Source organism: Arvicanthis niloticus, chromosome 8, assembly GCF_011762505.2.
Source record: "Arvicanthis niloticus isolate mArvNil1 chromosome 8, mArvNil1.pat.X, whole genome shotgun sequence".
NCBI lineage: Eukaryota > Metazoa > Chordata > Mammalia > Rodentia > Muridae > Arvicanthis > Arvicanthis niloticus.
The window spans coordinates 54,923,865-54,995,953 of record NC_047665.1 but is presented as its reverse complement, the minus strand read 5'-3'; the positions used below and the strand labels follow the sequence as shown (position 1 = coordinate 54,995,953).

The following is a 72,089-nucleotide window of genomic DNA, read 5'->3' as shown; positions in this document are numbered from 1 at the left end:
CACCTTAAACTGAAGGAATGGGCAAAGGTATTCTAAGAAAATGAGAAACAGAAACAGTAAGGTATCACCATTCTGACATCTGACAAGAGTCTAGGAATCCATCATCCATTAAATGAGCAATAAGTAAAGAAAACCTTAAACACACACACACACACACACACACACACGCACACGCGCGCGCACACACACACACACACACACACACTCCTAAAAGCTATTAATAGAAAATGGCTTTGTTTATCATTTGTTACCACACAAATGAACCTGGGAAAATTATAGCACTAGAACTTTAAAACTTTTATGCAGCAAAAGATACAATCAAGAGAATAATTGACAAATCATAGGACAGAACTTTTCTAAGAGGTGTGTTTAGAAATGTGGCTTTTCTTTGCTTGCTACATAATTTCCTGTTTTACTACATTCTGTTTTGTCAGCCACAACATGATCTCAGCATACTAAAGGAGGAAGAGCCAGGAAACAAGAAGAAGATTTAGATTTTAAGTGGGCAAAACATGGAACTCACTCGGTTTTTGCTTCTTGTTATAGATATTTCTGAAAGAGTTAAAGTGATATTATACAGGTTTATAGCCTATTTGAAGCTAGTGAAAAAAATAAGTTTCTGCCACCCACTCCTCTCTTCACTAGAATATTCATATTTCTCAAAGCATTCAAAATAGTTGAAGATTCTTAACTCCTCTTCAAGAACATAAACCTCTGTGAATCTACATGCACATACTTAAACATAATGAAGCAAACACAGAAAAGAAAATCTACTCGTCACATAATATCAAAACACTTAATGCACAGAATAAAGAAAGAATATTAAAAGTAGTAAGGGGAAATCCTAAGGAACATATAAAGGTAGACCTATCAGAATTACACCAGACTTCTTAACAGACACCCCCAAATTTAGAGGAGCCTGGACAGCGGTCATGCAGACCCTCTATAGAACCCAAAATGCCATCCCAGGCTACTATACCCTGCAAAACTCTCAATCATCATAGATGAAAAACCCAAAATAGAGCACTGAGCGTATCTTGGGTGGCAGCTCTGCCCCCAACATCCAAGAACCCAGAGGAAGCAGGGATCCCAGGCGCTCTAACTTGGACAGTGTCTTAGAAACTAGTTCTCAGATCTGAGGCCTGGATCAGACCTCTGCCAGGTCTGCTGTTGTGTGGACCCCGGATTCCACCTGAGACATACTGGAAGGTCCACTCAATCCAGAGCCACAGAGAAACAAATGAACTCAGAGCTTCAGACAACATATCCTGAGATATTCTAGAGGAGACACTGCACCCAGAACAGCAGACACCTAGCTGGACTACTACCTTGGAGGCACCATATCCTGAGGCATCCTAGAGGTACCACTGTAATCAGTGCAGCTGGAAAAGATCACAGAGACATCTGGACTCCTAGGAGATCAGACACAAGCTAGATAACTAGAAAGACAGGCTTCAGTCAGAGACAGCAAGTACAGGCAGCACTAGAGTTAACCAGATGGCAAAAGGCAAGAGCAAGAACATAAGCAACAGAAACCAAAGTTGCATGGCATCATCAGAACCTAGCTCCCTCATCAGAGCAAGCCCTGAACACCCCATCACACCAGAAAAGCAGGAATCAGAATTAAAATCACTTCTCATGATGATGATAGAGGGCTTTAAGAAAGACATAAATAACACTCTCAAAGAACTTAAGGAGAGCACTGGTAGACAGAAACCCTTAAAGAGGAAACACAAAAATCCCTTAAGGAATTGCAAGAAAATGCAACCAAACAGGAAAAGGAATTAAACAGAACCATGCAGGATCTAAAAATGGAAGTAGAAACAATAAAGAAATCACAAAGGGACAATACCATGGAGATAGAAAACCTAAAAAAAAAGATCAGGAGTCATAGACACAAGTATCACCAACAGAATACAAGAGATGGAAGAGAGAATCTCATGTGCAGAAGATACCATGGAAAACATTGACACAACTGTCAAAGAAAATGCAAAATACAAAAAGCTACTAACCCAAAATATACAAAAAATCCAAGACACAATGAGAAGGCCAAACCTAAGGATAATAGGTATAGATGAGGGGGAAGACTCCCAACTAAAAGGACCAGTAAATATCCTCAACAAAATTATAGAGGAAAACTTCCCCAACCTAAAGAAAGAAATGTCCATAAATATACAAGAAGCTTACAGAACTCCCAATAGTTTAGACCAGAAAAGAAATACTTCCCGCCATATAATAGTCAAAACATCAAATGTACAAAACAAAGAAAAAATACTAAAAGCAGTAAGGGAAAAAGGCAAAGTAACATATAAAGGCAGACCTATAAGAATTACACCAGACTTCTCACCAGAGACCATAAAAGCCAGAAGATCCTGGACTGATGTCATACAGACCCTAAGAGAACACAAATGCCAGCCCAGACTACTATACCCAGCAAAACTCTCAATCATTATTGATGGAGAAACCAAAATATTCCATGACAAATCCAAATTTACACAGTATCTCAACACAAATCCAGCACTTCAATGAATAATCGGTGGAAAACTCCAACACAAGGAGGGGAACTACAACCTAGAAAAAGCAAGAAAGTAATCTCCAAAACCCCCAAAAGAAGATAGTTACACAAACATATCTCCACGGATGTTAGCCCAAAAACTTGGATTAGCGAAGACTCAACCCACAGACCACATGAAGCTCATGAAGAAGGAAGACCAAGAGGGGATGCCTCAGTTCTACTTAGAACGAGAAACAAAAATGCCCCATGGAGCAAATAGGGAAACAAAACATGGAACAGAAACTGAAGGAGGAGCCATCAGGAGACCATTCCACCTGGGTATTCACCCCATGTACAGCCACCTAATCTAAACACTGTTGTAGATGGCTGGAAGTGCATAATGTGAGGAACATGATATAGCTGTCTCCTTAGAGGTCAGCCAAAGACTAACACACTCAGAGGACAATGTTCACAATTAACCACTAATATGATCAGGGGTTTCCCAATGGAGAACTTAGTGAGAGGACTGAAGGAGCAGAAAGGGTTATTGACCCCAGGTGGAAAGCAGCAATACCAAACAACCAGAGCCCACCAGGGTCTAAACCACCAGCCTGGGAACACATAGGGAGGGACCTAAGACTCAGAGGTATATGTAGGGGAGGATGGCCTTGTCGGACATAGGTGGGAGAGGAGTTTCTTGGTCCCATAAAAAAAAAATGAATAAAAAATGAATGAATGAACACACAGTGGGGGGGGGATGTGAGGGCGGGGAGGGGATAGTGAGGGGGGGTAGGTGTGGTCACTGCCTCATAGAAGCATGAGGGAGGGGGATGAGATAGGTTTCTGGATGGTGGGAGGAAGTAGGCTAAGGGGATAAAATCTGAAACGTAAATACTACAATCAATTTTAACAAGCAGAGGAAAAAAAAAGTCTTCAGAACCAACATCTTTAAAAAAAAATGTCAGCCCCCTGGGGGTGGGAAATTTTTTTTTTCTTGATACTAAAACTTGTTCTGAGAATTGTATATTGCAGAATACACAGCCTTGGTGTATCTACTCATCAAGCATACTGAGCAGACCTGCCCAAACCTCTGATGTCCTGGAATTCCATCTGGATTCAGTGAAGACACAGCATCAGAGGCTTATCAACTTACTCTTCCCCCCCACCCCTCTTCTAAAATCTCAACGCCCTTAATCAGCTTGAAGAAGTTAAAGAAGAGTCAGCACCCCTATTCCCTGAGCTTGGGGACTAATGTGGTTAATAATGGTCTGTCTTTCTAGGGACAAGTAGTGGTTTTGTTGGAACAGGGGGGATTAGCTAGGACTTATTGCATAGCCATAACCTATTGGTAGAAATCTGTATAATTATTATCAAGATGAAGTTATAATTTCTTAAATGGTACAAAATTTACTTGGATCTCAAATTTAAGGTTTTCATTGGTACGAGCCTCTTATTAATATAAAAATGAGATGAATATTGATAAGCTCATGGGCATTGTGCCTGTATAAAACATTTAGGAATACAATGCCTAGACCCAGCCCCTTTTTTTAACTTTTTTAACTGATTTGGGACGGTTAACCTATGAGTTAAGGGACTATAGCAAATTCATATTTTTGAGTTTATTGTTAGGGTGTTTTCCATATTTTATTTAGAAATAGCTTAGAGGAGTGAACAGACAACAGTACAGGTTACCTTACATGGATAGTTGGTTTTCAAAACATCAGAAGTCCATAGAACTGACGCTACAAATATTTATATATTAATGTTCATATTGATTAGAGACCTGTCTGCTCCTGACAGCTTCCTGTCGTGGATTCTAAGAAGAAATTGAGCATCCTTGGAGTTACTCCAGTTGTGTGGTAACAGCCACTAGGCAAGAATTGCCTCTCTCCATCTACAGACAAATTACTGTCCAGAAAAGGACACACATGCAGAATAGTCGACTGATTATATCTGCCTAGACAGAGTAATCAGTCCTTAATAATCCTGCATCACCAAGGTCTGTCAGATGATTCTGGGCCAGAAGGCTGAAGATTTGATGCTCCAACGTTCGGTAGTATAGGGGCTTTTCAGGTGTTCAGAGGTCTCTATAAATTGGCTAAGTTTTAGAAGCTATGCTTTGTGCTTCCCACAATTATAGTTAACTCAGTCATTCTGGATTTCTGACGGGGTTGAAAACTTATAGCTATTTACCGTAAGAGAAAAGATTTGAGTGGATGGTCGTCAGCTGACATTCATCCTAAGCCAGGTTCAGAACTAAATGTTTTAGTTAGGATAGATGACAGAGGTTCTGGTTAGTCAACAAAAGGATGGAAGGGGTATTAGGACTATCTTGTACCTCACTGGTACAAATTGGCATAATTATGCTCTAATTGTATTTTGAGAGAAAAGTTTCATTTTCACAGGAAGGGTGATGTGTAGGAGGAGCTAAGGTAGGAGGAGTACTGAGAGGAAGAAAAGGAGTAAGAAGAGGAGAAGAAGAAGGGGAGGAGAAGCTAGGTGATGAAAGAGAGAATGAGGGGGGAGACAGGGAGGCAGATATTCATGTATCTCCACCAGTCAAAGATAGTTGTTATAGCTAGGTTGGTCAGTGGGTTACACCTCTGATTGAACAATTCCAAACTTATAAAGCTTATGATTAACATTATTTAAAAAAATGTATAAATGCAAAAAGGAAAAGGGGGCATGGGATAGGGGTTTTCTAAGGGTGGGGGGAAATGGGGAAAGGGGATGGCATCTGAAGTGTAAATAAAATATCTAATTAAAAAATTAAAAAAAACCCAAAATATTCTAGAACAAATCCAAATATAAACAATATCTGTCTGCCAATCCTGCCTTACAGAGGATTCTAGAAGGAAAATTCTAACACAAGGAGGGTACTTGCACTAAATAAAAAACAAGAAATTAATCATTTCACAACAAAACCAAAAGGAGAGAACCACATACACATAATGCCACCTATGACAACAAACATAACAAGAACCAACAATCATCTGTCTTTAATACCTCTCAATATCAACATACTCAACTTCCCAATAAAAAGACAGAACATAACAGACTAGATACATAAGCAGGACCCAGCATTTTGCCACTCATAAGAAACACACTTCAATAACAAAGACACAGACAGACAGACTACTTCAGAGTGAAAGGATGGAACAAATTGTTCCAAGTAAATGGTCCCAAGAAATGAGCAGGAGTTGCCATTCTAATATTCAATAAAATAGACTTTCAACTGAAAGTTATCTACGAGGTGGGGAAGGACATTTCATGTTTATCAAAGGAAAAATCCACCAAGAGAAAGTCTCAATTCTGAACATCTATGCCCCAAATGAAAGGACACCCACATTTATAAAAGAAGCTTTACTAAAGCTCAAAGCACATATTGAGCCCCACAGAATAATAGTGAGAGACTTTAACACCCCAATAAACAGGTTATTGAAACAGAAATTAAACAGAGACACAAGGAAACTAATAGAAGTTATGAACATATATACATACATATTTGTATTGACTATAAAATTGGTCACAAAATAAGCTTCAAAATTGACTATAAAATTGGTCACAAAATAAGCTTCAACAGATATAAGAAGATTGAAATAACCCCATGCATTTTATCAGACTACCACAGACTAGTCTAGACTTCAATAACAACAAAAATAACAGAAACCCCACATAACCATGGTACTGAACAACTCTTTATTCACTGATAACTTGGTCAGGGAAGAAATAAAGAAATTAAAGACTTCCTGGAATTCAGTGAGAATGATGGCACCATATACTCAAACTTATGGACACAATGAAAGAAGAACTGTGCTAAGAGAAAAATTCACAGCACTAAGTGCCCTCCTAAGAAATTGGAGAGATCCTACACTAAGAATTTAACAGCACAGCTGGAAACCCTAGAACAAAATGAAGCAAACACACCCAAGGGGATTAAATGGCAGGAAATAGTCAAATTTAGGGCCTAAATCAACCAAACAGAAACAAAGAGAACAATACAAAGAGCCAACAAAACTGAAAGCTGGTTCTTTGAGAAAATCAACAAGATAGATAAACTTCTAGCCAAATTAGCTAAAAAGTACAGACGTAGTATCTAAATTAATAAAATCAGAATAAAAAAGGAGATGTAACAAAAGAAACTGAGGAAATTAAAAAAAAAATCATCAGATCATACTGCAAAAGTCCATACTCAACAAAACTGGAAAATCTAAATGAAGTGGGTGATTTTCTGGACAGATACCACTTACCAAAGTTAAATCAAGAGCAGGTAAATTGTCCTGTCTCATATCCCCTAAGGAAATAGAAAAAATCATTAAAAACCTTTCAACCCCAAAAAGCCCAGGGCCAGATGGCTTCAGTTAGTAGTCTACCAGACCTCAAAGAAGAGCTAATATTAATACTCTTCAAATAATTTCATAAAATAAAAACAGAAGGAACACTACCCAATTCATTCTATGAAGCCACAATTACTCTGATACCTAAACCACACAAAGAAAGAGAAGTTCCAACCAATTTCACTGATGAATGTCAATACAAAAATACTTAATAAAATTCTAGCAAACTGGATTCAAGAACACATCAAAACCATCATTCACCATAATCAAGTAGGCTTCATCCCAGTTCAAGTTTGGTTCAATATACAAAAATCTACCAACATAATTCATTATATAAACAAATTCAAAAGAAAATAAGTCATATCATCACCTCATTAGATGCTGAAAAAGCTTTGACAAAATACAGTACCCTTTCAAGTTAAAAGCATTGGAGAGATCAGGAATTCAGGTCCATACCTAAATGTAATAAAAGCATCATACACCAAACCAACAGCCAATATCACATTAAATTGAGAGATATTTGAAACAATTCTACTAAAATCAGGGAGAAGACAATGCTGCTCACTCTCTTCATATTTAGTCAATATAGTACACGAGGTTCTAGCTAGAGCAACAAGACAACAAAAAGAGATCAAGGGGATACAAATTGGAGAGAGAGAGAGAGAGAGAGAGAGAGAGAGAGAGAGAGAGAGAACGTAACACTACTTGCAGATGATATGGTAGTATTCATAAACAACCCCAAAAACTCTACCAAAGAACTTCTACAGCTGATAAACAACTTCAGCAACATGATTGGATATAAAATTAACTCAAACTAACCAGTAGCCTTCCTTTATACAAATGATAAACAGGCTGAGAAAGAAAATAGGGAAACACCTTTTACAACAGTCACAAATAATATTAAATATCTTCATGTAACTCTAACCAAAGAATTGAAAGGTGTATATAACAAGAACTTTACGTCTCTCAAGGAAGAAATCAAAGACCTCAGAAAATAAAGAAATATGCCATGCTCATAGATTGGTAGAATTAACATAGTAAAAATGAACATCCTACCAAAAGTAAGTTACAGACTCAATGCAATCCCCATCAAAATTCCAACACAATTCTTTACACATGTGGAAAGAGCAATTCTTAATTTCATATGGAGAAACAAATGTTCTTGGATATCAAAACAATTTTTAATCATAAAAGAAATTTAGGAGGAAGCAACGTTTCTGACCTCAAGCTGTACTACAGAGCAATACTGATTAAAAACTGCATGGTATTGGTACAGAGACAGACAGGTTAATCAGTGTAATAGGACAGAAAACCCAGGAACAAACACACACATTATGGACAGTTGATCTTTGAAAAAGAAGCCAAAATATTTCAGCAACCTGGTTATTTTTTTTTGTAAACCATAACATCCTTTTATTCATTACTGAATTGTTAGAGACTGAGATGGCTGTGTGTTGTCACTTTTGTCACTCTGCTTAGCTGTCATGTTCACAGGGAACACCTGTTGGTGTTGAGGATGGGGTGCAGCTATAACAGGAGAAGGAGATCATGAGATGGACGGTCTATGGGATCAGATAGCACAGAGTAGCTGACAGGCCACCTGATCTTCTGGAAGGTGTAGCTGTGGTTGAGCCTGGGAGGTCCACATGAACTGGTAGGTGTAACACAGTGATGAGTGTTGGGTGGGGTTAGGAAGGAATCATCTGTAGGATCCATAGGAGATGTAGATAGGGGAAAGGTGTTCTGTTCCAGTGCTAGAGACAAGCCTGAGGAATTGGGATTACTTGGGGAACAAAGTATCTAACAACCATTTATAACTCCAGTTCGAAGGGATTTTACATCCAAAGTGTTCTCTGGAACTGGCACACATCACACACACACACACACACACACACACACACACACACACACACACACATAGAGCCTTTTATTGTCCTGTTATTTTAGATTTGAAACAGTCTTAGCATTCTACATTATTATTTAACTTTTTTTATTGATTCCCTATGAACTTCATATTATGCACCCTGATCCAACTCATGCCCCCATCCCTTAATACCTGCCCCTGTGTCCTTGCAACCTTCTCACTGAAGTTAAAATATGTGTTTCTTGATGCCATTTCTGTGTCATTTGTGGGACTGGTTGTGTATGGTGTGGTTCTTGGACTTGGCCATGTCTGCACAGTAACCCACAGCTCCTGCAGTGCCTGGGACCAGAAGAGAAAAAAGCATATTCATCCATTTTTAACTTAGAGTTTATATAGAGAGTTGATGTCTTCCTAATTTTTATGTGTTCAAATACAACTCGTTTAAGTTCTCTCTCATTTTAAAAGTTTATTTTCTAGAAGACACCTTTATCTGAAGCCCTTCCACTTTAAAATATGTTAGCAAATGTTAGCAGTGAGTCTTCTGTCTTGTAGACAGAGAGCCAGTCCCCAAACTTATCCTAATAGACATTCTTTGTTTCTAGTTAGATATTTATGGTCAAAATGTTTTATGTACATTCATAACCAGCAAATAAGTGAATAGGGCCCAACATTATTTTCTACAAGTATATTAGAGATGAATCCAAGTATAACTGTTGGAAGAGAAATGTCTACCATGTGAGAACTTTCTCATTCTTCATGGCATGGACAGTTTTCTCATAAGTAGGATTGAAAACTTCACATTGTGAATCAAAACTTTGGCCTTCACAGAAGCAAATCAAGGATTATTGCTCACATGTAGTGAAAGTTAGCACAAGTCATCCTGTTCATGACATGTTAAAATATGCCTCACAGTAACAATGTTTATAATATCTGGCATAAATAATTTTTCTGCTAAAGAAACAACCAAAAGGAAACCAAACCAAAACTGTTGATGAATTACTTGACTTGAGATTTTAGTATTTTACTTTGCTCTGTGTTATTGGCAACCACATTACTGTTATGTTTTATAGAGTCTCTTTGGTCACATATCATCAGAGTTATAAATATCTCTTGATTATGTTTAGGCATTTCTCGGGATTTGAGAGACTTTTTGCTATTTCTTCACAGAATATATTTTCTATGACCACAGCTTGTTATTTGTATTCCTCAGATATAGTGATAGACTAGACTTATGACCATGATTCATATTTGTGTGTGTATGTGTGAGAGATAGAGACAGAGACAGAGACAGAGATAGAAAGAGGCATGCTTATAGAAGCAAGATGTGAAAGTGTTAGTCATTCTTTGAGCTCTATCTACCTTTCTTGATCATCTCTCATTGGCCTAACTGGCCAACTGGCTCCACGTGTCCTCTCTCTGCCTCTAGAGTACTGATATTACCTGTGGGTACCCACATCTGACAGTTTTTTTTGGGGGGGGGGAGAAACAGTCATTACTCACAACAGAATAGCACTGTGCTTAAGTGCCTTAACTCTGAGGTGAAGAATGCCAATGAAGATATACAAACATATGTCTTCTTGTTATTCAGTAAGGAGCCACAGACACATGCCTCACTGTGGCCAGATCACTTGCACAGCAAACAAAGGCTATACTGTGATCTGGAAGTTTTCCTCTGAACTCCAGTTTTTCTCACTCTTCCCAAAGCCTTTCCATGTTAGCCTGCAAAAGTTGCACTATTAGGCAAATACTCGAAACATCTGCATTTAAAAAATAATGTTCATGCCACAAACTATAGGATTCCATTCCATCAATAGACTTGTTCCGTTTGCTCATTAAGAAAGTCTAGGGTAGAATCTGAATCCTTAAGGTTCTAGTTACTCTAATTACTTAAGATTCATAATTCCTTAACCAAAAAGGGTTGGGATCAGCTGGGAGTTACCAAGCAGTGTAAGTGGAAAAGCCAGACCCTGCGGGAGCTTCACCTCAGATCCTCACTGTAGTTCTCTTCTTTCTTATCCTGGCAGCACACACAGGAGAGAAGTGTGACTGTGAATGAGACATGACGCATGCTTCCACGGAACAGAGATTGCTGCTGAAGGTCTGTCCCGCCTGGACAGATCCACTCTGGTTTCTACTATTTGTTTTTTTTACTCACTGGAGTGCTTCATGTTCACCACATTGTAATTGGCAGCACAGAACCATGTGGAGTTTGTGGCTTTTGGTAATGACATTTAAGATTGGCTTCTCTAGGAGATATGGACTATCCACATCAACTTCCACAGTAAACCATAGTCTACCTGTCTATCTATCTATCTATCTATCTATCTATCTATCTATCTATCTATCTATCTATCTCTATCCATCTGTCCAAAGACAGTCAAAAGTTATATTATGATACCATTCAATGGATTTTCACGTATGTGGCAAGTGGGATAACTTAAATTTCCATCAGCAAGGAAAGGTCTAAATGATATGTGACATACATGTAAATGAATGCAACATTACTAAGCAGTCAGCAGAATGCACTGCAGGCTCCTTTAGCCACATTAATGGATCTCACAGTTATGCTGAACAACAGAAGCTCGGCACAGATGAAATATAACTGATACTGTTTTATATTTATTTTTAAAATACGATTATTTTCTTATTTTCATTAGTATAATTATTTGCCTTACACCCTGATTGCAACCCATTCACTTTTCCTCCCAGTCCCTCCTCATAGAACCCCTCCTCATATCCTTCCTCCCTTTTTTCCCTGAGAAAGAGGAGACCCCCCCCCTTGGCTATCAACCCACTTGTCACATAAAGTCACTGCAAGAGTAAACATATCCTCTCCCAATGAAACCAGACAAGGAAGCCCCATTAGGGGAATGGGATCCAAAGGCAGGCAACAGAGTTAGGGTTAGCCTCATTCCAGTTGTGGAGAACCCACATGAAGACCAAGCTGCACATATGTTACATATGTACAGGGGTCTAGGTTCAGGTCAGGGTCATTCTTTGGTTGGTGGTTCAGTCTCTGGGAGCCCACAAAGGTTTAGGTTAGTTGATTCTGTTGATCTTCTTGTAGAGTCCTGATTTTCTCTAAGTCCCTTAATCTTTTCCCCAAGTCTTCCACAGGACAATCTGAGCTCCAAGCTGGTTGGAGTCTCTCAGAAGACACTTATACTAGGCTTCCGTCTGCAAGCATAACAGAGTACCATGAATAGTGTCAGGGATTGGTTCTTGCCCAATTGAGTCTCAAGCTGGGCCTGTTTCAGCTTGGCTCTTCCTCAGTCTCTGCTCAGTCTCTGTGTCCACACTTCCTGTAGGAAGGACAAATTGTGGGTTGAAGGTTTTGTGGGTGGCCTGCTATGATATTATGTGCAAAGGCATTTTGCCTGCCTGTATCTGTCAACCACATGCATGTAGTGCTCATAGAGGCCAGAAGAAGGCATCAGGTTCCTGTATAACAGAACTTTGACCCACCAAGAAGTTTCTGGAAACAAAGCTTGGTCCACTGGAAAAGAAGATGATGCTCTTAAGAGCCAAGCAATCTCTTCTGTCCTTTTATATACTTCCTAGTAAACACCTTCTTCAGACTCCAAATTGGTAGACACTAATTCTAGAATATTGGAACGCATACAGAAAAGTTATTAATCACAGTAACTGTTTCTTTGAAAAGAATGAAGTTTTACAAATTTCAGCCTGATTTGTATGTAATGCACATGATATGGCCACATGACGATAAAAAATATCAAGTGTTGTAGTCTCCTATGTTCTGCTTTACTGGAAATCCATATATTCTAGGTTTAAGTGAATAAAAATATCTATCTCATCAATACTTTAAGTTTATTCTCTCATTCTAAATCTCATAGTAATTTGATTATTTTTAATTTGGTTCTTTTATGAATGTTGAATGAGGACATAAACTATAAAATATTGATCTGCATTTGAACATCTTATTTATAGTTATTTAAAATCAGAAACTGGAGAAATGGCCCAGTGGTTAAGAGTGGTTGATATGAAGTCATGGGATCAGGGTTTGTATCCCAGTACTAACATAAAGAACTATGTCTGACATGAATGCTGATTATTACATCCCCAAGTGATTGGACACATTTTTGGGTACAACCAGCATATATACACAAATATTTAACATTTGAAGCAAATATTTTAAACCAACCTAAGAAATGAATGCATTAGTAATGTTTAAGTCATATTGCATGTTGCAGGAAAAAAAAATCCAGTAGCTGCCAATTATTTATCAACCACTAAGCACTATTCTGTGCTGTCCCCTTTACTGTGTATTTCAGGATTACACTTCAGTCAATTACAATAAAAAAAATTCAGGGAAAAAATTGCAGGGAGAAATTTCAAAAAGTTTAAACTTTTCAAATTGTTGATCTTTTTGAGAAGACTAAATTCAGTTCGTGAGTTATTTTTTTAGTAAATAATTTATTCACTTTACATCTTGATTGCTGACTCTGCCCCTGGTCCACCCTACTCCACCCCCATTCCTTTCCCCTCCCCTTCTCTTCTGAGAAGGTGGAGGTATCCTGGATATCCCCTGACCCTGGCACATCAAGTTTCTGCAAGGCTAGGTGCATCCTTTCCTACTGAGGTGAAACAAGGTAACCCAGTTAGGGGAACAGATTCCACACAAAGGCAACAGCTTTAGGGATAGCCCTGCTCCAGTTATTGGGGGCCCCACAAAAAGACTGAGCTGAAGATCTACTACATATGTGGGGGGGGGGGGAGGTGGCAAGGTCTAACCATAGTATGTTCTTTGGTTGGTAGTTCAGTCTCTGAGAGCCCCCAAGGGTCCAGGTTAGTTGGCTGTGTTGGTCTTAATATAGGATCTCTATCCTCTTCAGAATGCTCAATCCTCCCCCAACCGCAACCCAAACAAGAGTCTCGAAGCTCCATCCAAAGTTTGGCTGTGGGTCTCTGCTTCTTTTTTACTCAGATGCTAGGTTAAGCCTCTCAGAGGTCAGTTATGCTAGCTTCCTGGCTTCAAGCACAACAGAGTATCATTAATAGTGTCAGGAATTGGTGCTTGCCCATGTGATAGGTCTCAAGTTGCACTGGGTATTCCTTGGCCATTCCCTCAGTCTCTGTTCCATCTTTGTCCCTGCATTTCTTGCAGATGGGACAAATTTTGGGTTGAAATATTGTGAGTGGTTTGTGTCCCTATCACTTTAAGACCTCAATTGTGGCTTCATTGTTCTTTATGTTGTATGGTGTGTGGTACATCATTATTTTTAGTGATGCTTAGTGATGCATGATCAAGTAGAAGCTTCATAATGGCCAAATGAAAATGAATGTCTTCAGTATTATAATTATTCCCACAATCTCTTCTCTAATAATATATAATATATGAGATAAAGAGGAGAAAAAACCAGAAAAAACACATACTTTATCATTATATAGTACTTTATTTGAAGTTCACCCTTCATAGGAAAATGAGTGGTTTCTCTTCTTATATGTGGAATACTGCTTTAAATTTCTGACTCCTTTGTTCTGTTGGTTGTTCATTAGACAGAAAATAGTAGTATTTAAACAGTAGGCATACAACAGTATTGTGAACCCTTAGTTAGACAGCAGAACTGATTAATCATTAGCTGGGCAGTAAAGACGGTTAAACATTAGCCAGTGAGTATGCATGGCTAACTTCCAGAAAGGGAGTGTCCCTTGTTAACCATTAGACAGGAAGTTGATATATGATGTTTACCCACTTCCCCTTCATGGCAACAGAAGACTCAGGACGTGCTTAGCCAGGGCAGTGAGAGACAATGAGCCCCAAACAGCATTGTGTCAAACTAAATGATGGCCACTTCATTCCTGCCCTGGGCTTTGGCACCTATAAACCCAATGAGGTAAGAATACAGGATTCTTGTTCCATCCATTTGCCTAAGAATTTCATGAAGTTATTGTTTTTAATAGCTGAATAGTATTCCATTGTATAAATGTACCACATTTTCTGTATTTATTTGTCTGTTAAAGGACATCTGGGTTCTTTCCAGCTTCCAGGACAGGGAAACAGGAGTGGGTGAGGGGTGGGGGTGGAGGGAACACCCTCATAGAAGCAGGGTGGGGGAATGGGATAGGCAATTTTGGGGGAGGAGAACTAGAAAAGGGGATAACATTTGAAATGTAAATAAAGAGAATATCTAACAAAAATTGAAAAAAAAAAAAAAACAGGATTCTTAGTATCTCTAGGCTAGAGCTAATCCATGTACAAGAGAGCAGATAGTTAGGTCTGCCCTGCATTGGGGTCTGATTGTATGTCCCCTGCTTGTTGATTATTCTTGTTAAGTAGACATTGCAGCTGCAATTGATGGCTGTGGGTATGAGATTGAGCTTCAGATAGAGTGCATCAGGATTCAGGCAGAAGAGCTGGGTCTCTATTCATGCTTGCTTTTTTATGGGGAAAGATTCCTGCTCCTGGTGAATCAGGAGGGAGGCAGGCTTAGTGGGGAACAAAGGGAAAGCCAAACTCTAAAGATATTTTCTCTGGTGGTGAATGTTAATGCAGCATACAGACATAGCATACAGCTATGGGGTAAGTGCCTCAGTGGCACTGGGACATTTTTTTTACTGTTCCCATTTGGGGCCTGTCAGCTGGTCTTAGGATGACTTTGAAAGACAAAGTTCTTTCTAGTATAGTAAACTCCCCTCTAGGCTCACTTTGAGCTGGCTCTCAGAACATGCATCTCTAAATACCTCCTTTGGTTCCTTCCCTAGGTTCCCAAGAGTAAGTCACTGGAGGCTGCATGCCTAGCCCTAGATGCTGGATACCACCATATTGATACTGCTTATGCATACCACATAGAGGAGGAGATAGGACAGGCCATTCAAAGCAAGATTAAAGCTGGGGTTGTAAAGAGAGAAGACCTGTTCATCACTACAAAGGTATAGTACACAAGTATGCAAACTGTTGAAATCTAGTAAGGCAGCAGAAATGATATTACTGCATCAGATGTTGGTTACAGATGTCAGTTTCATAAATGGGTAAAGGAAAGTAAAGGCAAAATTAACTCTACATGAAAATAATTTAGTTATTGGACAATATTTTATTACTATGTATTTTATTTCTTGAGTAATTTTTCATTGTTTATTAAATGAGTGCTAAAACTCTAAAACTATCAACTCTAAAACTATAGCTGAGTTCTCATTGTTAAGTAAGAGTAAAATAAACACTGAGTTTAAAGGAATGCTTATAAACTTTCCTTCAAGTACAAAAAATATTTCATTATTAGGACAAATGACTATGCATATTGGGGTGATCTATTAATCTAGCACAACTTCCATTTTTCAACATCTGTAGCTTTGGTGCACTTGCTTTCGACCAGAGCTGGTCAAGCCTGCTTTGGAAAAATCACTGAAAAACCTTCAACTGGATTATGTTGATCTTTACATTATGCATTTCCCAGTGCCATTTAAGGTACGTGATTTGTATTGTCAAATGTACATATCTTTGCGTAGGGGTATAGATATCATTTTTATGGTAGGTTGAGATAAATTTCTATTATAGTTTTATACAAAGTTAATTTATATGTTACTAAACTTCTCAGTAGGTTCCATAAAGAATATATTGGATTATGAAATGAGGTGTCCAAGTAATGTCCAGAATCACAGATTAGAAGTAACTTCCAGGAAAACTTGTATTTACACATTTTTTACATTGCATTACTAGATGTTTGTTTAGATCTTGTTCCTGTTTTCACTCTTGGTGACAAAACTGGCCTCAAGACAGTTTCTATTTCAAGGTTATAACTTCTCAGCACCTTTTCTTACTAAAATCAATCTTCTGTACAGTCCTGACTAGCCTCACAGGCCTGTCTCTGTGCACACATGTATTCATGTTCACTACTTATCCTGAGTCAGGTGTGATATAAATTCTTGTTGTAGGTCAAAGCTATGCAACAAAAGGGTTTCCCAATGAACATGAATGAAGCATTTTTGTTTGTAAAAGAAAGAGTAGACAAAATAATACAATCCAACTAGGAAGTCTGATTTAGTAGTTCAGAAATATTATTTGGGTGTAGACATTATAAACACACACACACACACACACACACACACACACACACACACACACCAATTAACATCAATTAAAGAAAGAGAGGCCATAAGTTTGAGAAACATGCCTGGAAAGGACTGGAGGGAGGAAGGGGAAGAAGAGAAATGATTTAACTCTATTATAATTTTAAAATTAAAATTATTATAAGAAAGAAAATATTTAATTATTTATACAATTAATTCAAGTAAATGCAATAAACTAGGCTCCAAAAGATAATGTAATTCTACATGCATATCAGTTTTAAAACAGAGTATACAAAATGATGTTTCACTTACTTATGGCTGCTTACTGTCTTATTTCCAAGATGTTCTTTTAAACATTTTAAAAAACATATTTTTGTTTATTGTGAGTGGGCATTTTTCTTGTGTGTATGTCAGTTTGCTATATGCATGCCTGGTGCATGTGAAAGCCAGAAGAGGGCATTGGGTCCCATGGGACTGGAATGACATATAGTTGTTACCAACTATGTAGGTTCTGGAAATTGAGCCCAGGTCCTCTGAAACAGCATTCAGTGCTTAATACTGAACTTCCTCTCCAGCTCCTCCAAGATGGTCTTAAACACATTACTATAGACGAGATGTATGTCTTGTGAGATTCCTTTGAAGTTGCTTCTCTTCCAGCCAGGGGATAATGATTTTCCAGTAGATGAGCAAGGGAAATCTCTATTGGACACTGTGGATTTCTGTGACACATGGGAGGTGAGTACTTTTCAAAACAACAGTAAAGCAAGCAGAGGGAGAGAGAATCAGCTCATTTTCCCTTGGGTGTAAAAACTCATTTTACTCATAGATATTTGCTCCAGTGGACGGGATGAATGCATCACTAAAATGTAAGGGGGTGAAATGAAGGGCTCAGGACAGGAGGCATATGGATATTTTGCCAACTTATGTAGTAATATCCTTGAATTTCTAGTGATGTTACAGAAGTTTCTCTTTGGCTGACATCTGCTTTATTATCATCCTTATCTTGATGTTTTGGATTTAAATCCAGTGATCACCTGGGCAATAAACCTCTCACACTTTTAGTGCCTGTGCTCAACTTAGGGTCTTGTACACACTGGCAAGTATTCTACCACTGAACAATATGTCTAGCTCTGGACAATTTTTCCTGTAACTGGTCCAAATTATGTTTATATCCCCTTCTCATCATCAGATGTTGGAGAAGTGCAAGGATGCAGGATTGGTGAAGTCCACTGGGGTGTCCAACTTTAACCACAGGCAGCTGGAACGACTCCTCAACAAGCCAGGACTGAAGTACAAACCTGTCTGCAACCAGGTGAGAATCTGCATCCTGCTTGATCTCTCAGGCTTTTCCTCACTTCTGTTCTACTGATGCCTGTTTAGTTGCCCTCTGTCTAAGTGATTTTCATCTTATGGAAAAAAGATTCTAAGAGCAGCATCATTATTTCAAAAAACCCTGGGGAATTGTAAATTTAACCTTGGACTCTTAGAGTATTGGTGAGAATGGAGACATGCTATGATGCTCAACTGAGAAACATTGTGGAGAATTAGAGTTGGTCCATCAGGCAGATGTGAGGGCAAGGGAAAGTGAACTTCTCCCTGAAATAAGAAGAATGAGTAGACATGGTATAGTTTATTGGAAAAATGGGTGAAGACAAAAATTAGTCAGTGGCCAGGATTTGCATAAAGTTTATGCTTCTCACCATCTTATTATGGTCCATCCTCAGTATTCCTTTAAGCTTAGCTGCTGGCATCTTTACCCAGTGATTCCTCTCTCTAGCTGTCTTTTAACTATATCTTTTGACACAGAAATTTGCCCAGTAAAATGTTATCAGAAGAATGCTTCCACATTAGTTATTTTGTCCTTCAAGAAAAATTTACAACAGATTGATCTTTTAAATTCATGTGGGAAATTACATATATTTTTTCTATTTTATTGACCTTATGTATTTCTATTCATCATAATATGAGCATTTGATAAAATCTGATATCTTTCTATCATATTTTATCATAGGTTGAATGTCATCTTTATTTGAACCAGAGTAAGCTACTGGATTACTGCAAATCAAAAGACATTGTTCTCGTTGCTTATGGTGCTCTGGGAACCCAACGATATAAAGAATGGTAATAAAATATAAAAAGTAAACCTAAAGGAAGACTGTCAATTAGCACCCCAACACTCAGTTTTCAGGGATAGGAGGATCTTCCTTTAGAAGAACTGGTGAAACCATATCTTAGTGTCTTTTCCTGTTGCTCTGATGAAATACTGTGACAAAAGCTTAAGGGAGAAAGGGCTTATTACGATTCACAATTCAAGGGCACAGACTATAAAAGGAGGAAGTCGGGTGTCAGGAGCTTGAAGTAGGTGATCCCTTCTCTTTATAATCAAGATACAGAGAATGATGGACACTAAGACTCAGATCACTTTCTTGCTTTATATAGCCAGGATTCCCTGATCAGACAAATGTACCCAGCCAAAATTAAAATGGGTCTTCCCACATCAATTTTCATAATAAGATAATCTTCCACAGGCATCTGATAGACTCATCTTACAAGTTATTCTAGATTTTGTTCAGTTAAGAATTATCTATATCCATCACACCCAGTCTGGAATGGGCCATCCAATGTGTTTTGAAGTTGTGTAATATAACCAAAAGCTTGGCCTTATGAGCTCATTTACACTTTCCTTCTAGGGTGGACCAGAACTCCCCAGTTCTCTTGAAGGATCCAGTTCTTGGTGATGTGGGCAAAAGGAACAATCGAAGCCCTGCCCTGATTGCACTTTGGTACCTTGTTCAGCGTGGGGTCGTGCCCCTGGCCCAGAGTTTCAAAGAGAATGAGATGAGAGAGAATTTGCAGGTGATGAGCTCTGGCCCTTGGGGTTCTTAAATAGTATCCATATCCTTGCTTCCTTCAAATCTATCAGAATATGTTCAAGATCATGCTAATATTCCTAGAATTTCCTAGGCATGTAAGTTTTCAAATGCATTGAGAAATATGTTGTTTATGACATAAACCCATCATGACTTGACAGGTTTAGTGTTGGAAACAATGTAGAATTTGGTATGCATTTTCAGCCAAGTACTGTGTAATCCTTTCCCATGGACTTCCTTATTTTCTGAAATGAAGCATCTAGACTCAGTAATTTTGATTCTAGAAATTTCTTTTGTTTTTTATTGGATGTTTTATTTTTTTACATTTCAGATGTTATCCCCTTTCCCCATTTCCACCCAACCCAGAAACCCTCTATCCCATCCCCCCTCCTCCTGCTTCTATGAGGATGTGCTTCCACTCACCCACCTACTCCCACCTCCCTGCCATTGAATTCCCCCACACTGGGGCATCTACCTTTCATGTGACCAAGGACCTCCTCTCCCACCTATGACCGACAAGGCCACCCTCCCCTACATATACAGATGGATTCATGGGTTCCTCCCTATGTGCTCCCAGGTTTAGTCCCTGGGAGCTCTGGTTGGTTGATATTGTTGCTCTCCTCATGGGGTCACAAACCCTTTCAGCTCTTTCAGTCTTCTCTCTAACTCCTCCATTGGGAACCCCATGATCAGTTCAATGGTTAGCTGTAAGAATCCCACCTCTGTATATTTCAGGCTCTGGCAGAGCCTCTAAGAAGAAAGCTCTATCAGGCTCCTATCAGTCAGCATGCACTTTCTGGCATCCACAACAGTGTCTGCCTTTGGTGACTGCACATGGGATGAATATCCAGGTGGGGCAGTCTCCGGACGCCTCCTTCTTCAGTCTCTGCTCCACACTTTGTCTCCATATTTGCTCCCATTTGTATTTTGTTACTTTTTCTAAGAAGGACCAAAGTACCCACACTTAGTCTTCCTTCTTCATGAGCTTCATCTGGTCTTCATGTGTTGTATCTTGGGTATTGTGAGCTTTTGGGCTAACATCCACTTATCAGTAAGTGCATATCATGTGTGTTATTTTGTGAATGGGTTACTTCACTCAGGATGATATTTCCTAGATCCATCCATTTACCAAGGAATTTCATGAATTTATTGTTTTTGATAGCCGAGTAATACTCCATTGTGTAACTATACCAAATTTTCTATATCCATTTGTCTGTTGAAGGACATCTGGGTTCTTTCCAGCTTTTGGCTATTATAAATAAGGCTGCTATGAACATAGCAGAGCATGTGTCCTCGTTATATGTTGGAACATCTTTTGGGTATGTGACCAGGAATGGTATAGCTAGGTCTTCAGGTAATACTATGTCCAGTTTTCTGAGGAACTGCCAGACTGATTTCCAGAGTGGTTGTATCAGCTTGCAATCCCACCAACAATGGGGGAGTGTTCCTCTTTCTCCACATCCTCGCCAGCATCTACTATCATCTGAGTTTTTGATCTTAGCCATTCTGACTAGTATGAGGTGGATTCTCAGGGTTGTTTTGATTTGCCTTTCCCTGTTGACTAAGGATTTTGAATATTTCTTTAGGTGTTTCTTGGCCATTCAAGTTTCCTCAGTTGAGAATTCTTTATTTAGCTCTGTATCCCATTTTTAATAGAATTATTTGATTGTCTGGAGTCTAATTTCTTGAGTTCTTTGTATACATTGGTATTAGTCCTCTATCATATGTAGGATTGGTAAAGATATTTTCCCAATCTATTGGTTGCTGTTTTGTCCTATTGACAGTTTCCTTTGCTTTATAGAAGATTTGCAATTTTATGAGGTCCCATTTGTCAATTCTTAATCTTAGAGCATAAGCCAAGCATAAACAGTTATTCTGTTCAGGAACTATTCTCCTGTGCCCACGGGTTTGAGGCTCTTTCCCACTTTCTCTTCTATTAGTTTCAGTGTATCTGGATTTATATGAAGGTCCTTTATCCACTCAGGCTTGAGTTTTGTACAAGGAGATGAGAATGGATCCATTCGCATTCTTCTACATGCTGACCTCCATTTGAACCAGCACCATTTGTTGAAAATGCTGTCTTTTTTTCTCACTGGATGGTTTTAGCTCCTTTGTCAAAGATCAAGTGACCATAGGTGTGTGGGTTCATTTCTGGGTCTTCAATTCTATTCCATTGATCTTCCTGCCTGTCTCTGTACCAATACCACATGATTTTTAATCACTATTGGCCTGTAATACAGCTTGAGGTCAGGGATAGTAATTTCCCAGAAGTTCCTATATTGTTTAGTTAATAATAATTGTTTAATTAATAGTTTTCGTTATCCTGGATTTTTTGTTATTACAAATGAATTTGCAAATTGCTCTTTCTTACTCTATGAAGAATTGATTTGGAATTTTGATGGGGATTGCATTGCATCTGTAGATTGCTTTTGGCAAGATGGCCATTTTTACTATATCAATCTTGCCAATTCATGAGCATTGGAGATATTTTTGTTTTCTGTAACCCTTTTCAATTTCTTTTTTCAGAGACTTGAAATTCTTGTCATACAGATCTTTCACTTGCTTGGTTAGATTCACACCAAGGTATTTTATATTATTTGTGACTATTGTGAAGGGTGTCATTTTCCTAATTTCTTTCTCAGCCTATTTATCCTTTGAGTAGAGGAAGACTACTGATTTGTTTGAATTAATTTTATATCCAGCCACTCTGCTGAAGTTGTTTATCAGGTTTAGGAGTTCTCTGGTGGAAATTTTGGGATCACTTAAGTATACTATTATATCATCTGCAAATAGTGAAATTTTGACTTCTTCCTTTCCTATTTGTATTCCTTTAACTTTTTTTTTTGTTGTCTATTTGCTCTGGCTAGGATTTTGAGTACTATATTGAATAGGTAGAGTGAGAGTGGGCAGCCTTGTTTAGCCCCTGATTTTAGTGGGATTGCTTCAAATTTCTCTCCATTTAGTTTGATGTTGGCTACTGGCTTGCTGTATATTGCTCTTACTATGTTTAGGTATGGGCTTTGAGATCCTGATCTTTCCAGGACTTTTACCATGAAGGGATTTTGAATTTTGTCAAATGCTTTCTCAGCATCTAGTGAGATGATCACATGTTTTTTTTTTCTTTGAGTTTGTTTATATAGTGGATTACATTGATGGACTTCCTTATATTGAACCATCCCTGTATTTCTGGGATTAAAGCCTACTTGATCATGATGGATGATTTTCTTGATGTGTTCTTAGATTCAGATTGTAAGAATTTTATTTAGTAATTTTGCATTGATATTCATAAGGAGATTGGTTTGAAGTTCTCTTTCTTTGTTGTGCCTTTGTGTGGTTTAAGTATGAATGCAATTGTAGCTTCATAGGACAAATTTGGTAGTGTTCCTCCTGTTTCTATTCTGTGGAATAGTTTGAAGAGAATTGGTACTAGGTCTTCCTTGAAGGTCTGATAGAATTTTGCACTAAATCTGGTCCTGGGCTTTTTTGGTTGGGAGACTTTTTTTTTCTTTTTTGGGGGAGGGGGAGACTTTTTAATGACTGCGACTATTTCTGTAATGGTTATAGGACTGTTTATCTGCTTCTGATTTAACTTTGGTACCTGGTATCTAGAAAATTGTCCATTTCATCCATATTTTCCAGTTGTGTTGAGTATAGGCTTTTGTAGTAGAATCTGATGATTTTTTTAAAAATTTCCTCAGTTTCTGTTGTTATGTATCTCTTTCAGTTCTGAATTTATTAATTTGGATACTGTCTCTTTGCTCTCTGGTTAGTCTGGCTAAGGGTTTATCTATGTTGTTCATTTTCTCAAAGAACCAACTTCTGTTTTTGTTGATACTTTGTATAGTTCTTTTTGTTTTTACTTTGTTGGTTTCAGCCCTGAATTTGATTATTTCCTGCTGTCTACTTCTCTTGGGTGTATTGCTTCTTTTTGTTCTAGAGCTTTCAGGTGTGCTTTTAAGCTGCTAGTGTATGCTCTCTCCAGGTTTTTTTTTTTTTTTTTTTTTTTTTTTTTTTTTTTTTTTTGTAGGCACTTAGAGCTATGAGTTTTCCTCTTAGCACTGCTTTCATTGAGTTCCATAAGTTTTGGTATGATGAGCCTACACTTACATTAAATTCTAAAAAGTCTTTAATTTCTTTCTGTATATCTTCCTTGACCAAGTTGTCATTGAGTAGAGTGTTGTTCAGTTTCCATGTGTATTTGGGCTTTCCATTGTTTTTGTTATAATTGAAGACCAGCCTTCTGTGGTGATCAGTCTGTGTGTGATCAGATAGGAAGCAAGAAATTATTTTATTTTATTTGTATCTTTTGAGGCCTGTTTTGTGCCTAGTTTTATGGTCTATTTTGGACGAGGTACCATGAGGTTTTGAGAAAAAGGTATATTCTTTTGTTTTAGGATGAAATGTTCTATAGATATCTGTTAAATCTGGTTGTTTTATAACTTCTGATAGTTTCATTGTGTCTCTGTTCAATATCTGTTTCCATGATCTGTCCATTTCTGAGAGTGGAGTGTTGAAGACCACCACTATTATTGTGTAAGGTGCAATGTGTGCTTTGAGCTTTAGTAAAGTTTCTTTTATGAATGTGGGTGCCCTTGCATTTGGAGCATAGATATTCAGAATTGAGAGTTCATCTTGGTAGGTCTTTTATTGGATGAGTATGAATTTTCCTTCCTTATCTTTTTTATACCTTTTGGTTGAAAGTCAATTTTATTTGATATTATAATTGCTACTCCAGCTTGTTTCTTGAAACCATTTGCTTGGAAAATTGTTTTTCAGCCTTTTACTCTAGGTAGTACTTTACTTTTACTCTAGGTACTCTAGGTGTCTTTGTCACCTGTATGCAACAAAATGTTGGGTCCTGTTTACATATCCAGTCTGTTAGTTGATGTATTTTTATTGGGGAATTGAATCTACTGATGTTAAGAGATATTAAGGAAAAGTGATTGTTCCTTCCTGTTACTTTTGTTATTAGAGGTGGAATTATGTTTGTGTGTCTATTGTCTTTTGGGTTCATTGAAAGAAGATTACTTTCTTGCTTTTTCTAGGTGGTAGTTTCCCTCCTTATGTTGAAGTTTTCCATTTTTTTTGTAGGAGCTGGATTTGTGGGAAGATATTGTGTAAATTTGGTTTTGTCATCGAATATCTTGGTTTCTCCATCTATAGTCATTGAGAGTTTTGTTGGGTATAGTATTCTGGGCTGGCATTTGTGTTCTCTTAGCATCTGTATGATATCAGTCCAGGATCTTCTTGCTTTTATATAGTCTCTGGTGGGAAATCTGGTGTAATTCTTATAGGTCTGCCTTTATATGTTACTTGACATTTTTCCCTTACTGCTTTTAATAGTCTTTCTTTGTATTGTGTATTTGACGTTTTGATTATTATGTGACAGGAGGAATTTCTTTTCTGGTTTAGTCTATTTGGAGTTCTGTAGGCTTCTTGTATATTCATGGGTATCTCTTTCTCTAGGTTAGGGAAGTTTTCTCCTATACTTTTGTTGAAGATATTTACTGGCGCTTTAAATTGAGAATCTTCACCCTCATCTATACTATTATTCTTGGGTTTGTTCTTCTCATTGTGTCCTGGATTTCCTGTATATTTTGAGTTAGGAGACTTTTGTATTTTCATTTTCTTTGACAGTTGTGTCAATGTTTTTTATGGTATCTTCTGAACATGAGATTCTCTCTTTTATCTCTTGTATTCTGTTGGTGATGCTTGCATCTATGACTCCTGATCTCTTTCTTAGTTTTTCTATCTCCAGAATAGTCTCAATTTGTGTTGAGACCCGTGCTGGAGCCTCACTTTGGGCACCAAAATGTTGAGGACTACTCTGCCCCATATTGGGGGTTAAAATGTCCTGGACTACTCTGCTGCTCTGGTCCACGGGTCAGAGTCTAGCAAGAGAGAGAGTTGGGGGAAGAAGGGGAAGAGACACAAAGAATAGAGACAAGCCAGAGGGTCTATAGTCAAGTCTCGTTTACTGTTTCCCATTCACTATATTGACACACCTCCTATTGACACTATTACAAGGAAATCCTGGGTATTTATAAGCACAAGCAGGAGAACACAGGTGAAGACATTTTACCACATACACCATGCAGCTGGGGGACACTAAACAGCTAAACAAGCTATGTGGGATAAACAAGATGTTTGTCAGCGTGTGCTTCAGCTGTTGTAGGCTGTTGAAAAACAAGTCTCTATCAGGGTATATGGTTTGAGTTGGCTGCTAAGTCGATAGCTGCTTTCTAGCTGCTTTCTGCTAAAAGTTGGCTCCCAACAAATTTGTGTTTTATTTATTGCTTCTACTTCCATTTTTATGTCCTGGATGGTTTTGTTCAATTCCTTCACCTGTTTGGTTGTGTTTTCTTATACTCTTTTAAGAGGTTTCTGTGTTTTCTCTTTAAAGGCTTCTATCTGTTTACCTGTGTTCTCCTATATTTCTTTAAGGGAGTTATTTATATCCTTCTTAAAGTCCTCTATCATTATCATGAGAAGTGATTTTAAATCAGAATCTTGCTTTTCTGGTGTCATGGGGTATCCAGGACTTACTGTGGGGGGATAATTGGGGTTCTGATGATGCCAGGTAACCTTGGTTCCTCTTGCCTATGTTCTTATGCTTGCCTTTTGCCTACTGGTCATCTCTAGTGTTATCTGCACTCACTGTCTTTGGCTTCAGCCCGTCTCTCCTGTTATCTTGCTTGTGTCAGAACTCTGAGGAGTTTGGCTTTCTCTGTGATCTTGAGATCTTGGGTGAAAGAGCTCTTGGGACTCAGACTTTCTCTGAAATCCTGAATTTTTATGATTCTGAGTGTGTTAGAGCTCCTGGGAGCCTAGCTTCCTCTGGGTGTTGTGGGATTGGGTGTAAGCTATGATCCTGTGTGCTTTAGAGCTCCTGGGAGTCTACCTTCCTCAACTCTTCTCAGTGCAGTGGATCCTCTGCTGCTCTGAGTATAGTGATTCCTCTAGGATGGGTCAGGATTTGATGTCTTAATGGGAGCTTACCATCTAGGAGTCTTCTCTAGCAAAAAGGACCAAGCAAGGGGCTGAAGGGTAGTGGTATTTGATAGGGCAAGGTTTTGGTGGGTGATGGGTCCTGTGTGCTCCAGGCTCCCAGCTGTAGCTCTGTGGCAAAGGGTTGTGGGGGAGGTTTATTACCTGTTGCTCTGAGTACTGTGGTTTCTCTAGGATGGGTTAGGATATGGTGTCTTCACAGGAGCAGACCAGCTAGGAATCTGCCCCAGCAAAAAGGACCAAGTGAGGGTATTCTAGAAATTTCTATGGTTTTACTATTTTTTTATGTACTCAAATATTCTAATACTCATACAGATTCATATATACATTTATCCATCCATCCATCCATACACACACGTCTACATACATACACACACATGCATATATACCAGTCAATTGTATGTTCCTGTCATATTCATTTTACCTTGGTTAATTTTTTTAAATGTCAAGTAAGTATATTTTATTATACTATAACATATTTGAAGTTACTATAGAAACTAATTTTAAGTTGAAATTTAATATATAAAACTTTTATTTACCTTAGTGTTTGTTGATACTAAAAACTTGTCTTAGCCTGAACTTAGCCTGAACTTAGTGAAAATTATCTGTCTACACTGAGTCCCTTCACATATCTTTGAGGAACTAATGTACATATTCTCACGATGATGAGACCTCTCAAGCTCAGACGACTGACTGAGCTTTTCCTCAATTCCATATGCATTTCATACAGCTGACAAGTTTCCCAGGTTTTATTCCTGGACTTAACTCTAAAGCAAGACAATGAGAAGCCTTTTATGACAAACAACAGAGTTGATTCCCTCATTGGGTCTGTAAAGTTAAAATGTCCAGTGCAAGTTACACAGCAACTAAGATTCAAGGGGTAGAAAATAGAAACCACACCAACAGTGCTCAGACCAAGAACTGTGGATTATAATCAGTCTGCTGCATTTACATAGTCTCAATAATATTTATTATGTAATTCAGAAGTGTTTGCTGAATTATCTTCTTCCAATTTTTCTTGTTTTCATTCCTTTTTCATTATTTTCTGAACCAAGGGGACTTACTAGAGTCTTCATACTTTTACTATGTGATTGAGGTCACATCCTTTTGCTTGTTAGACAAGAGTCTACTTCCCTATCTTACCAAGGGTTTGTGTTATTTCCCCCTAAATTGTTCCCTAGAATGCAGTTGTTATGGGTTGTGAAATATAAATCCAAATATGAATCTAATTTTTAAATAACGAATTCAGAGTAATCACACTTGAGTTCTTTCCCTGTTCAATTAATTTATTTTCTCTCACCCAGCACCCAGATTGTACTTTGTATTAGATTTATCAGTTGTTAACCGTTGACAGATTTTCTTGTCTCAATCTTCATCTTTCTCTGTCTCCATATTTTTAAAGCACCTAACAATGTGTATGTTTTAAGATATGAGCATATATTGAAAATCATTTTACAGTTAAATCATCTCAATTTTAAATAAGAACATCTTTTAAAGCCAACTCTTTTATTCTACATGAGTTTGGTTAGGTCTTAACTTGCAGAACATTGAAAAAGCATTTACATTTTAATTATATATTGATGGATTATAGAAATCTAAATCTCCATACAAGACAATGATTTGTATGAGGTATTTCAAAAATTTTCTCTAGATTTCTTGGAAACTACAGACCATAGTCTTTTTATGATATCATCTTTTCTTTTCTCCCAAGACACTCTTGAGATTACCTCTTGTCTGTGGTGTTCTGCAATTTTAATATACCTCTAAAGCAATTTCTTTCATTTTTACTTGTTATTGTTTAACCACGAATGTTTTGATAAACAATGTTCATCATTTTTAGGAACATACTAATTACATTGCCTTTGATACACAATATGTGTGTCATTCAAATGCTAAGCCCTTTGTACTTTTCTGATAGGTTTTTGAATTTCAGTTGTCCCCTGAGGACATGAAAATACTAGATGGCCTGAATAAAAACTTTCGATACCTTCCAGTGACATCGTAAGTAATCCTGAGGAAGACCTCACCTTAATGTGTTTCAATTCAAGTAGTTTCTTCCCTCTTCCATTTGTACTGGTTCAGAAACTAAATGCCTATTTGTCTGCTGAAAGTTTCCCATGGAGATAGTTAATATAATATTTATTTCCAAATTTTTGAAATATGGACACAACAGCACAAAAGACAGAGAAAGTTTTGAAAGTCATATTTGAAAATAAGAAGAGAACCTTCCAGAAACAGTTTAAGAGCTTTAATAGCCATGCAAAGATCTTAATTTCCCTTCATAGTCTTATAGTTACAAGATTTGAAACTGGACATAGATTTGTTGTAGAATATTTGATCATGCTGTGAACCCCAAGACTGTGTTGTTTATTAGGAAACACCTATCTTTAATTCAAGAGATTTCTGCTTATTGTAAACAAGATTAAATAAAGTCAACCATAGATCAAGAAATAGAGGAAGCAACCAGTTGATAGAAAGTCAGTCTGAGAGTCCAGGGTTCAGTCCCCACATTAGGTACCAAATATTGTTTTGTTTTTAACAATATCTCAAACATTGAACTTTACCAATGAAGACTTGGGAGCCAGATGTTGGACTGAAAGCCTGCTAGCTCAGAGAGGCAGAGCAAGCATCCAGCTGACCTTCCTCCTAAGCTGATGTCTTAAAAGGAATCTTTCCTTGATGCTATCTCAAAAAAAAAAAAAAAATCTCTCAAACTGAATATCCTTTCCTTCCACTTCCTCTGCATCTCTCTATCTGTCTTCCTGGTTTCTTCTTATTTTCAATGTGTTTTTTTCTATGTTTACTTCCTGTCAGCTAGTTGCTTGCTCAGCCTCCTTACCTATGGTTGACTTTATTTAATCCTGCTTTCAATAAGCAGAAAGCTCTTGGATTAATGGAGTGCTAGAGCTGAGCCACATCTAACTAGAAACAGGGCTTTCCAGCAAGCAACTAAATCTTGAGGTTCACAGAGTAATCAAGTATCCTGCAATATAGATTATGAATGATGACAAAGAATGTACATATGCACATGTGTGTGCATATGGGCATATCTATCTCTATCACCTATCATGATCTAGCACTGTTTATCTATTATCTATCATCTGTCTGTCTGTCTATCTATCTATCAATCATCTATCTATCTATCTATTGATCAATCTTCTACCTATTTTCTGCTTGTGAAAATTTTTATTCTCAGTAGAAATAAATATGACAATGTTTGAAAGGACTAGAAGATCTACAATATAAAATTGGTGTATGTGTATATTATCATTACATTTTTGTTACTGTAGAGCAGAATAAAAACACAAGAATTGATGTAACTCAGTGATTGAATCACTGTTATAAATATTAAATATTTATTCCCAAATTTTAACAATTAATAATTTTTATCACTGCTTATTTTGGATTGTTATTCATACATAGATGTTTACAAATGTTGTTATTTTCTTGGACATGGAAGCCCTTTTTTTGTACTGACATTCTTTTTCTAACTCAATTTAATACATCATCATTGTAGATGATGGAAGTGAGTGAATAATTAATGGATTAATAAGAGGTAAACAGAAATGAAAGGGGTAGGCATCAGTGTGCATGGTAAGATGTTTTTGTGTTGAACTAAAGATGACATAATGCTTTTCTCCTTTTATTGGAGACTAAAGTTGGAAAGTGGTTTTGGCATTTCTTTCTTTGATTGATGCATGAAGGAAGCTAAGGGAGATGAATATGAACACTGGTCTTTGTGTTTTCTGTTCTAGGTGAAGGGACATTATTTTAAAAAATTATAAATGATATTTTAAAAACATTTCTTACAACACTTTGTAAATCACTAGAAATATCTCATTCTGCAACTAATCGGAATGAAACAACTAGCTTTCACCTTGATGGTGGCTGTCTAGATGTTACAGTTTTATATTCCAGGTACAGACCATACAGCTCATGTTTGCTCTCGTTTCCTGTTTAGCCTGGCTGACCACCCAGAATATCCATTTTCGGAGGAATATTAACATGGGGACCTAATCATGACTTCTGCCTGAAGTCCCTGTGTGTGGGTAGGGACTGGTGATGTGACCTAGATGCTGTTGGATGGACTCGTTGTTTCTGATCAATCTGGGTTGCTTAACAACTCACATTCAGCTGAAGCTTTAGTTAATGATCTCAAAGATGAGGAATATAATTTTGATGATGCTTTGAAATAAATATAAAATTTTCTCTTCAAAGAATATTCCTTTGGTTTTTTTTTGTTTTGCTTTTATTGTGTTTCTTGGATCATTATAACACAAAAGTAGCTTTGTTGGTAGTCGTAGGTGGTTTTATAAACATTTCAGGATTGGAGTAAGTAGTGTTTTCAGTTCGGGTAATGGCTGAGAGTCGGCCATTTATGAGTCAGCGGTCTTCAATGATTCAATAAGAACATACTGCACATTGTCCAGGAGTCTCAGTCTGAAAGGCTAGGCACATGTGACAAGATTAACCAACAGTGTAAGGACTCTCTCTAGCTGCTTAGCAGTCTTGGAACTGAAGAGTGAGGCATTCCTGAGGTAGGTTAGGCTAAAGAAGGGACATGAAAACCAGCTTAGTAGGATCATTAAAAGTCAGGATGGGGGACATCAGGAGGAAAGAGTTGATTATAGCTCTACCAAGGGATGATGTCAAGGTTGGGTATATATATATATATATATATATATATATATATATATATATATATGAATGAACTTTTAGGTATATAATATAGCGATGATTTTTTTTTTTATCTCTTAAAACTGAACTAGCCGGGCGGTGGTGGTGCACGCCTTTAATCCCAGCACTTGGGAGGCAGAGGCAGGTGGATTTCTGAGTTCGAGGCCAGCCTGGTCTACAGAGTGAGTTCCAGGTCAGCCAAGGCTATACAGAGAAACCCTGTCTTGAAAAACAAAACAAACAAACAAACAAAAAAACCTGAACTAATAGGACAGTAATTTATTGCTGTGTACATGGTGAAATTGTTCTTAATGAAGAACATTATTGTATACAGACACATCATTGTATACAGACACAGTTTTAGGGACAGAAGACCTAGGAGTTTATCATATAAGATTATGATAATTTTTATAATTTATACGAACTCTTTATATAATAGGGAGCTTTACTTATGGAATAACAGTTTTCCTGTGGTGATCGCAATTAATTTTTTTTTTAAAACATTGCTTTCAAATTCTCACCGTATCCCCAAGCTTCTCAGAGAGAGAGAGAGAGAGAGAGAGAGAGAGAGAGAGAGAGAGAGAGAGAGAGGTATTGATTTTATCAGTGTAGATTGTGGGCAGAATGTAGCAAATCTGAAGGTGCTGTACATGGAGAGGAAAATGTTCCATCTCTTTTCTTAGGTCCAGGACAGTCAAACAGAGACACTGATATGTAGTACAATGTAGGGTTAGCAGGGCTCGGGCTGCTCAGGGAGACAGGAAGAGGGAAGTTTTGACTGCTCATACCCTACACTGGTGAGGAGGGTGTTTGGCTGTAGGGAAGCTGCCTGACACAGCTCCTGGAGTGAGGAAGTGCACCCCAGGTTCTGAGGTTCAGCAGAAGGACAGGCGGAGCTGGCTTAGTGGTGGTCCCTAGGCCTGTGGGGAGGCCAGGACTGTCCTGGGACTGTCCTGTTCTCAGGCTCTTGGGCACTCAGGCAGCCTGGAGCGTGGAAGAGCTGAGAACTGGGCGGAGGGGGAGACAGAGGGGAAGCTCTGGCTGGTCCTGCAGGGATGAGAGTCCTTGGCTTCCTCAGCCAGGGGCTGGCTTGGCTTGGTGGTTGTGGCTGGAAGTGCAGAGAAGCCTGGTACAGGAGATTAGGCTGGCTCTTTAGGTGATTCCTTCTCCATTGCTCCCCACAGCATATCCCAATGAAAAGAGGTAATCAGTGGTTTTAAGACATTTATTGTCATGGTGGAAAGTGGATGAGTAAAACCATACTCCACTTCTCAAGGCAGGCCTGAGGTTAAATACTTTTTGCAGGGAGAAGTGTCTGCGAAGGAAAGCTTAATTGGCTAAGCCCTTTAGGCCTTTAGGTACCTCATTAAAATGGTGATCTCTTCTGAGGCTACGTGACCACAGGTCACATCCTGTGCCTGCAGATAGGTTTGGAGCTTTGCCCTTACCATGACTGATGGCCACAAATCTATGGAAGGCTGCAACTTTGTGTCGGGAGCCTAGTGTCTAGGAACCAGGCAAAATGCCTGTCGTCTCTTCAGGGTCACCATGGCTTCTAACCTTAGCTCAACCAGGAACCAGGCTGCCTTTCATGGCCCTACAGTATAATGTCTAAGCAGATGAACAGGGTACCAGGATTAAAAAAGAAAATATACAGATCTCCATACATATGGACAAAGGTGGAAATATTCTGGAGTTCAAGCAAAGGGACCTCAATAGTTACACAATCCACATTTGCCTTTCCGAAAGCAGATTGGAGGAGTGTAATAATGATCAAGGAAGTAACAGAAGAGTGTTTGTGAGTAAACACAGTTAACATAGAGTTAAGAATGTCATTTTCTGCTTGGGAAATTCCATTCATTCCCATAATTAAAGCCACAGCTTTTTAAGTTTTAAAACAATTTGAGAGGCCACCTGTAGGTGCAGGCCAGCAGAAGACATCCAGAGGTCCATTCACTTGTCTCTATGATGAGCAAGTATGTGGGAGAGAGATGAGAGAGAAGTGGAGTGTTTTGTGCGATATGAAGAGAGGCACAACTGGAGACATGAGAGTAGTGAGACACCGCCTTATGTGAATAGCCTGCTCTGCCACCTGAGACTATGGTGATTTCCAGGCCCATGCTGGAAGGCCTTATGTGGGTCCCTGGCCTACAGCAGCAGGGTCTGTGTGGGAGAGCTGACCCTAGTGGTAGGGGCACTAGAGAGCTGGCAGGCTGACCAACTCAGCTACTGTCCAGTCCTAGATCTTTAAGTTGACCTAGGGCTTTAAGTTGATCCACCTCAACATCTACAATGTCTATGAGCTGCTGGAGCTTGTGAATGGTCCAGGTCTTTGGGACCAAAACTGCAGGATCTTCATGACTTGGTGCAACAGGAAGATAACAAAGATGAGTCTTGGTGAGGATCCATTATTGATGGTATAGAAAAAACCAGAGGCCTTGGACCAGAGCAATGACATATTGTAGTGAACATTTGCAAGAAAAGCTGGTTGGGCAAAAGTGTATGCTGTGTGACTAAGCATCCATGGTGAGAGTTTTTTTTTCCATTTAATTTTTTTCTTTTTTCTTTTTATTTTTTTATAGTGGGGGATGTTACAAGACCAGAGAGCAGATACAGAACAACTGGAAGATGAGTGGGATTAAGGTACATGTTTGAAATTCACAAAGAATCAATAAAACTTATATTAAAATTATTTCATTCACTTTTAAAGATTTTAATATAATTAGTATAAACACCTTTCCTTCCCCCAAGCCCTCCCACATACCACATATGCCTCTGTCCCGGCTCTCGTTCAAATTCATGGTCTTTTAAAATTGCTGTTATATACTTATATTCATATATACAGATATATTTCTAAATAGATAAATACCCTTTCCTGAGTCTATACAATGTTACTTGTATACACATTTTTGGTTATGCTTGATATAGCATAACCAGTAAGTATACTCTTCCCTGGCAAAGACCCCTGCTCTCAGCCTTTCCTAGTTGTTTGTAAAGAAAACACTCTTAGAATTGAAACTGATAAAATGCTCTTGTAATGACTGGGATAGCAAATAGGACATAACACAACCATGTACATTCTGAACCTTCAGAAATAGTGACTTCAGAAATCAAACCTTTAAGTCTTTTTGATTTTATCAAACATATCATATAGCCATGTGACAGACTGGATGGTAACATGTTCCCTGCTCTTTGAAAGAAATTCATTAAAAGACTTTTTCATGTATTTAAACATTCTTTATTGATGTGAAATTTATATTCTTTCCCTTATGATTATTTCATATTTTGACAGCAGCACTTTAAATCATAGAGCATACAAATGTGCTAAAAATTTCAACCATGCAATGCTTCCCAATTCTTCTATAAATTATTCTGAGAGAGTCTACACATTAAATTAGATAGTCTTCTGTGATTTGACTATACTGATAGATTCTGATCATTGTGTAACAGGTGAAAGTCATAACAGGTGCTATGGTTTGGTTTCTACCTTGGCAAGAAGTTTACAACAGTGGTTAATCATTCTACATCTAATCATGACGCTAGTGCTCTTTTTACTGCAATGTTCTCACTACACTCTCATGACTAAGCACAATTACAAAGCAAAAATGTACTTGCCAAGTAAGGGAAGTTGAAAAGCTTATTTTTCTTGTCAATTTTCAACTTAGGTTCTTGAGAGTCAAAAATTCAGAAATAATCATCATTTTTAAAATACCCCGTCTGTGTGTATTACTGTGACCATATAGTGTAAGACATCTGACTGTTTCAATGCATGTCTGGTTAGGAAGAGGCTTTGTGGGCTGAGGAGGTGGCTCTGTGGATAAAACACTTTGTTGACTTACTTTTAAATTATTTTATTGGGTTCTTATACCTCTACTTCCCTTCCAATGTTTACCCCAATCCCTTCCAATCTCTCAGCACTAGGTGATAAGATAAACAAGGTTAGAAAGGTAAAGGGATGTAGACCTCTATAGGCTACTTTCTGCTGATTAGTGACTTCAAGTTTCTTGGGTCTAGTCCAATACTTGTTCACCAGGATATCTCCAAGTTCTTCTTGTCAAACTGCAAAAACTGTAAACAGGAGCAGTTGGGGAGCAGCAGAGATGGCTGCTGTTGCTGCTGCTGCTGCTGCTGCTGCTGCTGCTGCTGCTCCTCCTCCTCTGCCTCCCTCCTCCTCCTCCACCTCCTCCTCCTCCTCCTCCTCCACCTACTCCTCCTCCACTTCCTCTTCTTCTTCTTCTTCTTCTTCTTCTTCTTCTTCTTCTCCTTCTCCTTCTCCTTCTCCTTCTCCTTCTCCTTCCTTCTCCTTCTCCTTCTCCTTCTCCTTCTCCTTCTCCTTCTCCTTCTCCTTCTCCTCCTTCTCCTTCTTCTCCTCCCTCTCCTTCTCCCTCTCCCTGTCCCTCTCCCTGTCCCTCTCCCTGTCACTCTCCCTGTTCCTCTCCCTCTTCTCCTCTTCCTTGTACTCTTCCTTCTCCTCTTCCTCCTCCTCTTCCCCTTCATTCTTCTTCCTCTCCTTCTCCCCCTTCTTCTTTTCCTTCTTCTTAGCACTGCTTTACCCTCTCTGGACTCTGGCATTTACTTCTCAAGAGTCCCCAGAATTGAACTATCTGAGATTGGCAAAAATTATGCGTCTCCTAGGACACAAGACAATCATGGTTAGAACCTCTGGACAAACTGAAGAAGCCCCACATCCCACACCTGGAATTAAAACCAGAAACATACTCACACAACATAGCTGCATTTTTAAAGAAACCAAAATTCTCACAACAGTGCTTGATGTGTACGTATAAGGATCTGGCTTCAGATCCCTAGAATCCATGTAAAAAGCCTGTGTGTTACTGTGTGTCTATAATCCCAGTCTCTCTAGAGTAGGGTAGGAGACATGATGGGAGAATCCCTGGATGCTTGTGGATAAGCTAGTCTGGCATGCTCGGCAGTTTGAAACAAGGCGGCAGTTAAGGAACAAGGACTGGCTCCTGCGGTTGTCCTGTGATCTCTGTGCTGAGGCATGTGTATACCCGCACTCACACATGTTCATGCACATATCATGTACACTCAACATCCACACAGAAAGATAAAACAAAGGATTCATGGTGACCCCACACACAAAAACAACCAAAGTAGGAGGTAAATGCATCCTAGTCTCACAAATGTTAACTTATTATTTAATAAATATATTGCCTAATTTACTATGATTGAAAGATTCTAAAAAATTTATAAAGTATGTTTCTTTATCATGATATAGTAATGTATTTAGGAATCCTAATTCATATAAAGAAAGTAAATTGGTTTGAGCTCTCTGGTACATGTAGACTACTGTTTTAAGTTCAGCTCCTCTCATGATGTTGCTTGAAAATGGAACAAGTTTAGATGTAATAATTTCTGTTACTCTTGTGTTTCACAAAGAAAAAAAAGCAGTATCTGTTCAGCCAGAAGTGTGACAGGAAATGAATTTCACATATCAGTTTGTGGAAATTCATGAGGAACCAGTAGTGGTGGTGTTGTCGCAGGATCAATGGAAAATAGATGTAGACTGGGTGAAGACCCAATCAGTTTGCCCAGTAACTTGATTTTGCTTCTCAGTTTCTTCAGGTTAGGACCATGTAAAAACAGAAGACAACATGGATAGAGTTTGCTTCTGTTGGTTATTCTGGGAACTCTATTCCCCTATTATTGTTGATTGTTCAGCTTGGTACAAAAATGAAAATCGCCTGTCTAGAGAACTGGCTGTTGGCTTCCTGGATTCAATACTGATTGCAATGTGACAAGGGTGGATACCATATTCACATGGATTCAGGAAATATTTCTTCCTTCTAGGAAGGCAAGATCCAGAAAAATAAATGTGCTAAATGCTAATGAAGATAAGATACATAAAATATATGATGAATCGTCCTGCAGGTTTGTGAAGTAGCTTCAGAATCTTGCAGTAGATGCTGGACCTGGGCTATAGAGAACCACATGCATCACTCTCTGTTGGGTTTCAAGTGGTAAAAAGGTTTCACTCTGAGATGAAGTGACCAAAGTGAAGGGTTTACTAGATTGAGAAGAAGTTTATTCAGGTTTTGTCCCCAGAACAATCAGTTGTGTGATAGGGTGATGGAGTCAGTTTCTAGCTACTGAGGATGAGGTTGATTTCTAACATGGTCTTCAGTGTCTGAGCCAAACTTTCCACTTGAATTTTCCAGTTGCTGACACGTGGTTTGCCTCTTCTTTGTGATTAGCTCCTTTTCCTTTCTTGCCCAGGCTCCAGATTCCTTGAGTTGGCATTGTCACTGTTATTAGATCTTATGATGGCTCAATATTAAACAATAGACTCAATATGGTAATGGTACCTGGCCCAAACCATCACATCAGAAGAGTCTTAACAGAATGCCCAGCTGGATTTGAGGCTTTCAGGAAGGTGGGCTTACCTCTTAGCAGGACTTCAGTCTGTTTTGTCTGACAATCATGCTTGTCTTTATGATAAGACTCGTACATCCTCTCTCTTACTGGGGATCTGCCTTGTGGCTACAACAATGTGCATCTTACCTCTCTCTCTCCACCACCACCACCACTATACCAATACTCCCTTTGGGTACCAATTTCAGTTTGCTTATGTTTCTTAGCTGTCTTATCACCCTATATTTTAATTAGGGTTTCTATTGCTGTGAAGAGACAACATGACCACAACAACATGACCACAACAACATGACCACAACAACTCTTATAAAGGAAAATTTTTAATTAGGGCTGGCTTACAGTTCCAGAGGATTAATCCATTATCGTCATGGCAGGAATGATGATGACATCCAGGAAGACATGGTTCCAGAGAAGTAGCTGGGTGTTCTACATCTTGATTCTCAAGTAGCAGAAGGATACTAACTTGAGCTTCACTGGGTGTAGCTTGAGCATATAATACCTCAATACCCACTTCCACTGTACCTTCCAACAAAGCCACACATACTAATAGTTTTACTCCTTGTGACCAAGCACTCAAACACATGAATCTATGGAGGCCATTTCTTTTTAAACCACCTCACCCTATAACTTTTTGTTTTGTTACTTTTGATGTTCTTCCAAACTTTCTCACTTGGAAATAGAGTGTATTTTTTATTGTCAGCCTCTTCCTATTCATCATGTCACATGTAAGTGGCTTCTAATTTTCTACTGGAGACTAGGTGTCTCAGATTCAGACTTTCATATCCCAGATATGCTATCCCTGTTAATGAATAAATGGCACCTGTAATTAGTCTGGCAAATAAATAGGAATTTAAAATATATATATATATATATATATATATATATATATATATATATCATAAAGACTACGTTTCAATTATAGACACAAATATCTAAAGAGTTTTATGTTTAATTACGAGTATGGTACCAGAATATTTTGACTTACATCTTTTTATTTTTTTTATTTTGTTTCCAGTTCTTTATCTCAATTAAAAAATGTAAAGAAGATAACTTGTGGGAAGCCATGGCAAGGCCTTACTCTTGGCAAACACTCACCCTTGGTTCTCCTACCTACTATTCTTCTTTTGGCTTACCTTCCATGATTCACTTTTCAGTTCTCAGAACTTCAAACAAGGCCTCATAGCAACCTACCTTAGTAACCCTTCCTCCTGATCTTTAGATTTAGACAACATCCTACTAGATAGATGTTTTTATAACCCCTGCTAACAACAAGGCTTTGTAAGAATAACTTAGTTAGACCCCACAGCTGTAACTAGCTTCCTCCACCTGCAAAGCCCTCTTTCCTTTCCTACCCCTCCCAATATCCTGTTTTCAGAATATGTAACCTGTGTGAACAATGAAATCTTTGTCAGCTTGATCATACTTCTTGACTTGCTGTGCCTTTTTATTTTCTTGTGCATCTCAGTCCTCTCCGCAGGGTCTAAGGGTCCCACTTGATTGTGCAGCTGGCCTGGATAATAACTAACATATGCTTTGAAGAGAAATAATAGCATACATATAATTATGTTATAAAAATTTTAATAATGCTGAAGTTTTACACAGTTGAGTTATAGGGAGCTTTTAACAAATAAAGCACACAGAAGTAGATTTTTATGTACTAGGTTGTTTATAATCAAATGGTTATAAACTTTATAAATTTATAAACTTTATAAATTTTTCATATTTTTTATATTCGAGGCAAGTTGACATTCTTAGAAATTGACTATTATAGGAAATTAAAAATACTAAGTTTAAGCTATTTTTGTTTTATTGTAATAAATGTTTAACATTTTTGTTAAAAGTTTTGGATCTTTAATAGTCTTAAGGATTATTTAGGTTTCTATTTATGCTGAAATATTTATTTATTTACTCACTTTACATCCCAATATCAACTTGCCATCTTTTTCAAGTACCCCTTCACACAGAACCTACCCCCTTCCCTTCTCTCTTTTAAAGGTGCCCCCTCGGGGCTGGAGAGGTGGCTCAGTGGTTAAGAGCACTGACTGCTCTTCCAGAGGTTCTGAGTTCAATTCCCAGCAACCACATGGTGGCTCACAACCACCTGTAATGGGATCAGATGCCCTCTTCTGGTATGTGTGAAGACAGCTACAGTGAACTCATAAATAAATAAATAAAATCTTTAAAAAAAAATAAAGGTGCCCCTCTAGGTATCACACACCCACTATTTGCTACACACCTTCCTCCCCTGGGCACATCAGGTCACTACAGGACTAGGCTCATCCTCTCCCACTGAGGCCAGACAAAGCAGTCTGTTTAGACAGGTGGGCAACTGATTCAGGGACAGACACCCCTACTCCTGTTTTGGGGAGACTCACATGAAGCCCAAGTTGCTCATGTGCTACATATGTAGAGGGGACCTAGGTTCAGCCCATGCTCACACTTTGGTTGGTGATTCAGTCTATGGGAGTGCCACAAAGTTTTCTGCTTCCACCTTTTTGTGAGTTCTGGGGGTTGATCTCAGGTTTCCAGTCTTTCACAGAAAGTAGCTTTACCAACCAAACTACATCAAGGATTCAAAGAAATTGTTTTCTTTCTTTTTTTAATAATGGGAATTGAGCCCAGAGCCCTGTACATACTAGCCATGAACTATGCCACTGAGCCATGCTCCTAGCTCTGTGTATTCTTAAAAACCTGTTAAACTCCTAACCCCTAAACAAAGCAGGGACTCCATTATTTGATGACAGGGTACCAGCTAAGTTGTCTGGACACTGGCAAACTAAAACATTAGGTTTAATCACTTGAAAAGGGAGACCATGATTTTGAATTAGAAACTCTTTGGTTATAGAACTTATGTTAGAATGGGCTGGTCAATGATAGAGAGGATAGCTCAGGCATGATGGGAGAGAGATGAGAATGGTTGATGTCTGGCAAGATGATCAATTCTCAGCATCCATATGAATGCTCCAACTGTCTGTAATTCCAGTTCTAGAGGATCTGGCATTCTCACAGAAACATGCATTCAGGTAAAAAAATCATCAATGCACATTCAAAGATTCAAGGCAAATCTTTGTGCTGGAGAGATGGCTCAGTATTTAAGAGCATTGTCTGTTCTTCCAGACATTCTGAATTCAATTCGCAGCAACCACAGGAAAGCTTGCAACCATCTATGCTGGATCTGATGCACTCTTCTGGCATGCAAGTGTACACCTCTCCTGGACTATATCCTGACATATCATAGCCTACATTGGATTAAATGAGACAAGTCTTGGGATCTTTTCAATTAAAGAATAAATTACATGTTACTTATGCCAACAGGCTTCCACAATCTCTTTCTCATAGTTTGATTTTTGTCATGTGTCTTTGATCCGTGTTTCATTTAATACCCTGCTACAACTGATGTCTTCAATATTTCCCATCCCCAAAATGCATTTGATGGTAACTGAGTGATGCTAACCTTGACCATTACAATCACTTTCTTCTTTTAAAGACTCCCTAAACTGACCTTGGGAGAATCTGTGGTTCCTCATCTGGATGTTCCTTATAACATTGCCTTCACCAGGCAAGGAATAGGCAGAGAACCACTGTCCTGTTCCCTTATAAATTTCAAGAGCCTAATGTTGAACAGGAGGTTAGCTGACCAATGGCCTCCTCAAATCAACTTATAAAGAGCCATAGGTAACCCCTGAGACTTAGGTATATGAGTTGTATTGTAAATATGTCAGTTGGGACCAGGTTCCACAAATGCTCACGTTGATTATTTGTGATTTTTTTTATGATGGTCTAAATTGCCTTCATAGAGAAGTTTTCTTGATGTGGAATAGTATTAAATTTAATGTTGAGAATAGGAACAGGTATTTAGAATTTAGTTAGGGATTATAGTGGTTTAATAAAGTAGCGGTTATAGGTTTTGCTTGAAGGTCTATGATTTCACTAGTCCTGGGCAGCGGGCTAGGTTTTCAACACTAGGAATGTTTTCTCCATTGTTAAGTGGGTATTAATTAGACAACTGATGATTATTACAAAAAATATGAATACCACCACTGTACACTTAGGGTTATTGTACCATGGTAGTGGTCATGTTAATTGGGATAACTCTGGGCTCTCAGTAAGTTGGGTAGATGCTAGTAGTGGGTGTTATAGGTTCCAAGAAGATTTGGTCATGTTCAGTCGCACTGGATCAGTCCTAGGCTTCCCAAATAGAACAAAAAGAAAAACAGCTTAAAGTTGTTGACTTTACCTGGATAGGCTCAAATGAGTTTCAGGAATTTCCTTATATGGGAGTGCGAGCCTAGTGGTGTTACACTTTTTTCTTAGTGGGTTTTTCAACTTTATGGTTATCTAAATTTCTCATTTATTACACTGAATCTTGGGTAAAATAAACTTTCAAGAGATGTAGACCTTTTTTTCTAAAAGTGCCCACACTGAGGGAAATATAGGTAAGAGACAACAAAGAAAGAGAAGACTGCACCTGTCAGAATCAAGGCCACTGTTGCCCAGCTTGGTCTGCTTTTATTCTGAAGTCTGTTCTTGCTTCCTTGTTTGCTAAAACTCATGCTAGACTGCTTGGTCAATTGTTGTGCATAAGAACTTAGAGTGCTGTTGAGCTTGAGACAAGATAATAATTTTTTATTCAAAAAATTAGTTCAAGCACCTAAAAATACACTTCATAATTCCACATGCAAATACAAATATGTATAAATACATAGCATGATGCTCCACCTAATGAATATTTAGTGTTCCAATTTGAGCTATTCCTCTGAGACATCCTTGTTTACTCAGATCATCATGCAGACTGTTTCTATTCCAGCTGGGGGAAGATGAAGATGAACATGGGAAACATATTTTGACACAGTGGATATCTGTGCCACATGAGAGATGAGCAGTTGGAAGGACAATGGAAGAGGTGAGAGAGGGAGCCTCAGGGGTACTGGAGAATATGGGAATGTGCCTCTGGGTGTAGGCATTCTTTATGTTTATAGAGAGTGTTATTGGAGTTCCTGCGATGTGACAGAGGGAAGTAGTGTATTCAGGACAATGCGAATGATTGCATTCTGCCATGCCACATCACAGCTTCTTAGCAAGTACCCAGGGATCTTGTGTGGCTGTCACTTACTTCCTCTGTCATCTTTAGTCTTTTGGTTTCTTCATGCTCAGTGTCAGGGGTCATGCAGGCAGTCTCCCTGGGGCGACTTTTTCAGCATTAGTGTGATGATGATCAAATTCAGGGTTTTTCACACTCTGGCAGGGCTCTGCCCACAAGCTATATGTGCAGAGCTAGATGCTGTTCTTTTAACAGCTCATTCCTTCATTCCTAGAACATGGAGACGTGTAAGGATGCAGGATTGGTCAAGTTCATTGGGGTGTTCAACTTTGACAGCAGGCAGCTGGAGAAAATTCTGAATAACCCTGTGCTCAAATACAAGCCTGTCTGCAACAAAGTGAGACCCTCAAATGCCTCTTTACCCCACATCCATTTCCTTATTTCAGTTCCGATGCCTTCCAATGAATGAGCTACAACAGCTATGAGGATGAAACCTGGTATCAAGCTCAGGTTTACACACACACATACACACACACACACACACACACACACACAATCACACATGCACATGCACATACAAACACACACACACAATCACACACACATATATGTATTCATTAATTCATTCATTTATGAGCTAAAGCTCTTCTTTTTATTGTGTTTATTCCTTTAGTTTGTGGTTAAATATCATGTTCTTTCTTTGTTAAGAATAGAATATTATATGCCTTTTTTGTTTACAGATGTGTTCCAAACTCTTCTTTAAGTGCAATTTATGAAATCATGTGAAATAAAAATTCAAAGAACACTTAAATAATTTTCTAAATGTCTATGTGGTGTTTCCAGCAAGAATACTTATATCCATGGATTTTCTTTGTCTTATTTATACTCACTTTTTCTCTAATTATGATGGACTATCAGTCTTGTTGAATAAAGTGACAATAATTTTAATCTACCTTGTTGTATTTAAAAATATGACAAATTACTTCAACAATATGGATGTTTAAACTGGATAAGGACAGTACTAAAAGACACTCCTATATGCAGGGCAGATCTTTCATGATGGGCATCCTTAGACAAAGAGCTGTAGAGCTGTAGGCAATTAGAGATTTCTAAGAGTCTAGAGCAAAAGAATTAGTCTTGCTTAGGATAAGCTCCTTAATTGCTTATCTAGTACCAACTAGTCAGCCATGAAATTATATATATATATATATATTCACTAAGTAGATTCAACAGACTCTCTCTCTCTCTGTGTATGTGCGCATTTATGTGGGTGTAGTAATAATTGAACAAAAGAGACCATGAATATAAGAAAGAGTAGCAGGGAGACATGTAAGACTTCTAGAGGAGAGAAAGGGGGTGGTGAAAAGACATAATAATATTTTAATTAAGAATAAAAATATGATTCTCTGACTAGATAATTCATACACAAGTATATATAAATTTCATAATTTATTATTATTTACGTTGATTATATCTTGCAGTGTTTAGATAGGTCTTTCAGTCTTTAGGTAGGTACTAAATTTGTCCATCAGTTGAGACAAAAAGTTTTGAAATATTGAGAATTTTAATATGTAACTATAATGGGAGTTTTCAATTTTAGGTGTCTTTTTAATATATTTAAAATTTTTCTTAGTGTTTTCCTATTAGGGCATTTGGGTATATTTTGTTAGGTTTATTGATAGAAAAGTGGTTCTGTTTATCATCTCTTTATAATGTATTCTCAGTTCTCTTGAATAACATCAAATTTGTATTTGCTGCAGCTCCTTTTGTCTATACTTGGCTGCTTCAACATATCTGAAAAATGATTTTCTTGAACTTTCATCTGACATCCATTGACCACTTGAGTATCTTTCTTGATATTTTTAATACCTCTTAGAACCTTTTTGTAAATTAAAAAATTTCCTTTCAGAATAAAATTTGTTTCACTTGGGATTTAAGATTTGCAAATGTGGAGTGTCCTGAAGTGTTTCTAATTGTTCAATAGGTATTTGAGTTTCAGCTACCATCAGAGGATATGAAAATCCTAGATAGCCTGAACAGAAATTTAAGATATGCACCTGCTCCCTGTAAGTCACTCTGATAATTTATTTTACTTTATGTCTTTTCCTTTCTCGTGAATGCTTGTTCAGAAACCAAATACTTCCTTAGTCTCTTGAAAGCTTCCATTAATACAGTTATTTTAACAATTCTGATTTTCCATGTCTGAGTTACAAATATGTTAATACTGAAGATAAAGTTTATGCAGGAAGAGATGTAAAACAAAGGGAGAATATATATAGTGGAAAAACTCAGTCACTGATTAAATTGATAGTCATTAAAAATATTTTCTCTGAAGGTTTAGGCACATCTCCTACTGAGGACATGGTTATATAATCTGATAGTCCATACAGGTTTCAAATAAAGACAAACATGGAATATATAATTCCTTGTTACTTGGGAAGACTTTAATTGTCAATAGAAATAAACATAATAATGTTCAAAAGTGATAAATAGTTTGCAAAGACAAGCATGTGTATTATCATTGCTAAAGAGTTTTTAATTAAAAAAGCAAAATGAAAGATAAGGTGGGACGTAATGCAAGTCAGTCAGAAAATGGCAAGCACTCAGGAACTCTGACCACCTATTAGACAGTTTAGTAAGTAATGATTTTTGTCAATTTATGTTTTGTAATGGTGCTAATGTATAAAGATCTACAAATTATATGATAACCTTGCTCCTTAGACTTAGAAATCTATCTTATCAATGACATTATTTATCTGAATTTAACAGAAATTATTATATTTAATGAGTAGTGCATAAAAACAAATGAGTTAGTTAAATGAAAAGATAGTACCTAAAAGCTGAATTGTCCACATTATTTTGTAATGATTAATGTTCAGACTCACATTAAACAGGATATTCCCTTTATGCTTTTATTGACTGACTGAAATGCGACCCATTCCTGCCTTCTGTGCTTTGGCAGACTGACTGTAGAAGCCAAAAGAAAGGAGCACTTTGTGAATGTCTACTCTCTGGATCATTCAGATCTTGGCAAGAAAATTTAATATGAAAAATTCAGTTATAATATTTTTAAAAGATTTCCTTTATAGTCAAGTTTATAAAAATAAAAATAGTATATTCCACAATTGGACAGGAAAACAAAGTGGTCAAGCCTAATGATAGCATCATAAATTTCTGCTTTTGTTACCATAGAAATAAACCCAAGAGTTAATGTTTTACATTTTTCTTTTCTTTTTTAGTGGAAAGGGACACCCAGAATATCCCTTTTCTGATGAATTTTAAGGTGGAGATCTGTGTTATGACTTCTACACACAGTTTCAAAGTTATATGAATAGTGACATGTGTGACACCCCAGAAGCTGCTGATTCAACATATGTCACTTCTGCTTGGTCTGAGCTGCCTGACAGGGCTCCTTCAGCCAGATGTGTGCCCACCAGTCAGGAACATAAGACATTACATTTTCATCATTCTTTGACATTGTTGTAATGGTTGCCATAAAGGTCTTTCTTTGGTCAATATTTTCAGTGTTTCTTGTGTGATTAGTTTCCTTTTGAATGATTGAGACAAAAAATTAACTTCTGTGGAACTCTGGTGATAGAGTTTAGGAAATGAGAACCTAAGGGGAAGTAGTTTCTACACAGAGACTGTTGGCTCTAGAGAAGTTGGAGTTATCAGGTATTTATGAGAGGGCTCATCTGGCCTGTGACACATTGCATGAAGTCCATGGTTCTCAGTATGGAAGGTGAAGAATTCTTAACTAACCAGCAGAGTCTGGCTTCCCTCACACCATCTAAATAACAGAGTTCTGGATTGGGGAATGAGACATTACCTAAATAGTACAGACCCATGAGATGTCAGGAGGGATTGAACAAGGCCCTGATCTTTGGGTATAGTGTTATGTCGTTAGGAGTCATTCTGTTGCTATGCTGCTTTATCAGAGTAATAGTCGTAAGTTTCCCCTGATTGCCATGACCTATCTAGTCTCAGGTTCTAGTCCTCATTAACTGTGCCAAGTATGGGTTACAACTTGTGGAGTAGGTCTTAAATCTAACAAAGCATAGTTGGCTCCTTCCATAACAATTGTGCCACTATTACACAGGTATATCTTGTAGGCAGGTCACTGTTATAGGTTTTAGGGTTGTAGCTAAGTGATGTTGATGATCACTTTTCTTCTCTGATAGCATAAAAAATACTCTCTAGTACCATTGCCGCTATTTGGTAGGTTGAAACTTCTAATTGGGCCCCAGGTTTATTTCTCCATGTTTAATAACATAAGTATGATCTTACACAAAAAGCCTGCATATGTTTACAGACCCTAGAGCATCACCTCATTTTCATAATAATAAAATACAACTTCAAGTACATAAAAACTTCAATAAAAATGCCAAGATATTAAAAAATAAAATAAGTGTGGCAGTATGAAGTTTCACATTCACTTATATAAACATCAATGATCTACTTGATGTTGGCTAAGTAACGTTGTCCAGACTTTTGAAAACAGTCAAATGTCTACAGCAACAAAATAAATCGGCAAACATAATACATGAGATTTCACTTGGTAAGCAATTTGACTGTGTTTTACCCAGCCTTACAAAACATGCACAGTGAGACCTTGGTCCTTAGGTCCCATCCACAGTTGTATTAGTCACAGCTCTCTAGAGTCACAGAACTTACTGAATGAATCTTTATATAAAAAGGGAATTTATTGGAATGATTTAGAAGGTACAGTCCCGTTAACCCAACAATGGCCTGCTGTGAATGGGAAGTCCAAGAATCAAGGAATTGCTCAGTCCCATGAGGGTGGTGGTTCAGCTGGTCTTCTATATAAGCAGGAATCCTGAAGGAGTAGGCTCCAACAGATGTGCTGGCAAAGTAAGTGCAAGCAGGCAAAGAAGAACAAAGCCTTCCTTCTTCCATTGTTCTTATGTAGGCCTCCAGCAGAAGGCACGGTCCAGATTAAAGGTGTGCCTCAAGATCTGGATTAAAAGAGTATAATTTCCAGCCTCAAGATCTGGGTCATAGGTGTGCCCTCCATTTCTAGATTGTGGTTTATTCCAGATGTAGTCAAGTTGACAACTAGAAATATCACAACGGGTAACCAATTTCTTGCTTCAAATCTGAGTAGCCCTGGAAGTTACAATATTATCTTATTGGTCCCATGCTTGAAGATGCATCAGAGCAAAGTTTATCATCTGTAAAATGACTTACCCTCTCCTCTCAGCCCTGGAATCACTTAGACAAATGAGGAAACCTTTGGTTTATGGAGCTGTTTTTTTTTTTTTTTTTTTATCTTAGAAATAATTTACTACAGAATCTTTGTAAACTACAGAAAGTAGATGGAAATAAACTTGGATTTTATTTGCCCTTGAAAAAATTATTGACCAATATCTGTTATTAGAATATGGAAAATAGATCATGATGCTACATTTGAGGAGAACATTTGATAGCCTTTTGGACATCAAACTGTCTCTTGTTCTTTTTTTTCTTCCCCTTTTAAGAATGTTTTCTCTTTTAAGACAGATTCTTTTGTCAAACAATATGTCCTGATTACAGTTTCATCCCCCCATACTCCTCCAAGCTCCTTCCAGCCTCCCCTCCCATCTGTACCCACACTCTCTCTCTGATAAGAAGAGAGTGGGCTTCTAAGAGATAAAACCAAACATAAAAGAATAAAATATAAGATAAAACAAAAACTATCACATCAGAGTTGAACAAAGTAAGTCAACAAAAGGAAAATATCCACCAAAGAAAAGACAAGAACCAAACCTATTCATTCATCACTCAGGATTCCCATATATACACTAAACCAAAAATTATAAATTGTATGTCAAGGACCTTGTGCAGACTGTGTAGGCTCTGTGCTTTCAGGTTCAGTCTCTGCGAGTTCCCAGGAGTTTTCCACAGCTGGTTTAGAGGGCCTTGTTCTCCTAGTGTCGTCTATGGCTTCGAGCTCTTAGACTCTTTTTTTTCTTTTATTGGATATTTTCTTTATTTACATTTCAAATGATATCCCCTTTCCAGATCTCCTCTCTGGAGCCCCTATCCCATCCCCCCTCACCTGCCTCTATGAGGATACTCTCCTCCCTACCCACCCACTCCTGCCTTTCCTTCCTGACATTCCCCTACACTGGAGCATTGATGCCACTCAGGCCCAAGGGCCACTCCTCCCACTTATGTTCAACAAGACCATCCTCTGTCACATATGTGGCCAAAGCCAAGGGTTCCTCCATGTGTACTCTCTGGTTGGTGGTACAGTCCCTGGAGCTCTGGAGTGTCTGGCTGGTTGACACTGTTGCTCCCCCCATGTAGCTGCAAACCCCCTCAGTTCCTTCAGTCCCTTCTCCAACTCCTCCATTGGGACCCCCACACTCAATCCAATGGTTGGCTGTGAGCATTCTCCATCTCTCCAGCCTCTTTGACTCTTTCTTCCTCTTTTTTTCTTGGGTACCCTGAACATTTAGTGGAGGGATTTGATGGAGACATTCCATTTAGAGCCATGCATTTCAAAATCTCTCTGTATAATGTCTGACTGTGGGTCTCTGTGTTTGTTCACATCTGCTACAGGGGCAATGTTCTCTGATTATGGCTGGGCAAGGCACTGATCTATGAATCTAGCAGAATATCATTAGGAGTCATTTAATTACTGACCTTTTTAAGACCAGTAGTATGTGGTTTTACCCTAGGTCTTGGGACTGTGTAGTCTGTGGTTCCTGGTCACCCAAACAGTTTGAGATATGAATTTAATCTTGTGGAGTGGACCTTAAGACAAATCAGATGTTTGCTGGTTACTCCTAAAAGCTTTGTATCATCATTTCCTTGGCATATTTTACAGGCAGGACAATATTGTAGATCAAAGGCTTTGTGGCTTGGTTGGGGTGTGTTTCTGTTTTGGTGAAGAGTGACTTCCCATATCACAGACACTAGAACATAGGGGTGAAGGTTGTATGTAGGCACCAGTTCAACTTCTCCATTTTCAATGAACTTGGTGAATGTTTTTTTCAGCAATGAGTCCTTGCTGTCAGTATGTGGAGAGCAACTGATTTGTCAACAGCTTGGATTGTTTGGAGAATTCCATGGGACCAATTTTGCCAACAACTCAATTGGATGCAACCCAGTCCTGGTTACACGAAAACTCTTTGGTAACAAGAGATGGACAATTAGTACTCCATCTCCCTATTACTAGAAGACTTCATTAGGATTACCTTCATATATTTTAAGAAGTTTTCACTGCATTTTCATTACAAATGCCTCCCAGTTCTAGGTGTCTTGTCCCTCATTCCTTCTGTCAGCCTCACCTCCTCTCCTGTTTGCCACCACATCTTCCCATTCCCACCTCCCTTATCCCCACTCCACTCATAAAACCTACTCTATTTCCCCCTCTCAGGAAAATCTACATGACCCACTACATCCTTTCCTTTATAGTGAACCCCTCTGTGTTTACAGCTTGTAGCTTGATTATCTTTTATTTAATTGCTAATGTCAACATATAAGCAGATATTTACCATATTTATGTTTCTGCAGCTGGGATACTTCATGAAGGATGATTTTTTTTTCTAGATCCATCTATTGTGCCTGCAAATTTTATGTTTGTTTTTAAAGTCTTCAGAAATACTCAGTTGTGTAACTAAACCACAGTTTTATCATCCAGTTTTCAGTTGAAGAAGATCTAGGATGTTTACATTTTTCTGGGCATTATGGGTAGAGTAACAATGAACATCACTGAGAAATTGTTCTTGTGGTTGATGAAGTGCCTTTTGGGTGTATGCCCAAGAGTATATTCAGTGATATAGCTGGATCTTGAGGTAGTTTGATTCTCATCTTTCTGAGGAACTACCATACTGAGTTCCATAGTGGTTGTACAACTTTTGACTTACACCACCATTGGAGGAATGTTCTATTCCTTACTCCACATCTTTGCTAGCATGAGCTGTCACTTGTTATAAATCTTAGTCATTCGGACAGGTATAAGATAGAATCTCAAAGTAGTAATCTCAAAGATTTGCATTTTCCTACCAGCAGTGGAGGATTGTTCCCCTTTCTCCACATCCTCTACAGCATGTGCTGTCCCTTGAGTTTTGATCTTAGCCATTCTGATTGGTGTATGGCACAATCTCAGGACTGTTTGATTTGCATTTCCCTGATGTCTAAGGATGCTGAACATTTTTTTTTAAAGTGCTATAGGCCATTAGAGATTCCTTAATTGGGAATTCTCTGTTTAGCTCTGTACACCATTCTTAAAATGGGTTATTTAGTTTGTTGGAGTCTTATTATACTTTGGATAATAGGCAAAGTATTGGGATCTAGAAATTGGCAGCTGAGACTTAGGAAAGGAAAGGGCTAGTGTTCTGGAGGGGTTCACAGAAGTGAGGGAATCAGAGTGTTTTACTTGGATCAACTTATTTAGTCTCTCTCAGTTGGGAGTAAAGGGTGAAGAAAGCTCACCAAAGAAAGCCAGAGACAGAATTGAGGATGAGACTGGGAATTGGATCTGGAAGAGGAGGATGGGGAAGATCTATAGTCAGCCTACCTGCTTATCTGGCAGGAGTAGCCTGTCAGTTAGCATTAAGTATTGCTGGAGTAGGGGTGGAGGCTAAGAGAAAGAAATGAATGAGGGAGGGGAAGTTAAAAAAGAAAGATCTGTGGAATCCACCCTAGATGTGGAGAGCTTGGAGGTGGGGAAGAAGCCTGCATCACATGTTCTTTGTTGGAGCTAGGGAAGGGATTACAGGGTTCGATTTGGAGGAGAGGAGGAAGTGGTGAAGGTCTTCAGTTAAATTTCCTATTTTCACTGGAATGCCCAGCTGGTGTGTTCCAAGGAATTCCTTCTAGTGTTGGAGGCTGGGATAATGGGAGGAGTTGGGAGAAGGAAGGATAGAGGAGGACTTTCTGATCCATTGGGGTTAGAGAACTGGGGGATTGAATCTGGAGGAACAGAAGAGAGGTGAAGACCTTCATTCAGCCTACCTGCTCCTCTGGAAAGAGTTATCTTTGAACTAACAGAGCATGCCGTCTGGGGTCCAGTGCTGAGATAAAGCAATGAGCCAAGTTGGGGGATGGAGATGGAGATGGAGACCTGTGAGATCCACAGGAGATGGAGTGTTGGGCAGCAGTAGGGAAGGCTGAAGCATGTGTGCAGTTGTAAAGCTGGTGCTGAAACATGGGACTTGGGTCTGGAGGAATAGAGGAGGGGTGAAAATTTTCAGTCAGTACCCCTGCTTGCCTCGCAGGGGTGACTTTAGGTTCACCTGTTGGATTGGGGGCTGAAAAAAAGTAACAGGTAGAGGGAGGTGATTAGAAGGGGAAGATCTTTGGGATCTAGCAGAAATAAGGTGAGGAAAGGCTGAGACAGCTGTTCTGCTGCAGAGCTGGAACAGAGGGAACAGAGGGAAAGGTGAAGATCTGTAGTCAGACTACCTAGTTCTCTGGCAGAAGTGGTCTATGTGTTCGTAGTGGGTGCCTGATGGATTTTCAGAGTGAGACAAAGCTTTAAGTTGGGAGTGAGAGGTTAGGAAGGGGAAGACTATGGGATCCACATGAGATGTGGGCAGATGGAGAAAAAGGGTTACATACAGCCGGTGTTTTGTTTCAGAGCTATAGATGAGGCTGGGGGATTGGATTTGGAGAAGAAAAGGGAATGGTGAAGGTCTTCAGTTAGTTTAACTATTTTGCTGGTCTGCTCAGCTGCTCTGTTCCCAGGAATGCTTGATATTATTGGAGACTAGAATACTGGGATGAATTCATCCAGGGAAAAATGGTTGGAGGAGAAGATCTTTCTGCTCTCAGAGGAGTTAAGAGTTTTCAAATATTTTGAGTGCTTTGAGAAGTATGAAAATTCTGCTGAAGTGAGGAGTGGGTGGCAGAAAATTATTTTCTTCTTTAGCATCAACTAAGCTATAACCTTGTGTATAATTGGCTTAATCCTTTCAAAAATATTAATTCTATAACAAGAAACTGAGAAAGAGTGAGTTCTATCTATTGTCCACTGAAAGTCCAAATCTTTCTTCCTTGTTTCCTGGCCGTTCCTTCATTTGTATGCTGCGATCATGTTGTGTCTGGCAATGCAGAATGCAGTAAAACAGGAAATTATATAGTAAGCAAAGAAAACCCACATTTCCAAACACCCCTCTTAGAAAAGTTCCATCCTGTGATTTGTCAACTATTCTCTTGATTTTATCTTTTGCTGCACAAAAGTTTTAAACTCTGATGACTTCTCAGCATTTTTCCTTTTGTTTCCCATAACTTCTAAATATCACAGTCTAGTCTAGCATCATAGTCCTTGGTTTTATTGTCTTATCATCTAAATTGTAATCTTGAATCAATTTAAGATGGTTTGCATATATAATGTGAAATAAAGGTCTGAATTCATTGTTTTGCATTTTAGATTTCCATTTTACTCAATTCCATCAGTTAAAATTTGTCTTTGTTTCAGTGAAAGTCTTTAACATTTTGCCAAACATCAGTGGACAACATGCATGCATATTAATTTCTAGGTTCTTATTTATTTATTTATTTATTTATATTGGATATTTTATTTACATTTCAGATGGCATCCCTTTTACTCATTTCCCATCCATAGAAAACCCCTATCCCATTGCCTCTCCTCCTTTTTGTTTTTATACAATTTTTAAAATGTTAATCAAAGGCTTTATACGTTTGGTAATGCTCAATAACAAGATGCCCATACAATCAGAAGTGTAACTTAATACCCAACCTAGATATATCAACTATCTTTGACTGGCAGAGACACTCAAAAATCCACCTCCATGTTCATCTGTCTCTTTGTTGTCTCCGTCTCTCCGTCTCCGTCTCTCCGTCTCCGTCTCCGTCTCTCCGTCTCCGTCTCTCCGTCTCCGTCTCTCCGTCTCCGTCTCTCCGTCTCCGTCTCTCCGTCTCCCTCTCCCTCTCCGTCTCCCTCTCCCTCTCCCTCTCCGTCTCCGTCTCCCTCTCCCTCTCCCTCTCCCTCTCCCTCTCCCTCTCCCTCTCCCTCTCCCTCTCCCTCTCCCTCTCCCTCTCCCTCTCCCTCTCCCTCTCCCTCTCCCTCTCCCTCTCCCTCTCCCTCTCCCTCTCCCTCCCACCCCCTCTCATTACCTAGCTCCTCCTCTCCTTCTCCTCCTCTTCTTCTTATTCCTCCTCTTCCTCTTCTTATTTTTCCCACCTTAGCTCCTCCTACATATCACCCTTCCTGTTAAAATAAAACTTTTCTCTCAAAATACAATTAAAGCATAACTATACCAATTTGTATCAGTAAGGTACCAGATAGACCTAATACACAGTCCATCATATTGTTGACTAACTAGAACCTCTGTCATCTCTCCTAACTAAAAGACTTAGTTCTGAACCAGGCTTTTTTTTTCTTGGCTTTAGAATGAATGTCAGCTGAAAACCATCCTCTCAAATCTGTTCTCTCAAAGTAAATAGCCGGGAATGGCTATGAGACTATAAGTCTTCAACAATTTCTAGGTTCTTAAACGTATTATATATTTGTCTGTACTACAAAGATACTCTTTTAAATGTGACTTATTTAATTTTACATAAACATAAAAACATACATGGTAATGGGATATCATCTGATTTTTTGATAATATTTAAATCAGAAAAAGTTGATATTCAATGATATATGTATGTGTTTCATATATACATACAAATGTATATAATACATTCTGTGCCTTCAAAAATTGATTACTTTTTTTTATAGAATAAACATTCAAACTAGCTCCGGTCTGTGCCTGTGCCCTGAGCAGACCCTGGGTGCCAGCTCTGCACCCAATCCCACAACACACAGAGGAGGCTGGACTCCCAGGAGCTCTAACATTCCCAGGATCATAGGTGACGAGGCCACAACACCCCCCTAAACTGGGAGTTACTGGGACCTGCTGGGACCCGAAGATGTAGGAACCTCCTCCTGGCCAGTGGCATGGGTTCCTTCTGATCTGAGCCGGGGTCCTGAGCAGACCTTGGGTGCCAAATCTGCACCCAATCCCACAACACCCAGAGGAAGCTGGACTCCCAGTAGCTCTAACATACCTAGGATCATAGGTGAGGAGGCCACAACACCCACTCCAAACAGGAAGTAACTGGGAACCCCAGGGATGCAGGACCCCCCCACCTGAGCAGTAGCATGGGTTCCTTCCAGTCTGCCCTGGTGCCCTGAGCAGACCATGGCCACCAGCTCTGCATTAATTCTACAAAATCCAGAGGAGGCTGGACTACCAGAAGGTCTAACACACCTAGGATCACAGAGGAAGCTGGACTCCCAGGAGCTCTAACATGCCTAGGATCATTGCTCTGCACCCAATCCCATAAAACCCAGAGGAAGCTGGACTCCCAAGAGCTCTAGCACACCCAGGAACATAGGATCATAGGATTATGGGAACTCAGGAGCTTGGTCACACCAGGATTTCAGGATCCTAGAGGTAGCCTAACTCCCAGGAGCTCTTATACCCAGGATCTCAGGATCACCAGATCACAAAGATAGCTAGATTCTGAGGAGTTCTGACACAACCAAGATAATAGGAAGGACAGCCTCCAGTCAGAGACAGCGAGTGCAGGTAGCACTAGAGATAACCAGATGGTGAAAGGCAAGCTCAAGAACATAAGCACCAGAAACCAAGGTTACTTGGCATCATCAGAACCCAGTTCTCCCACCATAGCAAGTCCTGGATACCCCATGACACCAGAAAAGCAAGATTCTGATTTAAAATCACTTCTCATGATAGTGATAGAGGACTTTATGAAGGACATAAATAACTCCCTTAAAGAAATATAGGAGAACACAGATAGAACAGGTAGAACAGCTAGAAGCCATTAAAGAGGAAATGCAAAAATCCCTTAAAAATTACAAGAAAACACAATGAAACAGGTGAAGGAGTTGAATAAAACCATCCAGGATCTAAAAATGGAAGTAGAAACAATAAAAATCAAAACACCAAATGCAAAAGCAAAGAAAGAATATTAAAAGCAGTATATATAAAGGCAGACCTATCAAAATTTACCAGACTTTTCACCAGAGACTATAAAAGCCAGAATATCCTAGACAGGTGTCATATGGATCCTAAGAGAACACAAATGCCAGTCCAAACTACTATTCCCAGCAAAACTCTCAATTACCATAGATGGAGAAACCAAGATATTCCATGACAAAACCAAATTTACGTAATATCTTTCTACAAATACAACACTACAAAGGCTAATAGAGGGAAAACTCCAACGGAAGGAGGGAAACTACATCCCAGAAAAGGCAAGAAAATAATCTTCTTCCAACAAATCCAAAAGAAGTTAGCCACAAAAACATAATTCCACTTTAAACAACAAAATAAGAAGAAGCAACAATCACTTTTCCTTAATATCTTTTAACATCAAGGAACTCAATTCCCCAATAAAAAGACATAGACTAACAGACTGAATATGTAAACAGAACCCAGCATTTTGCTGCATACAGGAAATGCACCTCAGTGATAAATACAGACAGTACCTAGGAGTAAAAGAATGGAAAGCAATTTTCCAAGCAAATGGTTCCAAGAAACAAGCTGGAGTAGCCATTCCAATATAGAATAAAATCAACTTTCAATCAAAAGTTATCAAATAAAAGATAAGGAAAGACACTTAATACTTGTAAATGAGAAGTCTACCAAGATGAACTCTCAATTTTAAACATTTATGCTCCAAATACAAGGGTATCCACATTCATAAAAGAAACTTTAAAAGCTCAAAGCATACTTTGCACCTCACACAATAATAGTGGAAGACTTCAACACCTCACTCTCAGCAATGGACAGATCATTGAAACAGAAACTAAACAGAGACACAATAAAATTAACAGAAGTTATGAACCAAATGGATTTAACAGATATCTATAGAACATCTCATCCTAAAACAAAAGACTATCCTTCTTCTCAGCACCTCATGGTACCTTCTTCAAATTGACCAGTTTTGGTCACAAAACTGGCCTCAGTAGACACAGGAAGATTGAAATAATCCCATGCGTCCTATCAGAACATGACAGACTAAGGCTGGTCTTCAGTAACAACAAAAACAATGGAAAGCCCACATATACACATTGAAGCAGAACAACTCTCTATTCCACAATAACTAGGTCAAGGAAGAAATAAAGAAAGAAATTAAAGACTTTTTAGAATTTAATAAAAATGAAGGCACATCATAGCAAAATTATGGGATACAATAAATAAGAGAATAAGAGAATAAGAGAAAAACTCATTGCTCTAAGCACCCACCAAAAAAAAAAAAAAAAAAAAAAACTGGAGAGAGCATGCACTAGCAGCTTAACAGCACACCTGAAAGCTCTAGAACAAATAGAAGCAAATATACTCAAGAGGAGTAGACAGCAGGAAATAATCAAACTCAGGGTTGAAATCAACCAAGTAGAAACAAAAAGAATACTACAAAGAATCAACAAAACCAGGAGCTGGTTCTTTGAGAAAATCAACAAGATAGATAAACCCTTAGCCAGACTAACCAGAGGGCAAAGAGACAGTATCAAAATTAATAAAATCAGAACTGAAAAGGGAGACATAACAAACTGAGGAAATTCAAAAAATCATCTGATCTGACTACAAAGGCCTATACTCAACAAAGCTGGGAAATTTGGAAGAAATGGACAATTTTCTAGACAGATACCAGGTGCCAAAGTAAAATCAGGATCAGATAAGCCATGTAAACAGTCACATAACCCCTAAGAAATTTAAGGAATCATTAAAAGTCTCCCAACCAAAAAAATCCCTAGACTAGATGGGTTTACTGCAGAATTCTATCAGACCTTCAAGGAAGACCTGATACCAATTCTCTTCAAGCTATTCCACAAAATAGAAACAGAAGGAACACTACCCAATTTGTTCTATGAAGCCACAATTATGCTTATGCCTAAACCACAGAAAGATCCAGAAAAGAAAGAGAACTTCAGAACAATTTCCCTTATAAATATTGATGCAAAAATACTCAATAAAAATTTCACAAACCAAGTTCAAGAATACATTAAAACAATCGCCCATCATGATCAAGTAGGCTTCATCCCAGGGATGTAGGAATTGTTCAATATATGAAAATCTATCAACTTAATCCATTATGTAATCAAACTCAAAGGAAAAAAACACATCATCATCTAATTAGATGCTGAGAAAGTCTTTGACAAAATTTAACACAGCTTCATGGTAAAAATCTTAGAAAGATCAGGAATTCAAGGCCCATACCTAAACATAGTAAAAGCAATGTACAGCAAGCCAGTAGCCAATATCAAACTAAATGGAGAGAAACTTGAAGCAATCCCACTAAAATCAGAGACTTGACCTGTCTGCCCACTCTCTCCCTACCTATTCAGTACAATACTTGAAGTTTTAGCCAGAGCAATTAGACAACAAAAGGAGGTCAAAGGGATACAAATCGGAAAAGTCAAAATGTCAATATTTGCAGAAGATATGATAGTATACTTAAGTGACCCAAAACCTCCCACCAGAGAACCCTTAAACCCAATAAACAACTTCAGCAGAGTGGCTGGATATAAAATTAACTCAAACAAATCATTAGCCTTTCTCTGCTCAAAGGATAAACAGGCTGAGAAAGAAATAAGGACAATGATACCCTTCACAATAGTCACAAATAATATAAAATAACTTGGTGTGAATCTAGCCAAGCAAGTGAAAGAGCTTTATGACAATAACTTCAAGTCTCTGAAGAAAGAACTCAAAGAAGATCTCAGAAGATGAAAAGATCTCCCATGCTTGTGGATTGGCAGGATTAATATAGTAAAAATCGCCATTTTGCCAAAAGCAATCTACAGATTCAATGCAATCCCCATCAAAATGCCAACTCAATTCTTCATAGAGTTAGAAAAGGCAATTCTCTCATTCATTTGGAATAACAAAAAACCCAGGATAGGGAAAACTACTCTTAACAATAAAAGAAATTCTGGGGAAATCACCATCCCTGACCTCAAGCTGTATTACAGACCAATAGTGATAAAAACTGTGTGGTATTGGTACAGAGACATGTAGAAAGATCAGTGGAATAGAATTGAAGACCCAGAAAAGAACCCACGGACCTATGGTCACTTGATTGTTGACAAAGGAGCTAAAACCATCCAGTGGGGAAAAAAAGACAGCATTTTCTACAAATAGTGCTGGTTTAACTAGTAGTCAGCATGTAGAAGAATGCAAACGGATCTATTCTTATCTCCTTTTACAAAGCTCAAGCCCAAGTGGATAAAGGACCTACACATAAAACCAGATACACTGAAACTAATAGAAGAGAAAGTGGGAAAGAGCCTCAAACCCATGGGCACAGGGGAAAAGTTCCTGAACTGAACACCAACAGTTTATGCTTTAAGATCATGAATTGACAAATGGGACCTCATAAAATTGCAATGTTTCTGTAAAGCAAAGGACACTGTCAATAGGACAAAATGGAGAGTCACAGATTGGGAAAAGATCTTTTCCAATTTTATATCTGATAGAGGGCTAATATCTAATATATACAAACAACTCAAGTTAGACTTTAGAGAATCAAATAACCCTATTAAAATGGGGTACAGAGCTCAAAAAAGAATTTTCAACTGAAGAAACTCGAAGGGACTAAAATCATCTAAAAAATATTCAACATTCTTAGCCATTATGAATTGCAAATCAAAACAACCCTGAAATTCTACCTCACACCAGTCAGAATGGCTAAGATCAAAAACTCAGGTGACAGCAGTGCTGGTGAGGATGTGGAGAAAGAGGAACACTCCTCCATTGGTGGGATTGTAAGCTGGTACAACCACTCTGGAAATCAGCCTGGCAATTCCTCAGAAAATTGGACATAATATTACCTGAGGATCCAGCTATACAACTCCTGGGCATATACCCAAAAGATGCTCCAACATATAACAAGGACATATGCTCCACTATGTTCATAGAAGCCTTTTTTTTTTTTTTTTTTTTTTTATAATGGCCAGAAGCTGGAAAGAACCCAGATGTCCTTCAACAAAGAAATGGATAAAAAAAAATGTGGTACATTTATACAATGGAGTACTACTCAGCTATTAAAAACAATGAATTCATGAAGTTCTTAGGCAAATGGATGGAATTAGAAAATATCATCCTGAGTGAGGTAACCCCATCACAAAAGAAGGCACATGGTATGTACCCATTGATAAGTGGATATTAGCCCAAAAGCTCACAATTCCCAAGATATAACTCACAGACCACATGAAGCTCAAGAAGGAAGACCAATGTGTGGATGCTTCAGTACCTCATAGAAGGGGAAACAAAATACTCACAGGAGGAAATATGGAGACAAAATATGAAGCAGAGACTGAAAAAAAAAAGGCCATCCAGAGTCTGCTCCACTTGAGTATCCATCCCATATACAGTCACCAAACCCAGACACTATTGTGGATGTCAAGAAGTACATGCTGACAGGAGCCTGATATAGCTGTTTCCTGAGAGGCTCTGTCAGAGCCTGACAAATACAGAGGTGGATGCTCACAGCCAACCATTTTACTTTGCATGATATCCTCAATGGAGTAGTTGAAGAAAGGACTGAAGAGGCTGAAGGGGTTTGCAACCCCATGGAAAAAACAACAATATCAACCAACCTGACCCCCTCACAGCTCCTAGCGACTGAGTCTCCAACCAAGGAGTACACATGGAGGGACCCGTGGCTCCAGCTGCATATGTAACAGAGGATGGTCTAGTCAGGCATCAGTGGGAGAATAGGCCCTTTGTCATGTGAAGGCTTGATGCCCCATTGTAGAGGAATGCAAGGGTGGGGAAATGAGAGTGTGTTTGTGGGGGAACACCCTCCTGGTTGCAGGGGGAAAGGAGATGGGAGAAGGGGTTTCTGGGTGGATGAGAAACTGGGAAAGGGGATAACATTTGAAATGTAAATAAAGAAAATATCCACATGCCAGAGGAGTGGAGAGGCTTTGATAGCCTAGGTCATCACAATGCCTGCAGCTGCAACTAAGCTTGCCTATATATTTTGGAAAAAAAAAAAAAAGTAAAAGAATAAAGAAGATATCTAATAAAAATAAAATTAAATAAAAAGAAGAGACCAACATCACTGAGGTGAAGTGATTAAGAAGAGACCAACATCACTGAGGTAATATCTTGGAAGGTTTTTACTGAGAGCCCGAAGAAGCTCTATTCAAGAGATAGCCAAGGTTGTACATCCTGCAGCAGCTGTACTTGATGATGTGTAAGAGTCACCGAGGCGGTACTGGTCTTGAAGACATGAAGGGGTCATGAAGTGTAGCTGAGGCTTGCCACTGTGAGAGTCTGTGGAAGGCCATTAGTGAAGGTGCAGCCTCAGTTGCAGTTGATGGCCAGGACTAAAGATGTCATGCAAAGGATTTGTGGCTTGGCATCGTGAAGAGAGATTATGAGAGGCTATTGGTGAAGCCTAGATGCATCAGAAGACCCCAGTATACTGAAGATGCCAGTACCATGGGATGATCACTAGGAATAGCAGCAACAGTGGAGTGAATCAACCTGAGCTTAAAGTATTACATAGGGCAGAGCTGAAGAAGTGATGCCCAATTTGGAGGAGCCCAGAAGATCATGTGTGGATCCCAGACATTGAAACAAGAAGCTGTAACATTGAAGTTGCCTTGGAGACCCCAAGATGTTTGAGATGCCAGAGGTGTGGTCTATCTGCTGAGGAAAGCTGCTAACCAGAAGTGGTACCAGCCCAGGAAAAAGAAGTTTGTTGTTGTCCACAAAGATAAAAAAAAAAAAAGAGTTGGAGATCTGAAGACTGCTTTGACATCAGACATGGAGATGCAGTTTGGAGTTTGCCCAGCTCGTTTCCTGTCTTGGTTTGGGGATTTACAGTTAAGTGATTGGATGAATCTCAGAAGAGACCTTGAACTTTGGACTTCTAACATTGTTGAAACTGCTCTAGACTATGGGAACTCTGGAAGTTGGACTAAATGTATTTTGCATTATGCTATGTTTAGGTATGGTCCCCATAGACTCACATGTTTGAACAAGCCTATGGGGGCCAGGGAGTGGAATGTGGTGGTTTATATATGCTCAGGCCAGGAAGTGGCAGGATAAGAAGGTATGGCCTTGTTGGAGTAGGTGTGTCACTGTTGAAGTTGAATTAAGACTCTCACTCAAGCTACTTGGAAGTCAGTCTTCCACTAGCAGCTTCAGATGAAGTTGTTGAACCCTCAGCTCTTCCTGTACCATGCCTGCCTAGATCCTGACATGTTCCCGCCTTGATAATAATAAACTAAACCTCTGAACCTGTAAGCCAGCCCCAACTAAATGTTGGCCTTACAAAAAAAAAAAAAAAAAAAAAAAAAAAAAAAAAAAAAAAAAAAAGGAAAGCTGGGAGAGTAACAGTTCATCTTTCCCAGAGAAGAGCATAACAATCAGTTGTCCAATGACAACCTGTATGCACACTTGGATATATACACATGAATACATGTAGCATTATCTTTAAGAATATGTGTATATGCACATATGCATGCAATAGCAATTAGTTTATAAAAAAGACATGAATTTAAAGGAGAGTTGCAAGGGGTATATTGAAGGGTTTAGAGCAGCTGTTTGCAACCTGTGGGCCATGACATCTTCGTGGGTCAAATGACCCTTTCACAGGGGTTGGAGAAAACCATGGGAAAACACAGATATTTACATAATGATAGCAAAATTATGGTTATAATGTAGCAACAAAAATAATGATATGATTGGAGGTCACCACAGCATAGAGAACTCTATTAAAGAGTCTCCACACTAGTCTCCACACTAAAGAGGCTGACAGCATTAGTTTAAAGAAAGAAAGGGGAAAGAAGAAATATTGTAATTATAATCTCAACTTTTTTAAAAAATAGAAAATAAAAATAAGACGTGAAAGAGAATGCTTTCATAAGTCCCATTCAGGAAATTCATAGAGGACATACTAATGTCTCCCTACAGTGGATTTTAAAGCACATGGAATTTGTAATCTACAGGGAAAGCTACTGAAATAACTTTTCTAAGATTTTCACTGGAGCTTGCAAGAACATACATAAATTCTACTCTTGCAATAGAAGGCATCAATAGCACTATTTGCACAAATTACACTGTTTATGCAAACCATTCAGGGGCAGCCACTGTCTTTATCTGATTTGACAAGATGAAAGGTCAAAGTTTCCAGACACCAAATCAGTTACACAAAAGACCTTCAACAGACAGATAACACTGAGCTAGATTAATGAAATTCATTATAATCATTAACTCCACATAAAGTAACTAAATACTGGCAGTAAGATATATACACAGTATTATTGATTTGTAAGTAAGAAATACCATCCATTTTATGTAAGAGATTTTTTCATTAGTCATCACATTAAAGTCAGACTTCTTTCTTCTAATCCATATACAATTACATAACTATAGTACTTTAAAGAATATTTCTTTATTTTTGGGAATTTCATATGTATATACAATGAAATTTAAGCAAAACTATCTACCATTTCCCCCTACAACTCCTCTCTGTTTTCACCTTTACACGTTCTCCTTCCAACTTCATGTCTGTTTTTATTATTATTCACTTTACATACTGATCACAGTCTCCCCTCCTGGACCACCTTCCCATAGTCCCTCTCCTTAACTCCCGTCTTTTTCTCCTCTGAGAGAGTGGAGGCCTGTGTATCCCCTCACCCCAGCACATCACGTCTTTGCAGAGCTAGGCTCTTCTTCTCCCACTGAGACCAGACAAGACCACTGAGTTAGGGGAATGGATTCCACAGATATGCATAGCTTTTGGGACAGTCCCACTCCAGTTGTTCCAGACCCACATGAAGACCATGCTGTACATCTGCTACATATGTGGGAGAGCCTAGGTGTAGCCCCAGTATGCTCTTTGGTTAGCGGTTCAGTCTCTGAGAGTCCCAGGGGTCCAGGTTAGTTGACTCTGTTGGTCTTCCAGTCCCTATCCCCTTTGGGGCCCTCAATCCTTTCTCCAACTCATCCGTAAGAGTCCCTAAGCTCCAGCCAATGCTTGGCTGTGGGTCTCTGTGTCTGTCTGAGCTGGTGAGTGGAGCTTCTCAGAGGACAGCCATGCTAGGTTCCTGTTTGCCAGCAAGACAGAGTAGTGTCAGGGAATGGTACTTGCCTGTGGGATAGGTCTCTAGTTGGGCCAGTTGTTGCTTGGTCATTCTCTCAGGCTTTGCTCCATCCTCAACCCCTGCATTTCTTTTAGACAGGATAAATTTTGGGTCGAAGATTTTGTAAGTGGGTTGGTGTCCCTATTGCTCCACTGTGGTCTCTGCCTGGCTACAGGAGTTTACCTCTTCGGCTTTCATATCCCCACTGCTGTGGATCTCAGTTAAGGTCACCCCAACTAATTCAGGCAAATTTCCCACAGGTGGCAGTGGCTGTATTCTTAAACACTTCTAAATAGCACACATTGATTATTTCCTTTTTTGGATTGTTTTAGACAATGAAAGTTATGTTAGAACAAAACAGCAACTTATCTCTTATTTCCAGTAACCTTGGCCACAATGATTTCTGTGTATCTTGACTTTTTAGAAGTAAGAAAGAATTCTTGAACTTTAGAAAGAGAGAAGATATTTCCACTACAAGTAAAATTCATGTGAAGAAGGTGACAATGTTCTTGACTGCTCACGTTCATGTTTTTTCTACCAGCTTGGTTAGTAGTCGGGAATAGGGGAAGCTCATAGCCCAGACTAAGCAACAGGTGATGGGATAATCAGATACTGATGCCAGGCACAGGATGGACCATCTTCTATCTTAATATGAAATATTAATATTTATTAATATTAAATTAATTTACTTAATATTTAAAACAAAAACAAAATTAACTTTCTGAAAATAAAATCAGAAGTTTAATTGTATTCATATATAAACACAGAGTGCTTAGAAATAAGCATCATAAAGACCTAAAAGTTCTCAAAAATAAAAATCATGAAGCATGATAGATAAAATTCTAGAAGACTTTAAAAACTACAAAGAATACCATATTCACTAATTAAATGATCATAAATGTACAATTCTCTAGAGATTCAATGCAATCTCCACCCAACCATTAATGACATTCTATTTTTTTCTTCCATAGTAAGAAGATATGCTTTTAGTTTCTCAAAAATATATTTATTATTTTTGTTTAGTCTTTAAAATTTTATACACTAGTGCAGTGTATTTTGATCATATTCATCTACAACTGCTGCCTTCTAACTTCTAGTGTGCCCCACAGCTTCAGGTTCTCTTGTTATTGTTGATTTATTTATACTCCCCTGAGTCTAGTTAGTGCTGCCCATATGTGCTTGGGTGTTCAGCCATCTACTGGAATGTGAGCAACCTAACAAAGGCCATGTCCCTCAAAGACAGTGTCTCTCCTATACCAATAAGTCCTCTGCCAAGAATAAGGCTTTTGGGGTCCCTCCCCATTACATGTTGGCATTGACTGAGCTGACGTTGTGTAAGTCTTGTTCAGGCAACACTGCCACATCGACTCTTAGTTGATGCCTGCAACAACAATTTCATGTCCAGAAGTCAGCATTTCACAGTTTTCTTTATCCTACAACTCATACTTTTTCCACCCTCTCTTCTTTGAAATTCCCTGAACCTTGTGTGGAAGGAAATTGATATAGACTACTCTTCTATAGTAGAGCACTCAAGTTACTTCTATATGATGTTTTGACCATTCACAAGTTTCTTCATTAACAAAAAGAAATCTCTCTGACCACATAAAGGGGGTAGAAAAAAATATATGGGTACAAACATACACACAATGCAGTTATACAGAATGACCCCTTAGCAAAACAACAGTAGGTTCACTTGAAAGGTCTGTGACTTGACCAGTCATGAGCTTTAAACAAAATTTTCAGGCACAAAAGCTCTCCGATGAAGAAAGTCTCATATCTAACCAAAAAGCTATCCATTACTCCCATAACTGCAATGTTACCATTGTACCAGTGAGTATGCCTTGACAAGCTGGCTATTGGAGCATGGAAATTCCAGCTCTGGGTGAGACTATTTATGTCTTTTCTCCCCACAAATCTGCTTAGCACATTTTTTTGCTATGCAGGCTGGAAGTTTTCTGGTCAGCTAAGATTGATTTCTTTATGTCCCACAATCAAAGTGAGTGATGTCTTCAAAAATAGGGTCTCACTATCTAACTATGGGGGGCAGCCAAGAATACCAGCAATAACTTGTATGATTTTGGGTTCCTCTGCAGGGTCTCCCTAACAAAAAACTCATAATGGATAGTATACCTGCCACTGACATTTTCATCCAGGAACCCAGGTCTTCTGGAAGCAGCAATGTCCACTCATGGTTGATTCTTCTATTCAAACTCGTTCACTAAAATGTATATTGTATTTTAATTAGGTTAGAAGCTAGTGGGTTTTCATAATACTTTTTTAAAACATAATTTTAGCTTGGGCTTGCACACTCTACCTCCTCTTCTCCAACCAACCCCCACACCTTTATCAACCTTTAGCTCCAGGAATCCCATGTTTTTTCAGTTCGTCAGTGTTTCATTTCACTACCCTCTCTAATTACAATATTGTTACCAAGTTGGAAGATCATAGATTTTCATAAAGCTTTTTTATACACCCACCCTTCACTTTTATTAAGCATTCCACTAGCCCCTCACTTTGCTCCATATCTTCTTTCAAGCTTGAAAAGTTCACCCCCAGTGTTTTCCTTCTCTATTTTTATTTCACCTGTATTATGCTATGCTCGCTCCCTTCACATGCTCACCTCCAGTGGTTAATGTTTAGTTTCTGGCTTCCACATGCACTAGGGTTCAAACATACCAAATGAAATATTCAAATTTAGGATCCACACATGAGGAAGAATTATCACATCTTTTCTTTCTGGGCCTAGGTGATCTCACTCAGTCAATATATAGCCATCCATTTACTTGAAAATTTCATACCATTTTTTTTATCAAACAACTAGAAAATCAATCCTATTATTATGTAAGCACTAAAGACTCAGAAGAGCTGACACTGAGCAGGAGCAGCATTTTTTTTTAAGTACCATATTAGCTGAAAGAAGCATCAGTAGAAACAAACATGACTTTATGAAATTTTAAATCATTTGATTCTCAATAAATATGCCAAAATTATGCATTGAAGAAAGATCAACTCATCAACAAATGCATTTACTTAAAGCTACACAGTTGACACAAAAAAGAAAGGAAGAAAATAAGGAAGAAAAGAAAGAAAATGAAAGAAGAAAAAGGACTCCAATTTTTTCAAATCTTTTCCACTCATTAGGTGTGCTTTCTTCTACATTATATTAGTATTCCATGGTAAATAATTTATAGGGCAAACAAAATAACACCATCAATCAGTAGCATCATATTAACACAACTTAGAATTATACACTGCAATGCACATGGCATGACACCTATTGTTTGCTGGATTGTTAATACACTGCTACATAAATGACTGCTGAATGTCACATTCTTGGAAATTATGAACTCCACCCACCTCATCCCTAAAATATCTGTAAAATGAAAATTATCATCTCACAAACTCTGACCATAAATTCCTCCAAAATATGTTTAGGGGAATAATGATTCAGAAGAGGGAAAATAAAAGCAGTCAAGTAACAAACCCTAGAAAAGATTATTTGGAAAAAAGGCTATTTTACTTATTTTAAGGCATAGTGAAAGTACAATACCTTCTTTTCCAGGTTGGTGAAAGTAGCTACATTTTAGTGAGTTTTAAGTGATATGCATTGATGAAAAGTGGTATGTCCAGTCAGTCATGTCTGGGATGCCACTGTCCTTGTTGTCCACACTTAGAAACTTTTGTCAGAAGTCATGACACAACACCCCATTTAATACTCATCAGGAAATGTATAATTGACAATAAACACATAAAATTCGGCGTTTCTGGAACTGATGATAGAATTAAAGTTAATTGTTTTACTCTCTTGTGGAAGGTAGAATTAATCATAAAAGTAAGACAAGGAAACACAAAATTTTCATGGAATTTGGTAGAAGATATTCTAGCATATATATATATGTATATATATATATATATATATATATATATATATATATGATAAATTGACAATAAAATGTAAATCTACTGTAATAGCCATCTCCCAATCTCAACTAATTTTCATACCTCCATGCATATCTCCTTCCAGAAGAGGGTGCTACTTCTGATTGGTAACTTGTCATTAAGATTGTAATTGTGGGTCTTTTTTGGTCTTCCTATAGGGTTGCCCTCTTCCTCAGTTTCTTCCAGCCTTTCTCTAATTCACTCATAGGGGTCACTAGCTTCTTTCCATTGGTTTGGTGTAAATATCTGCATCTGACTCTTTCAGCTTCGTGTTGGTCTTTTCGGAGGGCAGTCATGATATGCCTCTGTTTGTAAGCATAGGAAGACCAGTAGTCTCAACTAACCTGGAACCCCAGGATCTCTCAGACACTGAGCCACCAACCAGGCAGCATATACCACCTGATATGAGGCCCCCAACACATATAGAGCAGAGGACTGCCTGGTCTGGCCTCAGTCAGAGAAGATGCACCTAACCCTGGGAAAGTCTGGTGGGGGTGAAGGACATTTTCTTAGAGATGAAGCAGAGATGTGGATACAGTCATGCCTTCAGGGCATGGACAATTTATTTCCTTGTCACACCGTGCCAATTGAACAACCAAGAAAACAATAGGAAAGGAAGTAAAGTTGATGGTTTTGATCAAAACAATTTAGGTCACTATTGGCCCCTTTCCTGCTTCCACAGCTTCATGGAGTGACTTCCCATGCCTGGGTGCTCTGCTGGCCTGTTTCCAATCAATGCTGACAAGTGGAGTGACACCAGTCTCTGGACAACTTACATTCTGATGTCATTGGCTTGTTTTCCATTTCAGTGACTCTTAGGAATGAATACTTGATGGCAATTGTTTTTTCTTGACTTTTTTTTTTTAACTTTTAGGGATTATTTTTAATATCCAAATTTGTTTATGAAATCTACAAGGTTTTCTACATACAAGATCATGCTCTCTGTGACAACATATAATGTTTTTTTTTCTCTACATTGAGTACTTTCTTTTACAGGGACAGACAGTGAAGAGATTACTCCATCTCATGTTTCTGCTGATACCATTTTAGGTTCAACTAGAATTTGATCTCCTTGATGGAAAATCCCCTGGAAAATTCTCTTCTAAGAACCTTAGATCAAGATGCTCCAGCTAATTTCCTGTTAAACTACCTGCAAGTTCAAGCCTGTCTTCAGCTGCTTGTCTTATCTTTGTAAAAATCTATTCCTGCAACAGCCAAGTGAGATATCATGGTGTGGATCTCACCTTAAAAAAAAAAAAAAAAACTTTACATTAAATGCTTGGTGCTACATTTGAGTCCAAAATACCCAAGATAGAGACCCAGATAGCTTAATAAAGACTTTTTCAATTGTATGTCTGAGTGGTCTTTTCTAGTGGGCATCCCATAACACTTTCAATGTATTTTTGTTATCTAAGAGTTCTGTTTAGAACTTACCCATATCATGCTGAATAGTTGTGGAAATGTCAAACACGAATTTGGTGTGCATAATGCCAATTATGGGTTTTCCATTTGTGAAGATGTTTATATTTAGATAAGATCTATCTACTTCTACATGCGGAATATTTTCTTTCATTATGGGAGAATGATAAATTATATCTAGTGGTTGAGGTTTTTGCATTGAGATCTTACTTGTTTTTCCCACTTATTCCCCCTGTGTAGTATACTTTTATTGGTAGAACTTTGTACATTGAATGAGATTTGAATTCTAATAATAAATTTCACTTCATTGTATAAAAAAGTCTTTTAGTAAGCTCTTAAAGCTGGTTTGTTTGTTTTCCACTGAGGATTGTCAGACAGAGAGTATTATACTTGCTTGTTTTGTGTTTCCTCATCAGAGAGGAAGGAGCCTTCATTGGGGGAAATTCCTCCATACCATCCAGCTGAAAGGAATTTTATCAACTAGTGATCAATCAGAAGGGCCCAGGCCATGGTGATCATCACCATCCCTGGGTTGGGAGTCCTGGCTTCTATAAGACAACAGGCTGAGCAGGCCAGGTAAAGCAGGCCAGGTGAAGCAGGACAGAGGTAGCACCCATTCATGTCTTCTGCATCAGCTCCTGCCTGCAGAATCCTCCCCTGTTTAAGTTTCTGTCCTGACTTCCTTCAATAATGAATACAGATATAGAAGTATAAGCCAAATAAACCCTTTTCTCCCAAACTTGGATTTTGGTCATGGTGTTTTATTGTACCAATAGAAGCCCCAACTAAAAGTATTAATGAGATAAAGAGATATATCATTCTACTGTGATAGTGAACATTATGTTTAAAAGCTTAAAAATACTATGTCCAAAAGAACTATAAAAATGAAAATGCCTTAATTATGCTCTAATTGTATTTTGAGAGAAAAGTTTTATTTTAACAGGAAGGGTGATGTGTAGGAGGAGCTAAGGTAGGAGGAGTACTGAGAGGAAGAAAAGGAGTAAGGAGAGGAGAAGCTAGGTGATGAAAGAGAGAAAGAGGGGGGAGACAGGGAGGCAGATATTCATGTATCTCCACCAGTCAAAGATAGTTGTTATATCTAGGTTGGTCAGTGGGTTACACCTCTGATTGAACAATTCCAAACTTGTAACGTTTATGATTAACATTATTTTAAAACAATGCATAAATGCAAAAAGGAAAGGGGGGCATGAGACAGGGGTTTTCTAAGGGGGGGAATGGGGAAAGGGGATGGCATCTGAAGTATAAATAAAATATCTAATAAAAAAATAAAAAAATTAAAAAAAAATGAAAATGCCTGACTTGTAAGACCCACTTTCCTAAGGACAGGTGACTTCCAAGAATGCTGTGGGTTTTTCTCCTAATTGCCTTTGTTTTCACTAAGGCAAACAAGCTTACTTACCCCTAACTGCATATGGGAAGGATGTGTGCTTGACTGTGTATAGACAGGATGTGTGCCTGATTATAGTATGTGTGCTTTCCCCTGATTATACAAAGGCAAGAAATACATAGCTGTGAGTATTTTGTCTTTATAAATTCATGATTATTGTAATTCAAGACTGAATCTCGAGACCCTCTTAGTAAGCCAGTGTCAGTATTTAATAAAACCACCTATTTGTTAAAATTTATTCAAGGTCATGTTGAATACCTGGGCCAACCCAGGTCCATAACACTACCATTTTATTTCTTACAAAGTCTGTGTCTTTTTTCAGTACTAAGTTAACCCTGGGTTTGTAGAATGAAGTAGAAATTATTTTTCCTTTCTTCCTTTCACTGAAACAGTTTTACAAAACTTAAGTGCGAATAGCTAAAGACGTTCCAATTGAGTGTATAAGGAGCCAATAAAGTTATGCATTAATATGCATTATTGACAAGATCATTGCCTCAGACCCATGGGAAGTAGCAAAGTCTTCTTCAACTTAGCCTCATAATTTGCAAAGCCTTCCTCTAGTCATATGTGAAAGTTGACAGAGTGTACAGAAAGCAAAAACTCAACTTTTTCCTCCAGGGTTTTTACAACCTGAGCTTTCATCCTACAGAGCTCTCCCACTGTGTGATCACACTGTGAAGCCAAAGGTTGTGTTGTCTGACTTCTGAATATGATACTGAATACGACACCAGAAGCTGATCTTTGCAAACCATCAGTGAAGGCTTTTATGGGTCCTTATATAAGTTTAGTAAATGACTCAGACCTCTTTCTTGTTTTTAACATTGTCCCAAGTATTTAAAGTCACTAAATGACATTGCAAAAGTGTGATTATCAAATTCAAGTGTTGCGGCCTGAGCTGCCCCATGTTGGGCACCAAAAATGTTGGAGACTGCTCTATCAATGTTGGAACCGTATTGCCAAAAGCCTTGGGGGCTAAATTGTTAGAGCCTGCACTGCCCCAAGCTGCTTCGGTCTGCCGGTCAGGGTTCAGCAAGAGAGAGAGTGAGGATGGACTCCAAGAATGGAGACCAGACAGAGTGTGATTCAATCCCGTTTATTCTTCAGTCTTTCTTCTTCTCTCCAAGCCCCTAGTTCCCAGTCATAGTTCTAAGTTGCTAGTCTCTTTTACAGTTCCAAGTGACTTCTTTCTATTGCAAGTGTCTAATAATTGTTGCCTGTCTCGAGTCTCAAGTGCCTACTGTCTAATTCCAAGTTCTTCCAAGTGCCTAATACTTAATAATCATTATTTCTTCTGTCTGCCTTTTGCCTTTTATATGTCTCACTTCTAAGCCATGCCTTTAAGTCACGCCTTTAAGTCATGCCCTTAGGTTTGTCTCTAAATCTGATCTCTAAGTCAGTCCCTTAAGTCACACACCTTTAAGTCTCACACACCCAAGAGAAAATCCTGGGTATCTAAAACAAGATGGTATCAGAGTGTGCTCAGCTGTTGTAGGCTGTTGTAATTAAGTCTCTTGTCAGGGTATATG

The 72,089-nt window shown here is 38.4% G+C and overlaps 1 protein-coding gene and 1 non-coding gene across 11 annotated transcripts; both read left to right on the top strand.

Annotated features, from left to right (window-relative positions):
- The first annotated feature begins 14,394 nt into the window (after window positions 1–14,394).
- LOC117713780 (aldo-keto reductase family 1 member C13-like) lies at window positions 14,395–69,088 on the top strand. Of its 10 annotated transcripts, XR_013112254.1 has the most exons (12): window positions 14,395–14,550; window positions 15,419–15,586; window positions 16,002–16,118; window positions 17,378–17,455; window positions 17,910–18,032; window positions 18,732–18,841; window positions 19,411–19,576; window positions 28,517–28,599; window positions 33,858–33,918; window positions 42,479–42,574; window positions 44,697–44,778; window positions 45,952–53,087. XR_013112254.1 is itself a non-coding variant. In XM_076939400.1 (11 exons), exons 1-10 carry the CDS (start codon window positions 14,467–14,469, stop codon window positions 42,548–42,550), a joined length of 1,062 nt encoding a protein of 353 aa, XP_076795515.1. In that variant the 5' UTR covers window positions 14,395–14,466; the 3' UTR covers window positions 42,551–42,574; window positions 68,787–69,088. The 10 variants fall into 10 exon arrangements, 6 of the variants coding, with proteins under 6 accessions (XP_076795515.1, XP_076795516.1, XP_076795514.1 ...); XR_013112256.1 differs by lacking the exon at window positions 28,517–28,599; XM_076939400.1 differs by lacking the exons at window positions 44,697–44,778; window positions 45,952–53,087 and adding an exon at window positions 68,787–69,088.
- Window positions 60,578–60,681, top strand: LOC117714424 (small nucleolar RNA SNORA44). The gene has a single exon (XR_004607510.1). It is a non-coding gene; the product is annotated as a small nucleolar RNA SNORA44 (small nucleolar RNA).
- Window positions 69,089–72,089: the final 3,001 nt, after the last annotated feature.

Excerpts from the sequence above, each read along its gene's own strand:
- LOC117713780 (XM_076939398.1), top strand. The coding sequence starts at position 14,467 with ATGAGCCCCAAACAGCATTGTGTCAAACTAAATGATGGCCACTTCATT. Across the intron at positions 14,551-15,418 it reads GCACCTATAAACCCAATGAG|GTTCCCAAGAGTAAGTCACT; the intron begins GTAAGAATACAG and ends TTCCTTCCCTAG. Across the intron at positions 33,919-68,786 it reads GGAAGATGAGTGGGATTAAG|GTTCAACTAGAATTTGATCT; the intron begins GTACATGTTTGA and ends ATACCATTTTAG.